This window comes from Crocodylus siamensis, chromosome 12 (assembly GCF_052110815.1).
Source record: "Crocodylus siamensis isolate JL-2025a chromosome 12, ASM5211081v1, whole genome shotgun sequence".
In the NCBI taxonomy this organism is placed as follows: Eukaryota; Metazoa; Chordata; order Crocodylia; family Crocodylidae; genus Crocodylus; species Crocodylus siamensis.
In genome coordinates this window covers 49,813,219-49,874,344 of record NC_143406.1, presented here as the reverse complement: position 1 = coordinate 49,874,344, position 61,126 = coordinate 49,813,219, and the positions used below count along the sequence as shown (strand labels likewise).

The window sequence follows — 61,126 nt, the reverse complement described above, 5'->3', positions numbered from 1 at the left end:
GTTGTCTGGCGCAGGCGGCACCGAGCCCAGTTCGCGTGTCGAGGTAAGCTGACCTATCCTGTGCTCAGCACTGAAACGGCCCTCGGCCGGACGCACAGAGCTATGTCCAGAAGCCCTCTGCCACCCTCCAGATAAGCACAGGAGGGTGGATAGGACCTGGTAACCTTCCCGTCATCGGGCCTTGTCCGGCTCCTGCCCTCCTGGTCTAGGTGGCAAAAGCCTCTCCGAAATCTGGTATGAACGGTGTAGAGAACCCAATGGGCTAAGGAATATGTCCTAAACTTGATCGGGCACGTGGGCACCAAATCCAGACCATCCCTCTCCCCGCAGAGTGCCAAGGAGGGAGGGAATTTGCGCCGCTGTGCAGAGCATGTTCAAATCGGCTGGCTGAAGGGTTTGTACCCCGCACAGCTTTGAGTAATTCCGCGTCTGCCCTTTCTGACGGATAGGCTGCTTTTCCATCCTGCAGCCCGTTCCTGTTAAACGCCTGTTGGGAAGTGAACGCTCTCGCTGGGAAACCTCCGACTTTCCGGGCAGAAAGTGAAAGGGGCCGACCTCCCTGCTGCCGAGACGCAGCCCTGGCTCCCAGCAAGGCGCCCGCTAGGAATCTCGCTCCAGCCTGCGCTGACAGTTATTCCTGGGCTGCACGGCTTCCCCCGGAGCCAAGATACACTTGTGTCTCGCGGGGCAGCGCCAGGCGGGAGCCAAGAAAGCGTCAGTCCGTGCGCGTTTTCCTCCACAGTGGGTGCCGTAGGAGGATGGAAACCAAAGCCCGAGGCTCGGCGGCCTCCCCGGCGGCGTTTGGTTTTCGCAGCTTGGGCCGCTCGAGCCGCAGCCCCGCGGCGCGGGCTCCCGGGCGGCCCTCGCCTGCGCCGGGGCCGCGTTGAAGCGCGGGGCGCCCGCCGGTCTCCTCCGGAGGTGCCCTAAGGCCCCCCCGGCCGGGCCCGCGCCCTCCCGGGGGCTGGCACCCCGCCCCCGCGTGCCCCGGGCAGGGGCCGGGGGCGGCTCCGGCGCCGCCCGGGGGCGGGACGACACGACACGAGAGAGACGCGGATCCTGCGGCCCCGGCGCAGCCGCCGCCGCCGCCGCCGCCGCCCGGGCAGCGGCACCATGGGCCCGGGCAGCGCCGCCCGCCTCCTGCCGCTCCTCCTCCTCCTCCTCGCCCTCGCCGGTAAGCGCCGCGCCGCGCCCGGCCCCAGCCTGCCCTCGCCTGCGCCCGCCGGCGCCGGAGCGGGAGCGGGAGCCGGAGCCGGAGCGGGAGCGCAGCGCCGAGCCCAGGCAGCGCCCCGCTTGCCCGCGGCAGGCAGCGAGCGGGCCGGGCCGGGCCGGGCCGGGGCCCGGACGAGGAGCCGCCCTGTGCCCGCGGGCGCCCCGGCTCCTGGGCCGGCCGCGGCTCGCCCGCGCCCGCGCCCGCGGGGGGCCGGCGGTTTCCAGCTGGGCTTTCCCTCGCACAGGAAACGGCCCCCGGTGACCCCGGCCCTGCGGGGAGGGGCTCAGGCCGCACCCCGGGAGCACGAGCCGGGAAACGCGGGGCAGGCCGCCCCGGCGGAGGGGGCGCGCAGAGGCGGGGCCTGGCCCGCCGCCCGGGCCCGCGTGTGCGTGTGCGTGGCCGGCCGCGCCACGTGCCGGCAGCCGGGCCGTTGCCATGGCGACGCCGCCCCGGGCCGGGCCCGGCGGCACGCCGCGTGTTCACAAGCTGCCGGCTGCGCGCACGCGCCTGCCGCGGCGCCGTGCCGGGGTGCGGGAGCCCGCGGCCTCCGGTGCCGGCGGGCGGCGAGCTGCGCTCTCCCCGGCGGCCGCGGCTCCGTGCGCCCTGCCCGGGGCCGGCACGGCGGGGCGCTGCCGGACGGCCACCGGCCGCTCGCGCGGCTGGGGCCACGGCTCTGCCCCGTGACCGCCTGTCTCCCCGCAGCTCTGTCCTCCCCGGAGCGGCGGCCCCGGCACCCCGCGGGAGCGCCGGGCAGCGCGGCCAGCAGCCCCGGACCCCAGCAGGCCCGGCCCGGCGCGGGAGGGGCCGGCGGCCTCCCGCCCTCCCCGGGGACACCGTCCTGGGCGGCAGGGGCCGGCCCCGCCGCCGCCCCGCGGGCCTGGGGCCGCCGCCCGCCGCCGCCCGCCGCGGCTGGCCCCGCGGGAGAGGCGCAGAGGCCGGGGCCGGCCCCGACCGAGCCGGCGCCCCGCACCCCGGCCCGGGCTGCGGCAGGGCGGGGGGCCGCCGGCCTGGCCGTGCCGACCGCGGAGCCGGGCGAGACCCCGACGCCGGCGCCCGTGGGCCTGACAGCCCGCCCCGAGCCCGGGCTGCGGGGGCCCGGGGCCCGGGCGTCCGGCCCAGCGCCGCCCGAGAGCAGGGGCCCCTCCCCCCGGCCCGGGGCGCGAGCAGGCGGGAGCCCCGCAGCAGGGCCGCGGACAGAGCCCTTCGGCGCGGCGCCCCCAGACCGGCCCTCGAGGGTCTCCGGCGGCACCCCGGAGCCATCCGCCACGCCCGCGGGGCCCCGCGCACCCCTCACGCTGGCGCCTGACGCGCTCCCCGGCACCCGGGCCTCTCGCCCCAGCCCTGCCCCGGCGCCCACGGCCCCGGCCTCTGCGTCCCGCTGGCCTCCGGAAGCCGACGGCCGTGGGGGCCCGGGGGCCCGCGTGGCCCAGCCGGCCGCAGACCGGACCGCAGCGCCCCGACCGGAGACCGCGACCCCAGGCGACCGCAGCAAAGAGCCCGAGGCGTCCGTGCCGCCCGGGGGCCCGGCCCCGCTGTCCGGGGGCCCCCCAGCTCTGCCCGCGACTGAGGACCCGCGAGGGCCTGGCGCGGGGGGGAGCCGTGGTGGAGCCACGTCCGCCCCGCCGCCCGTCTCCAGTGCTCCCCGGGCCGCTCCTGCGCTGCCGTGGCCGCAGGCCACCGGCGGGAGCGGGGACGCGGGCATCACGGCGACGCTGCACCAGGAGACGGCGCGTCCAGCGACCCCTCGCACCGCCGCGGCGCTGCTCCTCGGCCCTGGCGCCCCCCGGGCCAGCGCTCCCCAGGGCTCCTTGCCGCCGGCTGCCCCGGAGCCACGTGGCAGCCCCGCGTCCGCTTCGGAGAGGGGCCTTCTGGGGTCCCCGCCTGCCCCAGGACCCTCCACGCCCAGCTCGTCTCCATCTCGGAGCACAGTGACCACAGGCGCTGCCACGGCTGCGTCCCGCTCGGCCTCGCGGAGCTGGAGCAGAGGGACGGCGAGGCTGGCGCTGGCGCTGGCGCTGGAGCTGTCACGTGGGCTCAGCAGCCCCGCCACGGAGCCCGCGCCCCCCAGCAGCGTGGGGCAGACCCTCCTGGGCAGCAGCAGCACCCCAGGGGCCCAGCCCAGGCCCGGGCACCCTGTCCCCGGGAGCGCTGGGGCCCTGCCAGAGCCGGCAGCCGCGCCGACGTGGGGCCCGCGCCGTGCCCGTCCTGCGAGCAGCACCGGGACGGCAGCTCCTGGTGCCGGCACCCGCCTCGGAGACCCTACGCCAGCGGCGAGACCTGGCCCGGGCGGCGTGACCGAGGCCCTGGCTCCAGCTGGACCCGCTGGGGATGCCCACGGCGCGGCCCAGCGCGTCTTTGTGGTGGAGGATCAGCCCCCGCTCCTCAAAGGTGAGTCCTGGGGAAGGGGCTCCCCGTTGGGGACACAGCTGGGGTAGGGGCTCATGGGTGCAAATCATTGCGGGCATCTCCTGCCCAGCGCCCAGATGGCAGCACCAGCCCCGTGGGCTCCTCGGGCACCTCCGGGTTGGTGCAGATTGTGGGGTGACCCCGTCCCCCGTGGGCATCAACCCAGGGCAGGGTCTGGCTGCGTGGCCCCGGAGGGTGGCGGCCCCGGAGGGTGGCGGCCCCGGGGGGGCACCTGTGACGGCCGCCCGCTTCCAGGAGCGCGGGGCTGGGCTGAACCGCGGCGCTGGGCAGGGCTCATCGAGAGCGGCGCGTGCGGCTCCGGGCTCCCCCCCGGCTTGCGTCAGGGTTTGTCTGGGCTGGTTTGGACGGGGCTGGTCCTGCCTCAGGCGAGGCTCGGACTAGCCGTGACCACCCCTGCAGCCCTGCTTGGAGCCGGTGGGGCAGGGCTGCGGGGGGCTCGGGGTATGAGCTGTGATCGTGCCCCCGGGCTGGCCCGGGCCCCTCGTCCGCAGCGCACGTCCTCCGCGTCCCCTGCGAGCTGGTGCTGGAGATGGAGCTGGTCCCAGCGCTCCAGGACCCAGCGTCGCGGGAGCACCAGGGCCTGGTGCGGCGCTTCAACGAGACGGTGAGGCCTCGGGCACGGCCCGGACCCGGGGGCACCGGGGTCCGCAGCCCCCTTCTCTCCTCTCACGTGGCCCTTCCTGTTGTGCTGCGCAGGTCGCTCCTCTCTTGGCCACCGTGCCGGGCTTCCAGCGCCTGGAAGTGAAGAGGGTCGGATGGGAGCAGCCACGGCCCCGCTTGGCGCTGCAGCCCTGGTGAGCTCTGCCGCTGGGCGACGCCATGCCGGCGGTGCCACGGCCACGGGCCCTGCCCCGGGGTGGCCTGGGGTCGCGTCTCCAGCTCGCAGCTGTCCAGCCGGCGCATGCGCTGGGCGCCCGCCTGTGGCCTGGGCCGCGTCTGACTGGCCCCGTGGCTGCGCTCTCCCCCCAGGCCGGGCGGCGCAGTCCTGGAGTACGACGCCCTGTTTGCGCTGGAGCGGGGCCGCTGGCCGGCGCCTGGCGTGGGAGCCCTGCTCAACCTGACCGTGCAGTCCGGCCTGCGCATCGCCAACGCCAGCGTGCTACGTGGCGCCGTGCTCGGTGAGTCCCTGCTGCAGCGCGGCCCCGGCCCCAGGCCCCGTGGCTGCCCCGTCCGCAGCCCGGCTGGCTCCAGCCTCGGGGGTCCAGGCAGGCCTCCATGTGCTTCGCTGCCCCTCCAGTAGTCTGTGTTCAAGTGGGGTTCGTCTGAGCGCTGCGCAGCACGGCGCTTCGCCAGGGTCTGGTGGAGCAGCCGGCAGTGGTTGCCTGCGTTGTAAGCGGCTGTGAGGGTCGTCCCCGGCTTTAGAGGTGCCACGCCTTGAGCGTGTCGCTGTATCTGGGAATTTGTTCACTGTGTTGTAGAGGCGGAGGAGCCATTCTCGAGGCTGGGGTCCCAATTGCTTGACTTGCTCATTAAGTACCTTGTCAAGGCGGGCTGCTTGCCTGGTCTTCGGTGTGTTAGTAGCGGGAGTGTTGGTTGTAGCCGTGTTGGGTCAAGGATGCGGGCAGACGAGGTTCTTCGGGGAGAGGTGATTATCTTTAGTAGACCAAATCAATAGCTGGAAAAATGGTTCTTTGCAAGCTGTTGGGTACAAACACCCTTCTTCATTAATGGCAGCATCCAGCTCCATTGTTGCAAAGGGGCTTGTAAAACCCAGGACTTTGGGATGCTTGTACTTTCCAGTCTGAGGGGTTTTTTTGGTCTGTTTTGGGGGCTTTTTCCATTGAGAAGCATCTGGTGAGCAAGTTGGCTAGCAGTACCAGTATGCTGTAGATCTACCTTACGTGGGGCTTCGCTTGGGTTACACCCCGCTCCCCCGTGCCAGTTTACTAGTATGTCTCATTGCAGCTGACGGGCTCCGGCTCTGTGCTCGTCTGTGGGGGTGACAGCAGCTCCTCGCCCGTCGCGATGGTGTTTGTGAATAAAGGGCCTAGTTCGTCTGTCACGTGCAGTCTTCACGCCGGCCGGGGGGGTTGTGGCATGAAGCCTGGGCTGCACCGCATGCAGCAGCCCCGTGGGATGCTCCTCCTTGCAGCTTTCCTGACCTGGTCCTAGTGTCATGTAGTGCCCCTGTGGAGAGGCAATGTCGATAAATCTCCAGTGACTTCCCCAGAGAGGCCCCCCTTCGTGCCTCTTGCTCCTAACCTGACCGGGCCTGGCCTCTTTAGTCTCCTGCTATGGCGAGACGGGGCGGTGGGTGGCCCGTCTGACCCCGCCACGCGCCTCCCTGCCCGCAGAGACCCGGCTGGACCCCTGCACACTGCTCTTCGCATGCCCGGCCGGGTTCGAGTGCGTCAGCCGTGGAGAGGGCAATGCCAGCTGCACGTCCGTGTGCCACCGCAACTACTGCAAGAACCACGGCATCTGCATGCACCCCCGGGCCCATGAGCCAGTGTGCCAGTGAGTGTGGGCCCCGGGCACGGGGCTGGGGAAGCTGGAGCCCTGGGGGGGGAGGGGTGGTGCTGGCAGCCCCGGAGCTGCAGGCAGCTCACGGGGAGCAGTGGCACCTGACCCACGTGCCCGGTGCTCCAGGTGCCCGGTGGGCAGCGACTACTGGTTCATGGGGCTGCGCTGCGACTACAAGGTGACGCACCAGGGGCTGCTGGGCGCAGCCTGCGGGGTTCTGCTCAGCGTGGCGCTGGTGGGCGCTGTCATCGCTGGCCTGGTCATCCGGCGAGTCAAGACCCTGCTGCTGGAGGCCAAGGTTGACCAGACCAAGAGCAGGTGAGCTGATGCGACCGGCAGGCACGGGGGGGAGAGGCCGTGCACCTGTCGTGTCCGCACGGGGTAGGGGGCTGAAGGGCAAATAGGGCAGGACCCAGGGCACAGCCTGGGCACCCCCCCCCCGACAGCTGTAGCAAAGGAGGGGAAAAACTTCCTGCCTGGTCTGTGCAGAGCCTGGGAGCTGGGGAAGCCCAGACACTGGCACGCGCTGCCTCCGAACCCCGCTCGCTGCTCCGTGCCTGTTGGAACCACAGTGCTTGGAGCTGCACGCGGGGCTCTAGACGAGGCCTGAGCGGCAGCACGATCGCTGCCTGCGCCTCACGCTCCGATGGCCTCAGCCCAGAGCCAGGCGTCGCCTGCGTGGCTGCATCCTGCTGTGGCCCCAGCACGTGCAGCCCCCGCCTGGGACAGCACCACCCTGCATGTGGCTCCCTGCGCCGGACCATGGCTGTTGTGCTGGGGGGGGCGCGGCAGGACAGGGCAGGGGGCCTGGGGCTGTTATCCTTGCGGGGGCTGGCCGTGCCGACGCCACTGGGCTGGGCCAGCTGGAGCGGGGCCAAGGTCAACAGGCTGCAGGGGCCGATAGCGGCTGCCCTGGGCTGAAGCCAGGGGAGAGGCAGGAAGACGTGGCTCGAGCACCTGCGGTGCTGCGGGCCAGGCCCAGCCTGCTCCCAGCCACCGCCCCGGGGGCAGCGCTGAGCCCCCCAGGCCTGGGCAGACATGGGGGGGTTGGAAGAGAAGGGCAGTGCTGGGCTCCGAAGGCCACGCAACCTAAGCGCCTGCCCTGCCCTGCATGCCACCGGTGCCCACCAGTGCAGCGGCCCGCACCCAAGACCACAGCCCCCTGCCTGGCCAGTGCTCCTCACTCCCAGCCCTTTGGCCCCCGGTTCCCTCCCCGCTCCTTGGCGCGGGTGTCAGGCCCAGCTCCCTCCTCTGCCTGCCCCGAAGGTCAGTGCTCGGTGCAAGGAGGGTGGGGTTGTGCACTCAGCGCCTTGGCGGCAGCCGCGCTTCCTGCCTGCGCGGGCGCGATATCCCCAGGGCTTCCTTCGAGGGACAGGCCGCAGCCACGGATGTCCGGCCCCGAGGAACCCGGGCTGGAGCGTGGGAGGGGGGAAGGGCTGCAGGTGGGGGGTGAGGGGCACCAGCAGGGCTGGGGGGTGCCAGCGAGGTGAGATGTGGGATGCACAGGCTGTGCTGGGGCAGGGGGGTGCATCGCAGTCCAGGTGCCCAAGCCCCAGGGTCAGATGCATGCTGGTGCCGAGCCCCTGGCGTGGCCTGGTGCAGCCTGGATAGGACGCTTGTAGCTGCACCCCATGTGCTCCAGCTGTGAGCAAGAGGCAGGAGGGCAGAACCTGGCATTACCCACGCTAGCACCTCCTGGCCAGCACAGGTCAGAGCATCCTGGGGGAGCTGCCATTAGCGTGTCCCTGGGCCCACGCTGGCACGAGGACAGCCTTAGCGCCAGCCCTGGGACCACAGCCCCCCAGGACCCCCTCGCCCTCCTCTCTCAGCTACAGGCGGTTCTGCCGGCTGGACGACATCTCAGCCCAGTACTGGTCGCAGTCCTGGCTGGCCTCCGCCAACTCCTTGGACAACCCAGCCTTCTGCCCCTCCGAGGAGGTGCTGCACCTGCAGGTGCTGGACAATGGCTGCTGCAGCTGCAAGGACGACTCCCTGCTCGCTGATGGCTGCAAGCCACAGCCCACGCCACCCCTCCGTGCTGCCTGCCAACCCAGGTAATCCAGGACGCAGGGTGCTGTGGCCAGGGGCTTGGGACCAGGACCCTCCTTGTCCTAGGCCTGGGGCCATGTAGGGCAGGACAGCAGGCACCTGTTTAGGGAAAAGGCCAGTCAGTGGGCTCCCACAAACTTTCCGCTATTATTGCCGCTTTCCGAACAGAGCTATGGAAAGAGCAACTTGGCCCGTCACCAGCCCCGGAGGCCAGGGAGCAGCCTGTGCCTTCTATGGCATCTCCCTGCAGCAGAAAACAGGGCAGTCTGGGGCCTCGGAAGCCAAAAGGCTGCTTTGAAATGGGTCTGGAAAGGCCTCATCTCCTGCTGGGGTACAGAGAACAGGCGGGGCAGCTACATTAGACCCCTGCCACTGCCCTTCCCCATTCAATCCCCTCTGAGGGCTGCACCCCACGAGCACTACATGAACCATTGTGGGGGAACAGGGGCCAGGCAGCAGTTGAGAGAGGAAGGCAAAGGGGAGCCCAGTTCTTGGTCCCAACCCTCATCTTGCCTTCCAGTTTCCACTACGACTGGGAAACGAGTTCCAGCAGCATGAACGACCCCATGATTGACTCGGGGAAAGCCAGTGACATTTCTGTCTCCAGCTGGCCCATGGAGCCCATTCAGTGGACACCGTTTCCCCTCCTGCACCAGCTTTCCCGACAGCGGCCAGTAAGCAGGACACCCACGCTCCTCCGGCAGCCACGTCCCCCTATTTGTGACGTGCACATATTCGCTTATCTGTGTGCTGCCAGGAAGAGGGCAAACTGAGTGGGGTGGGCTGCCTCTTTGCCCCTCAGACTCACATTTGGACATGGGGGAAGGGGCACTGGGGCAAGTACAACACGCCCGTCACTAACAGATGAATCCATTTTCCCCACAGCACAAAGCCCGGCGGCCTCACTCCTACTGCGAGGGCATGGAGCTGGTCAATCTGGAAAGGAGCTGGACAGCCTAGACAGCAGCCAACACACCACAGGCAACTCTGTTCAGCTTTTAAAACCAACCACGTTTTATTTTCACATAACAAGCTCGGTGAAGGAATCTCAAACACTTGGACAATACAATCAATGCAGGTATGATGTCAGTTTTACTCAGTGCAGGAGTCCTGAAGATTATCAGCTAAACTTTTCGACATGATTTCAGACCGGACTTTGGAAGCCAGCTTTGGTTTGGGACAGCATTGTTAGCAGTAAAGTAGTTACAGAGAAGTGTCGAGGGACACGCAACGCTGGCATCCGACAGAGTTAACGACTTATACCTGGCGGGTTGCAAAGAAAAGTCTTTAACAGTTTCTGAACGTTGCATCATACTATGTACATAGATGGTCTGCCCTACAGCCATTTCAGAACAAGCTAAGCCACTGTGAAGATTGAAATACAAATTCCGCACTGCTGCATTGTTCATCGCGATTCATGTCAATGAGGTATAAATTTTAACACCAGGACATTTTTAAGTATTAAACTTTTATTTTCCAAAATGCTCTCCTCATTTGCAAGTGTCCTGTTGAGGATCTAGCTGGGCACAGATGGTGGGGGCAGATGAAAGCGAGGGCTTGTGAAGTACAGCAGGGGCTAGGACAACGCGATCCTGAAGGTGCTCACACAAGAAGAGGGGAAGGAAAAGCAAGCTGCAGTTTCCTAAGCTTATAATCTCATCTCTGAGTGGATGCAGAGGGAGATCTGACAATAAAATGCAGGGTTACTTCTTAAAAATTAATGCGTCAGAATAAAAGAAAACCAGACTATGGGAATACACAGCAAATAGCATCATCGTGATATTTTCATAGTATAGAAAACAGCCTACAAATAAAAATCACAAAAAATAAACAGTTATATGCTGAGCAGCCAGAAATGTCATGATTTATTAATATCTGGAGAAACTTCATAATTCAAACACAACCAAACTGTACATTTTACAATCACATTCTATTTGTAAACAGTTAAAAGCCACTGACTTCTTTTGCATCTTAGGACACAAACAGTTAGAATCAAGGCAATGAAATGATGGCGATTTCTGCACTGTTAAAATTTTTTTACCCTTGCCTAGTCTCTCAGTCTTCAACCAAGCAAGCATCATATAATAGTACCATTTGTGGCAAAAAGATGTAACTCGTTACTTTTGCAAGAAAGTAGTTGTGAGAACTCTTTGAACATTTAAAACTTTTTATACAACAAACAATTCTGTAAGCCCAATAACTTGGTTACAGTATGCATAGTTACTCAGATCGGCTTTAAGGTACGACAGTTAAACGTTAACACAGTCACAAGAGCAGAAACGGAGCCACTCGATGGGATTACAAAAAAATTGTATAACTATAGATTATTAGCAAACCACCACCACTCACTAATAAAAAGACAGCGTCAGAAAGCAGTGTGTCAAACTCCAGCTTGAAGCGATTTTTTGGCAGAGAAAAGTCTTACAGAGCAATAAGTAGTATCAGTGCTAAAAGTTGAGTTTTTTTTTCCTATAAGAAACTACAAGGAGTTTTTACTGGGGAACTGGTTTTCCTGAGAGCCATGCTCTTTGATTTAGGAGACAGGAATAGAAAACAAAAGGACATGGCCAAACACTGTTCATTATTCCCAGAGATAGAAAGCATCTTTTTCATTCTCAATTTTTTTTGTCTTTTTAAAAATTTTTAAAATGATGGAAGAGTAAACATCTTTCTCAAAAACAAAAACAAAATATTCTGTAAACAAGGAGGCCCCGACACGGGTGCCCCCAAAACAAAATTGAAAGCCTATTGAAAGTGCAGGACCCCCCCTGGCTGGCGGGCTGGGTTGCAAGTCACAGCTGTGGCCACAGTTTTTTAAACTGTAGAGCTAAATTCTTTAGTTTTACACATGAAAAAACTGGTGCAATACTTTCATTCATAATCCTAAGTCAGTATCATAACTTGTTCTTGAAACGCCACAATACCACAATAAGGTAGGCATACATCAAGGCATAGTAGGGAGCGCACACTGTTTTTAAGAACATCCTTGAGTAAACATTTACACGTGAACTGCTGCCTCCCCGATATTGCCGATTAGACAGAGAGAACATCATTCAGTGCAAAAGTTAAAAAGCTCATACTCCAACATCATCAGCAAAATGCAAAAAAAAAAAAAAAAAGCAAAAAAAAAAAAGCAAAGAATAAACATGATGAATATACACAAATGAGCTCATTCCAAGCAGTTTTATATGGATAGCACTATCTGGAAGTGTAAATATATACTTTTTTCACATTATACTATTGGCCTGCATGATTCAAGTATTTAAACTGATATGTTTTGGGCTAAAACAAAGTGGAAAATGTGCAGAAAGTAACTGTTTCCACAGGTGACCCCCTTGCTGTAGGTGAAAAGTCCAATTAGTGCTGCTTTGTTACATCTTGAGGTCACAGTTTATTAGTTGAAAAAGTAAAAGATTACATGGACTCTCCACCTCCACCGAGGTGGTCAACAGGAAGGAAAGCGTTGATGGGGGATGGGCTGCTAATTCCCCGGGTGTCATTGCTGCTCGGGGTGCCCCACAGGCTTGTGGAATAGTTGGAGCTCCCCCAGAGTGAAGTGCCATGAAGGTCTCCACTGCTAGTTCCCGACAGCCCAGCACCATTCCAGTGATTTAGATCATTACGGTTTGAGAACGAATGGGAACTGTCAATGGATCCAAGTCGGTTCTGGCTGGATCCAAGAGACTGCCAGCCAGGAGAAGGAGTCAGAGACTGGCCTTGTGCAAAGAAGCGACTAATCTCCTCTTCACTGGCAAACTCAGCAAGAATAGTAGTGTTCCCTAATACACACCTGCAGAGAAAGGGAGAAAAGGAGGTTGAACAGGGGGAGGGAGCCCCTTTTGCTGCACGTGTGCTGACCAGTGTTGGGAATGCCTCCGCAGCTAAGGAGGAATCCCCCTGCTCATCAATCCTGGACCCCAAGGAGCTCCCTACACCCTCCCCGTATGCCACTCGGCCAACCCAGTGACCAAATCAATTGCCAGTTGCAATTCCGACCCACACTTACATGTGCAGAGATTTTTGTGCCTTCACTACCTCTTCTTTTGAACTGTAACGGACCAAAGCATTACCATGTGGGAGGTTAAGGTGGAATGTTATTAGTGGACCGTGCTGCATGCACAGGGTACGCAGGGTTGAGCCGTCGATCTGAGGAGCAAACACACAAGGCGTCAGAAGCTTACACAAAGCGAGGGCTGCATGTAAGAAGTCCTCAAGGGTGACAGTGCCACCTATAGTCCGTCCCAGGGCTGCATTTCCAATACAGTGCATTCAATACCGACGTCTCCATCGTGCTTACCTGAGGTGTAAGGTTTTTTAGAACAAGCCAATTTGTTATTCTCCCTGAGCTGCTCTCACCCCAGCTTGAACCTAAACAAGGGAAAATAAGTAGTAAATACCCCACCATGCTAATAAGTAAATAGCGCAGGTGTGTAGAAAGCTACATCCTCGCTAGCAGAAATGGTTAAGAGTGCAGGAAAATGTGAGGAAGTGCAGACCTTCCCCTCTTAGAGGTCAAACTGCTAAGCAAGCATCTGTGTGGGCCTGGCATAATAGTGTCCTTAACTCTTTGTCTGTTTACTTTTACGTGCTTGGGTGGCTTGAGGTGATCGGTAGCTACATGCTGCTGTTATTTAAACTGTAACTGGTCTTAGAAACCATTTAAAATAAAATGAAACCCATACATCTTCATTTTTGCCTACTGTCATAAGTTCAGAACTGCTCCTACATTCGTTGGAAGAGACACTACACTTCCAAAATCCACTTGGCTCTTTTGGGAAAGTCAGCAGAACCACGATCTCCAGATCCAGCAGTGGCAAGTAGCCTGCTTGAGCCTAGGAAGAGGTGGAAGCTAATGCTAGAAAGGGGTGTATCTAGCCTCCGTCCCTTCTGACTTCAGACTAACATGGCTAAATACCTCTCAGCTAACACCATGGCCAGAATGAATATTGAACTCAGTTCATGTTACTGCTACATGTAGCAAACTCAAAAAGTAAAAGAATCCACTTTGGTCATTAGAAAAATCCCTACAAATGGGGTTAAGAAAACAAAACGAACAACACAGGCTGGCTCTAATCTTTCATAGGATGAACCTGACAGTGATAACCACAATCATTTCTCACCTGCATACACAGAAGAGATTGCCTAGTTTAACACTTACCAGGGGTATATCTGGCATCAGAATTTCCCCATCCTCCACCCAAACGTAGGGAGTTATCCCATGTGGACAAAGGTGGTTTCTGGCCTGTCAGCCCCGGTGGTGGGCGGGATGGAGCAGTGATGCTTTTAGGTGGCAAAGGGACCTTCCACAGCTCATGAGCCAGAGAGGTGTTAGTGACTGATCCAGGAGACCATGTTGATTTGGAATCACTGTTTCTGGCTACTAAAAAAAAATAAAGAGTGATGATAGCTGCATCATTTCTGTTACTGCCACCTTACAACAAACAGGTCAGAAACCAGTGGCACAGTGGAGTTGCAGCACTGCCATCTAGAGACATGGTGCTTGGGGAATTGGAGATGCCATAGGAACCTGTAAACACATTTGAAGGGAAAGCAGGAACCTTAGAACTGCTTTCTAATCCCCATCTCTCAGATCTTTACACAGGGTAATGCAAGTTGTTTCTGTTATTTTGGGTAGTCTTTCCTCATTGTGCACTGAAGACAGGAGATACCAGCATGGTTACAGAGGTGCTGCTGCTTCTTCCAAGCATCTGTCACCCGAGTAAGCAACAGACGACTGTTCCCCCCGGTAGCAACTGAACACATGCATCCTCCCAACTGACTCCAATCCATTTGGACAGATGCACATTGTGTTTAAGGAACTCTAGGAAAGGAGTGTGAAGGCTTGCAAAAACTACACAGTTTAGCAACTTGCACCAGACGAACCACCTTGGAAATGACTACAGCTATCACTGAGGGGAAACGGTTAGCACTGCTTTTAATGAATGTGCAGTGCCTCACCGCGAGTGCTGTGTCTAAGGCAAACAGGTGCTACCTGAAGTGCTTTGTGCTGTACTGCTGAGGGAAACATTGTAGTTGGAGGCACGAATGGATGACCAGGCACTAGTTGAAGGCAGCGTGGTGTTCAAAGATGAGGATGACCCTATTGAAAGAAGAGTGCAAGTTACAGAGAGGGTTACCTACTGCCCTGCACTGAGTAACTAAAGGCATGAATCGCACATCTAGGCTGTGGGTCTTAATGGGCCCAGATTAGAAACCCCTCCATTCACCTCAGCCCTCAAGCCACTGCTTGCTATGGTCACACATGGCAATTCTGCCACGTTGTTTCACCAGCCTTCAAAACCACTACACACAGGGACTGTGCTGAACACACACTGCTGCTACGCATTCTCATTACACGCCAGCAAGCTCTGCATATGGATACACTGCACCCAGAAACCACCAGACTCCAGGAAGAGCCTGTTAGCTATGAAACCCACCACGCCATCTATGTTAAACAAGCAATGGGAAAGCAGCAAACCATCTTCAACCGAATGGATAATGATCCGTGGGTGGCTATTAGCAAACGCAATGCTGACGCGTACCACTGTTCCTGTCCCTGAGGTGGTCAACTTCCCGCACAGTATTAATTGAAAGATTGTTTATGACACTGCCAGGAGTGACGTAAGGGTCAGTTTCAGGGTCAATGTTTGGATAACCTTTCCATGGCTCGCCAGGACGAAACTCTAGGAACAAGATGGAGAGAAGCAGAGAGTCAGAATACCCAGTTAGCAGCCCTCTTACAGAAGAACCCCTCCCCAAGCCTTACGAACTCCTAGCCATGGCCTACAACCCAACATGTCTTTTTTTCCCCACTTTATTCTCATCACTCCTACTTCTCAGCCCCCCGGCCTACTAGAGCAGAATTTCCAAGGATGGGAAGATTATTTATGTGCAAAGCCAGCAACCTCAACACCCTGTTGCACCTCTGGCCTAAAAGGTTTTTACTTGTTATGAGCAAAGGACCACATAAGCAGTACTGCAGAACCTGGAAGCAGGGCACAAAAAGATCAGAATGCTACTCAAGTTTACCTGGTGGCCAGTTAACACTGCTAGAGCCATTAGGCGATTTGGCACGTGGCCAGCCGTCCCCAATAGATCCTGGAGGACTGGCTGGTGAATTACTGCTGTTCATAAAGTCATATGGAACAAAGGGAGACTCCTCCAGCCTGAAACCACTTGAAATAGCACCTGTTAAGAGAAACAGAACGGTCAGATATGCCCCTCCACTGCCCCAGTCCCCTGCCTACGCAACATCAGTACCACACACAGCCGTCTAAAAAGCCCAGTGGGTAAGGTCTTCACTCCTGACTCTCACCGTGGACTTGTGGTGATCCCTACAAAAGACCTTCCAGCACTGGCAGCTAGATGACCCTGAGAACAAGCAAGGGCAGTACCGTAACTCAGTGAAATGCTTTAGGCAGCAAGCCCTTTTCGTAGAGTTAAAGCAGCTGCCAAATCTAAAAATATACCTAAGCAACCCCTGGTCTAAACTGCAATGAGAAGCCATTAGAAACACTTACAACTATCTTTAGAACAAAAGTTGTTCATTCAGATTGCCAAGTTTTAATCAGAAGTTACTTCAAGTAGCTGAAACACCAGGAGTGTTAACTATACAAACATAGCCCTGATTCACATTCTAGGTCTTCCTGCTTATTCTACCACATTGGATAAAATAATCCCATTTTTTCAACTTTGACAAACAAACAGTCTGTGCTTTTATAATGTAGAGGATCATAAACCAGACATTGAATGATGAGACATTAAGCTTATGCTTTTATATTCATCTATTATAAAACAGTTAGTCTACAAGAGACCAGGATTAATTTAATACTTTAACAAGTCAAAGCACCTAGATATTTTGTTTTAAAAATAAAAAAAGATGCTCTGTTTCAGGTTATGGCAGAAATTAGTCACAAAGACCACATTCTAACAACTCGCTTTTGTCTGGTTTCAAGGATGTTTAACAAGTTCTGCCCATCTCATTACAAAACAGCTTCAAAGTAAAGACACGTGGTAGAAGACTACAGACTGGTGCCAAAAATACACAGCCAGTTGTAGTATGAAATCTCTAGTGCAGAGAATTAAAGAAAAATTAGATCAATAAAACAAATGGCAACACTAGTAAAAGACCATCAATAAAACACCAAAGATGGTGTGAATGGAAATTTAATATACACACAGACAAACATCAAGCTGCTACATCAAGCACTGTCTGCCAACACAGACAACATACCATGTTTGCTGGAGTTCTGATCTAGTGATGTGTTCACAGAAATGCTGTCCACTGTAGTCCATTTCCTCAGTCGTGACTGTGGCTCTTTAATACTGCTCATATCCATGTTTACATTCAAGTTTGAATTCATGCCTAGAAATACAGATTGCTTGTGAAAGAGACCAGACCAGGTGCGTTTTTCCTGCCCTCAGACACCGTTTCCCTGACTACCTTTTCAAAATCACATTGCTCTGCTGCTTCCAATTCACTGTGTTTTATTTAAGGTGCCTAACAGCACTGAACACAGTGACCTCCTACTAAAGACATAAGCAAAGCAGTGCCAGCACTTGGAGTCCTCAGCTGAGGCCTTCATGCAGAAACACCAGCAAAAAAGCTGTTGAAGAAACTGGGTAAGACATCAAAAGAACAAATAAAATCTGAAGTAAACATTATGAAAGAAGCCCTGCATTTAAAATACTGATCTCAGATCAGCACCGAAGTGTTCAGTTGCAAGTCAAGGTCCTGATTTCTTTCAAGGTTCTCCAAGCCCCGAAGATTTAGCTTTTGGTAAATAGTGTCAATCTCATCCATGCAGCAAAGCACTGGTGGTATATCTTGAAAAAACCACATTCAATCACAAGACACCTCAGAGATGGTCCATAGGGGTCCGCATTCAGTACGAGTTACACTTGCTTTCCAGACTCATTTCCATGCTTGACTGAGCCATTCAACAGGACACCCACTGGACAGCTAGACTGCATATTACAGACATCCAAAAGTACTTTGCACAAAGCTGCAGACGCCTTTACTTGTTATTTACACACATCCTGCTGCCACAGAACATTAACCCCGACTCCAAACAAGTAGAAAAGTGAGATTTGTCTGCACTGTGGAATCAGATGGGATTTTTAAATGTTAAGCCAGCAGTGAGCGAGTTATGAGGACCAACAGCATCCCAAGCCAAAGACATAGGAACTATCTGGACTGCTGCTGTAATTCTCATATGGGAACCCAGTATTTCATACTCAAGCTCAATGAACAAGTATTGACTCTGGCATTCCTCCACTTGCTCCAGGTCCTTAAGGTTTGGAACTGCGGACAGAAGCTGATGGTAGCCAGCTCAGTCTGTCCACAGGAGATCCTGCTTGTGGCAAGCAAAGTGGCAGAGGCTGCAAATCCCATTGCAAAGAATTCTCAAGTCTGAAGCAGCATTTTGCTGTCAAATCTTTACTGATTTACGCCACTCTTCATTCCTGTACATGGCTCTTTAGTAGCTTATGAAAACACCACCCAAAGAGTCAAAGGACTGTCCAAGTTTTACTGCTATTCTATGACCTGCTATACTCTGACACTACTCTTCTCCCAGGCCAGCTTCTGCTGCCATATATAAGCTCCCTTTATAAAGAAAAGAGGAGACAGTGATGCCAGACAGGCTGTCACTACTCGTAGCACTCCTTAGGGAACCTCACAGCTAACATTTTGCTACCTCCCTGTTAGACAGAAGCAACGTCCATGATTCTTTGGTTGTTTGACTTGACTGTCAATGGTTCAAAGAAGAAAGGATAATACAATTATTTCAGCTCCTGACTATCCAAGGTTCCTTGCTAAATGCTTCTTGCAAGGAGTTGTGAGAAATGCAACTGAATCTGAGATCTCTGCTTCCCTGATACCAGCTCTAAAGATGTTAGTTAGTGCAGAAGAGGCCATGGGAACCTTTCCAGAGGGCATCAGAAGAGCCACACACTGGATCTAATTAACAATGTGGATTCCATCCCTTATGCAGATTTTTATGCAAAAAGCCCCTTATTTGTTCTTTCTGCAGCAAGGGATAAATTTCATCCTCAGTCCACTGTCTGGACTAGCTAGCCATGCAGTCATTTTTCACATCTGATCACAGAAACATTTCAGATTTGGTCTTATAACACCAGGGACTTCAAGTAGTAAAAAGACATTCACAGCCAAAGAATCACTCTCAATAAGGTAACCGGCTCCAGCTCCCATGCTTATGTGCACAACAGACACCAAGTTTCTGCTGAACAGAAATGTACCTTGTAAACTGTGGATTACTTTACTCAGCTAATACACATGGACAAAGAATCCTGCTTTGTATGTTACCAATCTACACAGGAAGCATGTCAAAACTGAAACTTGGCAGGACATGGCTAATATTCCTTTTTTGCAAAAAGTCCTGTGGAATTAACAATCACATGTGAACACTGTTGTTATAGATTCTCTTTTGAACTAGCTACCAGAAAGCAGGATCTAGGGATGAGGCAGCAGCAGCTATTAAGCAGTAGCCTCAGTTACAAACTGGCCACGAGCAAAGTTCTGGTACGCCACATGCAGCTGAGCACCACGGTCTGCACTGATCCGTTGGCTCCGCACCACTCCACTGCTAAGCACAGGGATCTCAGCAGCGGCATCTTAAAAAAAAATAAAAAAAAATCAACCAGCTTGTCTACAGAGTAAGGAAACAAGAACGCAAAGTGACTAGCCCAGCACAAGTGGCAGGGAAGGGAAAGATGTGGGAGAAAAGCCAACGTAAAGGGAAAGAAAAGGAACCAGGAATAAGGAAGAAGAGCAAGAGGGATTATGACTCTAGGAAGATGTAAAAAAAGAGCAATAGAAAGGGACTTAAGAAAGGAGAAAATATACAAGCCTGGAATTTCTGAAGCGGAAATTGGATAGAAGCCTGGAAATGTAGGAAAAAAGGGGAAGAGAAAAAGGACACACTGCATTTGTTAAGGTCCAACCATTCTTTAAAGAGCTAAACATTTGTAACACCGTTAAAGCAGTTCGACAAGCAACCACAACTAAGCTGTATTTGGCATTATCTATATTATAACAGCTTCCCTGAGTCTGTAGTTGATGATCAAAGAAACACCTTTCATATGGATTCCTCACACAGATACCATCCCCCAAGTCCTTTGGGGTCTACCAGTCATGACTCAATTAGGCTTTAGTATGAGCAGCTCCAAACCCACAGGATAAGAAACACAAGGAGAAAGGCATTCCACAAGAACATGAAGCATTCTGTGCTGTCATACAGATTTTTTCACCTTTGGAAATGGCCCAAGTTTCTTGGTGGGTGAATTTTACTAAACAGAGGACTGAGCAAACACAAGAAGAGGAGAGCAAGCTGCTGCTGTTATTAAGGAAGTGCTAACGAGATTACATCAGTCTCATTCCAATAAAGGAAAACCCAAATAGTGACAAAAGAGAAGGCTGTGCATTCCACAACACCACAGGCACCTGATGACTGCAGTGGGGTCACCCAGAGAAACCCACCTATCGGGAAGCTGCTGAATGCATTTATTGGCGATGGCCCTTTCTGCAGCTCAGGAGTAGCATGGGGTATGACATTCTCAAAGAAAGATTTCATGCTTGACTGATGGAGTGTCTGTTGCTGAGACGGTGGAGTCTGCTGCTTCATCAACAGGTTTGGATCAAGCTGACGAGACTGTTGCATCATCTGTTGCTGCATACTAAGTGATCGACCCTGAAAAAACCCAGAGCATTCATGAACTAAATGGCGGTGTGGAAACCACCCTTCGTGAGAACAATTAACACCACCAATGCGTCCGCCTTTACCTGCACATAGTAACAGAAGAAAACCCACCACTACGATTAAACTGCAATCTTATCCGTGGTCCAAACACTGTGGAAATCACCACATGAACTTGTAAATTCCTTATTATAATTATATTCTAAGATTAGCAACACAGCTTGAACTAACAGAAGGAAGCTTTCATTTCTGACAGTACCTGCTGCTCCTGCTGTTGACGCCCACCAGAAGGCATGCTTCTCTGATTCTGCACTTTTTGCTGCTGAGCCAACAACCGCTAGGAGACACAATATTTTCATGAAGGGTCAGGGATCAGGTATGAGGTTTCTAAACAGATTTTAAGATTGGAAAGAGAGCGACTGGTTTGTCCTGCTTACTTGTAACTGGGAGATCTGAGAGAGCTGGTTTAACTGGGATAGTTGGTTCAGCATGGCTACCTGTTGCGGGCCAAAAAGTGGACTCAGGCCACCGTTGTTTGGTGCATACTTCAGTAATGATACTGGAACCTATCAGATGGACCATATGACCATTAAGGAGTTTGACAAGTGAACATCAAGGTTAACAACAACAAAAAAAATAGTAGATGGGCAATTGTACAGAACCACCTTTGGTCAGCAATGCTCAAGACTGAACATGTCAAATAAGTTTCCCCGTGAGAAATGATAATAAATGCAGCTAATCAAACAGTAATGCTAGTAAACTCAGAAATGTATATTTAGGCAGCATTATTCTTTTGCGAGATGAAGACAAAAAACCAAACAAGTTAAACACACTCTTGGACCCTTATATCATGTTTTCCCCAGCTGTGCTGCACATCCTGTTTTCTTCATGGTACCCACTTACATGCAAAGCCTGATACCTATTTATTAAAAACAAACTGAAGAGACTACAGCTAGCAACTTGTAATTGAAGAATGTTGCCACGTGCAGATTTCTTTAAGGGAAAAATCAAGGAAAGACAACTGTACTTCCTGGTGGCAGAGAGAGTCTCTCAGCGCCTCTCTGCCTACACTCCGAACTACACTTCACAGACACACATATGCAGCATTTAATAAAGTCTGTAGCCCCTTCAAGAGCAGACGACAAGGATCCTAGGACTGGACTTGGATCACTTTCCCCAACCAAGGCAGACTAAGGTACATTGGGGGGAGGGGGGGTATAGATTGTTAGTAATGCAATGGAAAGATTCAGGAAAGAATTTTGCTAGACCACTTAATAGAAAAAGCCTGTGCCTAGAGCTCTCCATGTGTGCAGGCCAACCTGTCACCCTCCGTCCCCCACCTTCCCATTGCAGGAATCCTGTTACAATTCACCCGCTTCCCTGCACCCTTATTCTTTAATGGTTTTAAGAATGTTTCCCCAGGTCCAGCAAAGAAAGAGGTGTTTACCAGGAATCTACTTAACCCCAAATTTCAAGTTCATTAACTCAACTGGAAGGACTACTCAGGTACTTTTCTTCCCCAAAGGAAGCCATTCAAGGAGATGAACAGAACTCGCTCCAAACTCTAACACGTTCCTGTCTCAGTCTAGAAGATCTCTCCCAATGGAACACACCAGAAAGCTGAAGGTGACTGAAAGCAAAAGCCTGGCATTCAATGAGAGCATTTACTGGATACTGAATTACCTGAGGGGATAGTAATGGAGGAGGCACTTGAGCACGTGGGTTAGGCTGAGATGAATTAAGAGGTTGTGCTGGAGGCTGCTGCATGCTCCTGGGCTGTGCTGCTATGTTACCAACACCAAACATACTGGGATTGCCATTCTGGAAAAGGAAGTGGAAGTTAGTGGCAATACCCCTCCTTCATTGCTTCTCCCGCCCCTCTGAATTGGAAGTTAACCTCATGTCAACCAAACAGTAGCCAAGATGTTATTCAACAGGCATAAAACGCTCTCATCAAATAACATGCCAAGGATGTGTGCAGGCCCTTACCTGTCTAACAGAATTCAAGTTTTGCATACCCAGCCCTGCTAGAGCGCCCAGGGCTTGGTTAGGTAGTGCACTATTTGAAGGGGGAAGCTTCATGTTTTGATTGGACATAAACTGCAAGTTTTGGGACTCGTCTGCTACAATGCCATCCTGATTGGACAGACAAACAGATGTGCAACAACCAGCCAGCAAGCAAGCAGAAGGTAGAAACCATTGGCAGGAACAGAAGGGAAGAGTCACATGACAGTCCAGCATCAGCAGGAAACGAGCAGAAAACAAAAGAGATCAGGTTAGTGTTATCTGCACAGCAAGTAGACGAAGAGTGCTATATAAAGTGCTTAGCATAATTTACTGGTAAGTTAAAAAGGACAAACACACATCTCATGGATTAATACTAATCTTTGCATCACATGTAGAAAGCTATGAGACGCATAGATCAGAACTACAGAACACTGTCCAAGTTGAAGAAGTGTTTGAAAATGTTAACCAGGCAGACACTAACCTTATCAAAATAAGGACTGCGATCCATGGAAGACTCTTTGGAAATCTGAGGACGAGAACCAGGGCCTTTCCCTATCACTCGATTGTAATCTCCAACATTCAGGCCAGGTTTATCCATTTCCATTCGTTTATCCAGCAATACTCCTGTTGGGTGAAGAAGAAAAAAAAAGCTATGAAGCTGAAGAGCCCACTTTTTTTCCCCTCAAGACATCACCTGTAAATAGGATATACTTTAGAAAAGCTGATCAAACAGGGCTAAAAACAGATCATTTTAAATAATGTAAAATAATGCAAACTTTCTCTTATTTCCATTTTGCCTTAAAGGCACATGATGATATGACAACTCAGTTCAAGAGATTGCCATAGTACTGCTTCTAAATTCTAACAATTCATTTTACTGGATCTGACACAAAACTGATTTCACCATTTTTGTGATGAGCAAGGCAAGTATTTCAAAACATAAAGCCTGGATTTCTTGATCTTAGCCACACATTTTTAATGCTAGAAGTAAACAGTTTCCTGGTGTTTAAAGAGTTATATTTAACAACTTTTTTATCTGGAAAGGAAAAGCTCAAAAGATCTTTTAATAGGTACTTCATTCAGTCACAAAAAAATCCTTTAAAAAACCAATGGTAAGTTAATTAAGAAAACTGTGTATGCTAATAACCCCCTTGGTTTATTGTAATATAAACATTTTTTTAAATGCAATTTATTTTTGCTATCTACTTCCTCCTCTTTTAGCTTGCCTAATAAAATGTAATTATTCCATTTGTTTCTCTGTGAAATGCTTTATAATTTTAATGTAGATCTAGGTTTAAAAAAAAAAAAAAAAGTCTACTTTAAACCATTTAAAATATGGTCCAAAGCTAACAATAGGTCCCTTCCAGCCCCTAACAACTATGAAACTATATGCAACTCTAAACAAACTCTGCAAAGACTGATCAACTATGTAATAGGTACATGGCAAGGGGTTTTTTTATTTTATTGTTTTAAAAACACATCCTTCTACTATATAAAGCTTTTTCAAATTAATCCTATGTATTTGAAAAATGTATATAGGGAAAACACTCAACCTTACTGAGTTCAGGCCAGCTCCATATAATTGGTCATTCACTAATGATATTTTAACTAACACTAAATACATTGACAAATTATCTTGGACAGTTATTGAAATTAAAACTCTTGGAACAGCTAAACAAGGTGCTCCTTGGAATAACATTAACTCAGTATTGCATCAGAAACCACCCTTTCCAAAAGCAAAACATTTCATCAGGGAAGTACCCAGATAAATGGCTCCCATTATCCTCCCGCACCAACACTTATGCATGAGAGATATCCTGCTGCCATTAACGGAATGGGTCAAGCGTATGCCAGTTTACAGAATCAGGCCCTTTGTTCCTCTGGGGGAACGAGAGCTATTTTAGCAACTCAGGAAAGGATGCAAATAAAAAAAAAAGCGTTTTTAATGGATAAAACCAGACTAAATCCCCCTATGCTTACCTCCAGACATATCCGCCTTATTGCTCTGTATGGTTTCTTCTGGCGATTCTCTCTGAAGTAATAAAATGAATCAGTTTAATAAAAACCTTTATTAAAACTAAAATAAGGAGATCCATATATTCAGTTGAGTAAGTAAGTATCTCAACTGAATCCTGCAAGAAAAAAAAGAATAAAATCAAACCTTGGACAAAGCAAGTGTGATTTTAAAACGAGTTTTGCTATCATTTCCCCACCCAATGCACAAGTGAAGATGGATATCTTCACAAAACACACCAAGGATCAGTAAAAGCTACAGGGATTAGAATTCAGTAATGCTTATAATAGAAGTCTTTGAGCAGGCAACAGTTTTCTTACATTGAAACGAATAGGGAAGGAGAAACAGAAATTAAGGTAAAAAGAACCGAAAGCTCAAATCAGAATGCAGAACGCTACTGGCCTCTTCAATCAGCATATTAATCAAGATGGAGAAAGATACAACACTTACTGAAAAACTGAGGCTCGTGAATTGCTTAATGAACGGATGTATCCATGTTTCGTCTTGCTTATTTCCACCTTTCATTGTTCCCTTAAAAATAAAAGAGGTTACTGCAGTGCTTGAAACGTGATCACCAAATGAGTTGCTCACACCACAAGCTTCTAAGAGCAAGGACTAAGTTGCCTGTGTATTCATACGGCACTGCCATCAGCAGAGCCCTCCATCCTGATGTACTTTTGGGACACAAAAATTAAGCACTGCACCCCCCCCAAATAAAACCGCTCCTGTGTGAGGGGTCGCTAGGAACTGCATCAATTCTGAATTACCTTTGTAGGCATTTTTTTCATGTATGGTGGCCAATTTAAAGATGAGTTAACTTCTTGTGATGAATTGCTGTTCCACATTCCAATCTCTACATCCTCCTCTTCCTCCCAGCTGGTCTGCCGACTGCCTGTCAATGACATGTCATCTCCACACCAGCTATCTTGCATAGATTTAGGCCCTGGTTTTAAAGAGAGAAGTTGGTCATTAATAGCCCTCAATGAAAGCCAATTTCAAGGTCACCAGACTACACCCAATTTTTTGGCTGAACCATAGTATTAACTGTGACATATACTAGAATCTACCCTCTTCTGGATCTTATAGGTCCAGGGAGCTCAAAGAGGACCGTCATTAAGGCCCTTGGCAGAAGTTGCATTTGTTGCACATTATATACTAGTACCATGTGAGAAATCATAGCATAACTGGTCACATCAAAATTACTGCAGGATACTTCCTCAATGAGCAATTTTTTTGTTGCTAATTCACCCTTTTTAATCCAGGAATAAACTGGTTTAACAACTGCCTTGTTACAGTTAGTTTGTCAAGCCATACTTGAATATAAAGTGCAATAAGTGTAACATGTGCCAAGGGCAACAATAACAACAAAATCCAGTGGCACTTTAAAAAAAAATACAGGTCACTAGTTAAGCAAACTGCTAAACTGTAACTGAATGCATCTCCCACAACAAAAACTGGTGATAGTCATGCTATGGAAATAGTCCATTTGGTGCAAAACTACCTTCTGTATTTATATGCACATCAAGATGCGAGCGTTTTTGTATTTGGATTCACACACACCTCGATCAGCATCTCTCGTTTCACAGCGACCATATACCAATATTCAAAGAAGCCACAAAAGCACATACCAGGTTTACTAGAAGCCTGTTGACCAAGAGAAGCATTTCCCCAGCCAGAGGTGCCCGCTGCATCGCTGATAGGTTCTCCCCAGCTAGTACCAGTATCCATGGGTTTACCCCACGCTGATGTTCCATTATCTACAGTAGTGGCTGGAGTAGGAGGCTCTCCCCATCCTTTTTAAAGCAGTACGAGTTATTGGTGAGTTTAACAAGCCTTAAAACATTATGTAAAACACTGAGGAGTTCTTTACGACCATAACATAGAGCATAGTTCTGTAAACAAGACTAATACATGTTTTACATCAACAAAACACTGCAGCAATAGGATTCCTCATATGGAAGACATCTACAATATCTCACTCCCAGTATGTAACGAGACATTCCATTTTGATTTCAGTAACTTTCTCTCACTTGAGAGAACTATACCTAAAGAAAAAAAGCTACGTTTCAAATTTAAGCTATTCCTCATTGTGGACAGTTTGCTCCGAGCTGAAATTGAACTAGAGGCATTTGCCTACTTAAATATATCATGCATGCTTATCTAGTTAAAAAAAAACAAAAAACAAAAAAAAACACAACCCCACACCCCCAGTCTAGAAGGTCAGTTTCTGTTCTCAGGCACAACCGTTTCCACAATGTAAATGGATTTGCACCGCTGCTCACAGGAGGCAAGTACCTTTACCATAGATAGGAAGATACAGAAGGCACAAAATTGTGTATTAAAGGACCCAAGTAAATCCCTGAGCCTGCAACAGAGCCTTGCAACAGCTTTCCCCACCACTCTATTCCCTATTACTTTGAGAACATTAAGCTTTTCTGCCACAACAGAAATGAATTAATCTAGAACCACAGGTAAAGCACAAGACTTTCCCTTTTGGGATATTATTACGATTTTAATTCTTCCAGACCCAAAGCCACCTAAATAAAGCAAAGCAGCCTCACTGCTTACTCTAGAGACAGATTCTTCCTACTGAAACCTAAACGCTGCAAATCTGTTGTTCATGGTTTGTTCTCCCTGATAAAACCACCCTCTCCCCCAAACCTTAAGGCCCTTAGAAAACATTTCAAGAGTGAGAATGTCCAAGTCTGCATAAAGGTAGGTCTTACCAGAACCACTGCTGCTTTCCTTGCTGGACATGGCACTTGAAGGCAGTAGCTGCTGATGTACCTGTGCTTGCTGGTCTGAACTGCTGCTACCATTTGGGACATTTTTATTCCACATATTCACATTTTTGTAGTTGTATTTGCTTGGATCACCCCAAGCAGAAGTCCCATCATCAATTTCCATTTTACGGCGTATTGATTCTGGGGATGGCTCCTCCCATCCTGTGGGTTCGTCTTCCTTGGCTGGCGTTGGCATCGGTCCACCCAACCAGCCTGACCCTGGCGGTTTACTGGGGGCAGACGGTGCTCCCCAAGATCCAACATCTTGTTGCTTGTTCCAGTCTGGAGAGTTGATTGGCTTTGATGAATCCCCCCAACCTGGAGGCTGATTGGATTTGGGGGGTTCTCCCCAGCCCTGGCTCTGATTAGACTTTGCAGGTTCATCCCATCCTGAAGCATTATTTGGGTTTGCATTGCTACCTCCCCAAGTAACAGAATTTGATTTCCCAGGCTCATTCCAACCAGACACGGATCTGTCACTGTCGCTACCTCCTGAACTTGATTTCTTAGTCTCACCCCAATGGTTGCTTCGTGAATTTTCCCCCCAACTGTCACTGGCAGAAATCCCCCAGCCTTGGCTGGCTTTCTGCCCATCTCCCCATCCCTGTTTGATCTTCTGTGCATCGTTCCAAGATGACTTGTCCTCTTTGCTACCTCCCCATGATTGATTGCTCTTGACCGTTACTGTAGCAGCAGAATCCTCTTCCCACCCCCCTTGGCTGTTAGACCCTTTGGAGTCTCCCCACCTTGTAGCAGACTTTGGATCTCCCCACCCTGATACAGATGAGGTATCATTACTATTAGTACTAGGTCTATCCACACACCCCCCTGAGCTGGAAGTCTGTGTCACAGAGCCTCCCCAGGCCTCTGTCCCATTGTCAGTCTTTCTTTCACCTCTTGGCGACATTTCGGTATCCCAGGCAGTGTTTTGTTTGATTGGAGTCTGTCCCCAACCCGAGTTGGAAAGGACACGTGGATCCAAGTCAGTTCTGTTCACGATACTTTGGAGTAACGCATGCTGGTCAACTTTTCTTCTCTCTCGATTCTGCCCATCCGCAGTTATTCTCTCTTCGTGACACGCAGTGCTCTCTGCACTACCTTCACTATCCCCGGTAACTGTTTTGGTCCATACATTGCTCTGCTCCGCTATCTGCGGCGCAGCAGAACTCTGGCTATTAACTTTAATGTCATCCTCCTCAGTAGATTTCCATCCATTTGTAAACTTCCTACTATTTCCACTTACACTCTCATTGGAATGCTGATTGCTAGGCAGTTTATTCCATTCCCCGTTTGAAATGTTAGTGCCAGTGTTTTGTGCAGGGTTGCCCCATCCTCTTCGACTTCCTCCGGCACTCGCACCATTTCCACTTCCCCATGGCAGATTTTGGGAGCTGACTGTCCCTGCCTCCCATACCCCTCCTCCTTTATTCCCATTCATTTGATAATTGGTGCTGCCAGGCCCACTGCTGCCCGGCTGCATTAGAGTTGCATTCACAGTGTCACCATTAGCTTGGCTGTTCGGGCCTGAACATTTGTCTCCAGAGTAATTGGAACCATAGGCACCCCATGTAGTACCATAAGAACCCCCATTTTTTGCCTCACCATTGCTAAGATGAGAAATGGAAGTGCCATTTGTAACTGGAGAGGCCTGAATCTGAGAATGATTCATTGTGCTCATGCGCCAGGCCCCATGCCCTGTATTATTAGGCAGTTCATTAATCTGCACTGAACCAGCAGAGTTTGGTAAACTAGAGGTCATAAAGTTAGTAGTGTTATTTGGTCCATTCATTTCAGTGTTAAGGTTTTGAGGTTGCCCACTGAATGAAACCTTCCTTGTACCATTTATTTCAGAATCACCATTTTCCTGAAGGCTTCCCCAGGAAACATGGGCTGAACCACCCACTTTAGAGTTAATACTCTGATTATTAGATATCTGACCTATGGTACTGCACTGAATATTTGTGCCAGAATTACCATTCCCTACAGACCCTTTCAGGGCGTGTCCATTGTTCTCCAATACTGGCCAGGCACCATGGTTGCCATTTGAATTCAAAGTGCTTGGATTTAACCCTCCATTTGATGAAGAGTTTATGGTGCCCCAAGCATTCATTCTATTGTTGCTACTTTCCGATTTGCTGTCAGGAGCATCCACAGAAACTTGACATGTGCTTATTATGGATCCATGGGACAAACCCCACGGCCCATTAATACTACCATTGCCCACATTATTGCTGTTGCTACCAACCACAAACTTATTTTGAGAACCATGTCCAATGCCGTTCCGAATGCCATCATTTTCACCACCTGTGCTCCCTGAAGCCATAATAACGAGGTTTCTCTCCGACCCAGAGCTAGAGGCGGAGTCAGTGTCCATACATTCTGATGCCAACTCTGGGTCACTGCCAGTGATTGATGGCCATGCTTCTTTGTCAGAGCCGTCTACAATAACTTTGTCCCAGTTTGTGCTGGAGTCACTATTTGTAGAGACGGGTCCCCAGTGAGAATTGTCATAATGAGATCCTAGACCACTGTGGTTCAGATCTAAAAAGAAAGGAAAGGAAAACCCAATGTTACTTCAGTTGCACACACAGGTGAGCAGAAAAATGCCAAGTGAGAGGCAGCTTTCATATTGCAAAGAGTGTTAAGACTAGAGCCACTGGATGTTATGAAGACATCTTAATACAGCAACGTTCACAAAGACTACTTTGCAGGACCCTTCATAATGATATTAATAGGCATTTCTGCATGCACTTCAAAGTACTAAATACCCCATCTGCCCAGAATTCAAGTAGGGCTTCTGATTACACACTGTGTTTTCATAGGTTTTATTGTGCAGATGTAGAATACTGTATGAAAAATACAGTAACAAAAACCAACACCTGGGTAAGCTTTGAGAAGAGGTAGCCTGAAAAGTAGCATGTCAGGGCCAAACAGGAAGCTAATCTGTACTACTATGATAAACATCATTAAAAGACAAGGGATATGAAATCAAGACATATACTTCTATACTTCCTTACAAAGAATTAGGAAGCACGTTACAAGAAGTCACTTTGAAAATGCAAGGCAGAGGTAAGATTTAAGAAGGAAACAGCTTCTTGAGAAAAAGTTTAGTTGTCTCTGGAACTGAACCCAAGATCATCTTCTTTGAAAAAAAGCTTGGTAGGACTCAACCGAGATGCTCAAAAGTATGATGAACAGAGTAAAAGAGGATCAAGTCCTTTCCCTGTGGGGTTCATTGCTATAGGAGTTAAAATAAGCCACATATCATGGCTCAATCTAGATCTACAGAAACTCAATAAGAGTAATTACAAGTGAACTCCACTAAGCCAACTCCATGCATAAACTGAGAAGGAATTCTCCATCCATTTACAAACTTGTCACAATTGGCTCTATGCACATTAAGGCACTTTAAAATAAGTTGTTACATTCCATTAAAGCATCAGATACTAGTCTTGCCAAAGGCAGAATCATGTCAGAAGTATGCCATCTGCCACCCTTCGTTGTCTGTTACAGAGACTTGAACTTTTGTTTCACTGTCAGGTTTGACATGGTTAGAAAAAAAAAAATCTTCCTCTTAAAAATAAGATTTAGTGAGAATTGTGTGTAGCTTACTGTACATAACGTGGAAGGGTAAGACAGCAGGACAGCTACATGGGAAGACAATACTACAACATGAACACAGTATTATTAAGCAAACAAAATACTGAAACCTGAATTTTGACTGGTTAATTGGCTTAATATTTCTATCAACAGGGACAGAGATAACAAAATCTGGCTGGGGTCTTATGACCCCTCCCACCCCCAGTGTCATTCCTGCCCATGACAGGGGATCGGACTCTGTGATCTGGTTAGGTCCCTTTCGACTCATTGATTCTATGATAAATGTACATTCTTAAATATGTTATACACATGAAAATATGTTTCCTCCCATTAGAAGTAACAACTAGTTTTCTTTATTTTTTACTAAATCATTTATTTATTTACAGGCTTTGCCAACTATCAGAGCTAGTGCTTCTGCTTAGAACATTAAAAGTTTATGGATTTAATCACCAGTTACCTAGTGTACTTGATGACTACTTAAACTGGTATACAAGTTGTTTAAAAAAGCAAATCTGTATGGCAGAATTACACAAACCAACTAGACAACTCTCTCATTTTTCTACAACCACGATTGGAACAGTCTGCATAAAGGGGCACAGACTACTTGTGCATTTAATAAGACATAACTGTATTTACATGCCAAAGCATGGCTTTTTAGAGACTATTGGTTCAGAAAGGCATGAGCTTCTGTAGGCAACAGCCCTCTTCCTCAGATGCTACGAATAGTTTTGTATAGTTATTTCTGGTTAAGGAACTAGAGTATGAATAGCATCTGATGAGGCAGGTAAAATGTAACGCCGGGGAGAACGGCTGCATATTGAGAGCAAAGCTCACTCGCTTCTGCCATCTCACATTTGGTTTAAGTGCATTTTACATTTTTACCAACATATGCAATGGCATCTTGCATCTGAATGGACAGTTATGTTGATTTGATTACTGTATCTGAGCACCTCGAGGAACTGTACCTATTAACACCTAGAATTAAAACCAAGGGCCACGTACTCTCCTGTTACTAAGACATCACCCATCTGTTGCAAGATTATTATGTTCTAAAGACATTTAGAAAGATGGTTACTTTAAAATACCAATATTAAATGTATGGGCTCTTCTCGTTTGAACTGTACCTTTTGGATTGCCAGAAAACCGAAACATGAATTTTGGGTCAGATTCCTTTTAACAAACCAGAAGCCTGAACTCCAGAATGACTGATAAAGTAAAGAGATCATTCAGCACCACTCTGCCAACATTTATGTCATTGTCTGCAGCCCTGATAATGCTGCAAGACACAGGAAGGCAAGAGCCTCATTTCACTGGAGCTGTTACGCTGAAACACTGCAGAACAAGGGCAAAAGAGTCCCCCCCGCACAAACCTTCCCTAAAAGTCAGAAATTCAAAGGGAACTGACATGAAGATTTCCAACAGGACAATCTGTCAATGAACAGAGTCTGGAACAATGGTTTTCAATACTGTCCTACTTCTAATACAATTAGAAGGGCCACTGTAATGAAAACATACTATAATAAAATTAAAAAATGCCAAATCTTGAAATCTTTACCTAATACCATAAAAACAGATCATATGAAAGAGGAATTATATGCAAAGACAATGGAATTCAATATCTAAAAAATATATATTCAGAGTCTCATGATCCAATGAGTAAAAGGATGACAGTGCAGTTACTGCAGGCAAGCATCACTCTGTATTGTACTGAAGCAACCCAAAAATCTCACACATGAAAATTTTCATTTAGAGAGGTTTTCATCTAGATGGCAAAGTTATTTTCTAATTCACAGGGACGGTCACTGAAGGCCAAAGGAAAGAAGTTTAGTTTAATATTTATATGTACATTGACATCCTTGATAGCTCCCTCTTCCAGTATATTGAATGTCAGAACTGAGCTGAAATGTTTGCAAAAAAAATTAAAATCAATAGCTTTATGGCTTAGAAGCAATTCAAGTGACCCAGCTGAAACTATCTGGACTAAAAATACATCGAGTTACTTAATTTGCAACACAACGTAGCACAAATCATCATGTCTAGAGGTATATTTTTAGGCAACAGTTAATCCTATAAATGGCAAGCACAAAAGTAGGCAAGAATTACTCAGCAAAAGGCTTTCCGTAACAGTTTGAATGAACCTCAAAATGCGTCTTAACATTACCTGTGAACACTATGGACTGACTACCCTGGAGAGAAGTACCTGTCTAAAAGCCTGACAAAATGCCAAAAGGGATAAAGACTACATTGATAGTAAAGGTTTGTTTTTTTAAAGGGTTACAGAATGCATGGAGAGAAAACCTAGACCATCTATGAAAACTATCTGAACCCGCTCCACAACCACAAACAACTACGCAACATGCGTTTCTTGGTTTTGTGTTACTGAACCACAACAACCACCCAAAAAGAACAGTCAGAAAAGTCTCAATTAGCGTGGACACTTGAAAGAAGTTATATCTATGAGGGTATCTATTTGTTCAATGTCTTTATTTTTGGTATTAATTTTATTTGCATGTGGCAGAACAGAGGGGACCAGCAGCACAGCAGAAGATGGGGCAGGGAGCAGAGCAGCAAATCACACATGGGAAGGGGACTGGAGTGGCACTTGGGGAGGCTTTGGGGCTAATTTGTGGCACTCCTGCCAAGAGGGTTGGCTCTCACTGATCTAGAGTTTACAGGATGACAGAAAGCTTAGAATTTAAATTATTACTTAAGCTTCAGTGATACTGATGGCCAGAGAAGCCAGACTACTAACATTACCCAAGATTTTGAAAGCAGAAGTTATAGAAATCAAGGGCCATAGTAGCTGCACTGACATAAAAGGGCCCGCACTAAGTGTTAAACAGAAAAGAGTGATCTGGTAGGCTCCGAGGAGGCTCAAACTGAAGAAAACTCAGGACAGAAACTTGAATCAATTTAAAAAGGTGTCCCAGAGGGAATGAGAGCAGGGAAAAAAGCAAAAAGTAAATGCTCATGGAATTTCCAGTATCAAATTTTCCCCTCCCAGGAGGGACAAGACTCAAGAGCAAGGCATTTTGCATTGACATTTTCAGAGAATTGCTCTTTTACAATCCGAACGGGTGAAGTAGAGCAATGGCATCAAAATCTTAGAACTGAAACTCCATCCTTCAGGCATGAGGCCAAGTTTGGTCTAAGAAGTCTGCATGAATGTCTGAGAACATAACTCTCCTCCTCTACACAGGACCAGAAAATCTGTTTTTATGAAACAATGCCAAAGAGTCTGTTCAAGAAAAACTTAAGAGCTCAGGTGAGGTGTCAAGACAAACGGTTTTAAACCAAGTAACAGCTCAAGGACATAGATATGTTTGATCTTCATAACACTGTGAAAGAATAAGGGAAAAAAATCTCAGGCTGTACCTGGGCTGGGTGCGAGGGACAGCGAAGACATTAAGATGACAGGCTTGAAAGAAACACAACTTCTTAGAATTTGTACAGGAGCAAAACACTTCAGTGAAGACCGTTTTTTCTGGTTACACCTGTACCTCACCATTCAGAGCAGGGGTAGGTGACCCCTGGCACGTAAAGGCACTGTGCTTGGCATGTGCCTCAGGGAATGGGCAGGGGTTGCGCTGCTGCAACGAGGATCAGGACCCTCGCATGCCAACATCTTACAAAGTCAAGGTTGCGGACCCCTGGTTTAGAGACAGTACACAGTTCATGAACAGTATACAATGATAAGCAAGCGCAGAATGCAGAGGGGCCATATAAGTCTTCGTACATGGGGCACACTTTGATGCAAACAGAATTAAACAGTCTCTTCCCTTGATACAGGGGGTCTCTGACTTCCAACATAAAAAAACCTCTCTTAAAACTGTCCATGTTAAATCCCTGAAACTAAATGTAAAGATCTTCAAGAAGCAAGCTTTTATGGGTTAGTTAAACCAGGGCTGTCCAAGCAGCAGCCCAGGGGGTGTGGTTAAACTGCAGCCGGCGCAGTGCCAGACTGCTGTGCTGGCAGGGGGTGCATGCTTTCCCCTGCTTGGCCCACCATACCACCCCTTGCTCACTGCCGAATTAGGGCTCTTTGCTCACTGCTGGCAACTCAAAAGGGATGCAGGGGAAAAGGTGAGCGATGGTAGGTTTCACCCCTGGGTTCTGGAGCCTGCTGCTACCTTGCCTTAGAAGGTGTGCTACACATGGTCTGGATCCAGGCAGCAGGGCCAAATAAACTGGATAGCCCTATGTCAACTATAGGACTATCACACAAATAAATGAAAGAAGTAATTCAGCTCTGTGCTCCCTCTCCACTTTTTTAAATTGTATTTTATACAGCAGTCATTTGGTTTGCTCCCCACTCCTTTTTATTTTTTCCACATAAAAAGACTAGTCGGTTTAGTTAAAGCAAAAAGGAGACTTTAGTAAAAACATTCAGACTTTGTTCTTTGAATGACTGCATTTAGGAAAATTAAATATTAGTTTGTCTATGGTGGAGAAGGGAGCAAGGGGAGGTGCCGCAGAACCTCGGATGTCAATGGATTTTGCTTTTCACCTCGGAGAGAAGTAAAGGGTGTTCTGGTTGCTAGGGAGATAAGGAAAGGTAGAATAGTTTCTGGATGCTCCTCTTCATGTTTTTGAATCCTTCACATCCTTTTCATACAAACCATGAGGGTTCCAAAGCGCCTGAGATAAGATTCAGATTCTGAAGAATACTTGCATTTTCCTGGGTAAACAGCACATCGTTTTACTACATGCATAGTTATACACAGACATGTCAGGCTTCCGAAACAGGAAGAGGCCATAATTACTAAAAATGAGCCTTTCCTCCCAGCTGTCAGTTTTTGATATAAAATGCAGGTTTTTACAGATTATTAAAATTCATACCATCCAGAGACACCAATTTCTTTTTATAGAACATGAATTTAAATATTAAGTTCATAAAGATGATTGCACATTAAAGGTCTACATTTCACAGCGCATGTATTTCCATTCTGCAGCTGGCATGGGCAGCATGATGCTTTAAAGTGTCAGGTATAGTTAGGATTAGCTTTGGTATAATACTACAATTATATTATGCAATTGAACAAATAAAGAACGTGTGTTTTAAGTCAGGCAACCACATCACCATTCAGGCTTGCAAGAGAGACAGACAAACCACCAAACAACAACAAAAATAATAATTAAAGAAATGAATGTGTGAAATATGGAACTTTTACAAACACATGTAGTGCAAAACAAACAGGAGATTGAAATAGGTATGCGTCACCTGACTGGTTAGGGGAGTGGCTGACCAAGTCCCGAATGGGAGGCATGCCTATGAAAGAGCAAGAAAAATCACAGAATTGTTATTGAAGTATTCCTTTGATAAACTTTCCCCAGAAGTATTCAATTATTTTAAAACTATTCACTAGCATCTCTGAGAAAAAAAGATGTTTATGTCAAAAGGGCAAACATTTGCCTTCAACTGACTGTGTTGATTGCGAGTTATGAACTCTCACCCAATTCTAAAAGCAGTAAAAAAAGGAATTGAAATGTATTTGTAACAAAAAATTCAATTTTTTAAATAACCTGCCATGACAGCACTACACATGCAGAATTCAGTAATTCGGCATTTCACTGGTGCTCAATGTCTCCATTGCTACTTGGTTGCTATAAAACTTAGTATTTTATTTAAAGACTATTTAGAAATGCACCTTAATTTGAAAAAAATTGATTTCCAAAAATTGAACTTCAGAGGTAGTTTTCTGCTATTAAAGCCTAAACTGCCCTTCTTAGGACTCACTAGACTACAGGAAAAATTCCAGATGTTGAAGAAGGCCCAAACCAAAATCTCAACATAAAACAAGTAATCACAACCCCCTTCCCATTTCCTTGAAATCCTCATTTTTATATGTGTATCTGCTAATTCTTTTGCTTCTTGGCTTATTAGCTTCAGCCGCTAAATATAGGCCTCTAAAAATAAGCCAGATTTGTTCTGCACAGGCCTAAAGCAAGACAAGCTTCTAAACATTACACTTTTACAAGCTTCTGTTTCCTCCAGACGAGTACAGCCAATCGACAGTGTTTGCAAATCAAACTGCCTAATCCTTGCCATTCTGACTTGGACTACAAGCAAATCAAGATCTTCCAGATGGTCAAGATAAAAGACTAGAGGCAACTGGAAAGAGAGAACAGTGAATAGATGCAGTCGAAATATCCACCTCGTGAAATCTGCAAGGGAGACATTTCAATAAACGAAACCATTTAAGCTGGTATGGACAATTTCTGATACAGAGCCAGCTGTATACTAATTTCTCCAAGTCATTCATGGAACAGCACTGCTGGCCCTCAGCCCCCTGAGCTTCGCTAGAAAGACCAAGCCTTGAAGAAAAAGGATTCAAATGTTCTACAAAGAAAAAATGTACCTACTCGTACGGTTACTGAGACCATCCGCATTTGGGCTTTATACCTAGAAGGAAGTTAAATAAGCTTTTCATATGGAATAATGGGGACCTACAGGACAACTGGCAAGAAGCAGCCTTTTCTGTAGAACATGCATCATCAAGGGCCCCCAATCCAGAATACTTATATCAGCCCCACCTGCCCTTCACAGAGTGCCAAGGATACGGGCATACAAACAAGTTACTGAGAGACCAGCTTGGGTTTGAACTTCATGTCCATCAGTGACTCTTTAGCAAGCCTGCAAGTGTGCACTTACCCTATTGTACACGCGAGGTAGCTCACTCCTCCACAAACACGGGGGGAGCACCCCTACGTTTACTATCCGGTGGGAAGGCAGACATGGATGTATTTTAAAGTTCACATTGTAGCTGAGCTGGGGAACAACACATGCAAGTCTGCTTCTAAGAGTAACTCACAACCAACCTGTACTCTGGATGCAGAAGATCTGTCAAGACATCTAGATTTAGAATTTTGATGATCCTGTTCTAACACAAAAGTTTCCACTCTAAAGCTTTTGACTTTCCTATATATCTGATGTTGAAAATGCAAAATTCATTGTAGTTCCACATATTTGCACACTGGTGTTCTTATAAAAATCAAAAGGATGGAAATTAAAGAACAGGAAGTTTTAGGAATTAAATGCTGGGATACTGACCCCTAGTAGGATGCCCAAGGCTGTTCTGGTGGATAAGGGAGAAATAAGGACAAGGAAGGCAAATTGAGATTATTTACATCGCTTCTCTTCAGATGACAGCACCAAGAGACATCTTTAAATGCATCTTATATCCTGCCAATCTATGGTCATCCCCAGAGAATGCTCTACACTACTCCATTATTGTCCATAATGATAAGATACTTCTTAGGCATAACCCAGTTCTTGGAGTCCCTGCCCCTGTGGAAATGCAAGAAGTGATAAAAACTTAGTATATCACCTCACCTACACATCTCATACCAGGTTACAAACAACTCCTAAAACTCTTTTGGAACAAACATGCTTCCTATTTTATACATGAAAACGGAGCCTTTGGGCACCAAAAGGCACAAGTCACAGAGGGGTATAGGACCCTGTAGGACCCTGATCTCCCAGTCTTGTGGTAGATCTTGGACCACCTTGCCTGGCATACCTAAAGATACCTTGGACATGGTACAATGGTCCAGTAATAGTCTTGAACAGCTCATTTACATTGTTCCAGCAGCAGAAGATTTACCAGGATGCCATGATTACTCTCTCTTTAAAAAGTTTCCCTACCTTCTAGTTACTGTATGGACAGAGACCCAAGGGACAAAGATTTATGAGCTGATTCAAAGAGCAAAACCACTGACAAAGCAATAACTCAAACCCTTAGGAAGGGATAAGAGCAGAAATCGAGATTACTCAGCCACAAAACCGCACCAAGGGTACCCAACATAGGAAGAGGGAAGGAGTGCAAAATCCCATGGATCAACACATCAAGATTTTCCTCAAGTGGCAATTCCATCAGCAACTGCATCAGGAGAAAAACAAGTGGCTTTGCAAGCTAGTGTGCAAATGAAATGAAATCCTCATGACACATGAAAGAGTTTACAGTTAGAGGTTGTTTAATAGGTTACAAGTGAATCCATCTTTGGATGACTACCTGACATGCTAAATGACTTGACTAACTTAGACCAGCTCTTCAGAGAACAAAAATTTGTCTTTAAAGAATTAGGAAAAAAAAAAAAGTACTAACATTTTTATTTTAAAACCTGGCTATAAGAAAAATCAGGACTAAAAAGAAGCTGAAGAGAATAATCACCATTTAAAAACTAATACCCAGATTTGGGAAAAAAGATATTAGTAGTTTAAAAACATAATATTTATTGGACATTGTAACAAGGTTTCCATTTATAATTTTATTAAAGGTATTCATTTGCATAGTATTTGAGAGAAGCTTATTTAACTGTTTACCTTCAAGTTAAGATGGGTTATTATTTTCTTGATTCTGTAACCATGGCAGAAGAATCCGTGATTAGATCAAGGATTTCTACATCTAAAGTACTAAGCTTTCCCTAAGAATTTTCCTAAGAAAAAAGCAACTGTTTTGCACTGGATTTTCTGGGTCATATCCACTATGGTGGTGCGCACCAATGATCTCTGGAAATACTAAGAATGGTAAGAAATATCAGTGCTTCAGATAAAAAACAGTTTTGCTCATATCAAGCATGCATGGTGCATCACAAGTACATCTAAAAAAGTGAAAAAAAATAAACAAACCCTAAATTCAGCTGCAAATACTAGTACAAGAAACCTGAACAATTAAAAAGGGAAAGATGATGGTTGATTGCAGATGAATACCATGTTTTGTTTCAATAAGTCAGATCTCTGGAAAAGGAGTTATTTCTTTTCAGGCAAGAATACATTACCTTTATTTTACTAAGAGTGTCAGAAAATTAGCTCATTAAAGGGTAAGCTTTACACATCCAATGTATGGAACTTATTACGAAGTTGTTGCAAAAAAAGGTATATCAAGCTAACAGGTAAAAAGACAAAAACATTCTGAACCCACAGGTGAAGATAAAAGCTCATGAGGCCAAGCTTCTCCGGAAGTCCACAATTCTTTGAGTGGATGAACAAGTTTGGCACTTCAACAAATCTCAACCCTTACATCAGAATATCAATTTTGGATTTTCTGAGCAACACATCCAGGTTAATAACCCTGCTCTGAAACAGGAAACTGGTCAGCTATCCCTAGAGGTGGTGCATAGCCATCCCAAACCACCACTCCTCAGATAAGTCTTCACACATGCCCACAGGTTCCTTCTATTGTGAGCTTGCTGACCAAATCACCAAAAGTGGGAATCTAGATATGATACTGCTATTCACCTAATATTAAATTTAAGCCAGCGGTTCCCAATCTGTGGACATGTCAGTGATACGCATTAACAGATTTATTTTAATTACTTTATATGACAAAAAATTGCTGGTGGTACTTAAGGTTGTATCATTTTAAATTGGTGGTGTGCAATCTGTCAGAGTTTGGGAACTGCTGATCTAGGCGATACAAAGTGTATAAGCATCTACAGAATACAAACAAGTGTGGAGTCAGTGCTTCAGAGACGAACTGTGAATTATCCACATTTCAGTTAGTAGGAAGTGATCACAGAAGAACATCTTTTCAAATTACCACTTAACTGGCACACTATGCTATTCCCTTCACTTAAAACATACACTGTGCTGTTCACATTTAGAAACATTATAATATAGTTAGCAAAGAAATAACGTCACTGAAGTTAAATAAGGCACCCCATCTCTCACCTGGCTGTTTTTTGCTGCTGTTCGGCACTTCGCCGTTGGTCACTGGCTGTTTATTTGCAACAGTGCTACCTCCTGACTGGCTGTTTAATACTTTAGGAGTAGATCCCAGGTTTGCAGCTATGACCGGTAACTGCTGACCTCGCTTCAGAAGCTGTTTCTGTTCCTGGTGTCGAAATCGTGGTGGTACTTCACGAGGAGGGTATCGAGGCAAGGTCTGCTGCTGCTGCTGCTGCTGCTGATTGTTGGCTGTGGCCCGCTTGGCATTATTATTAGTGCTGGTTGTTGTGGAAGTGCCGTTGGAGGTGACAGGCTGAGGCTGGCTTACACTGGTCTTTGTTTGTTCTGGCACTGCCCCCCACCAAAATAAAAAAGGTGAAGAAAATCAGTCACTGGTGCAAATTTTCAAATCCCAAGAAAGCACAAGAAACAAATATTCTGGGCTATTTGTAAACTTTTAGGGAAATGCTCAACTCCCTTCCTATTTCTGCTATGTGCACATCAGCATCCAGCTGAAAGTCCAAATCGCCTTTCCTAGACTCAACACTGGCCACGTTACCACATAGCTGAAGTCACAGAATCTGTGCGTGGGTATAGACACCAAACCCAGACAGAGCAAGAAAGAGGCAGTTGCAGTGCCTGCTTTTCTACCTTTTTTCACGCCCCGCAGCTCCTGATCAGGAACACAGCAATCAGATAAAAGGAAGCACAAATATGTTTCCTTGGGCCAGGCCTTTAATGCATACAAACAGTGTAAGGCGTTTGATTTTTTTTTTTTTGGGGGGGGGGGGGGAACCAAGCTAATACTTTGCAGCAACTATTTTCAGACATCCTCCCCACAAGAAATGGTTTGAAACAGCTCTGCCATAGTTGTTACTGTATGAGGCACCTTGTATCGTCAGGTCCATCTTATTCTGAAGCCAAATTGTTCTGTTTTAGGTTTTCTTTGCTAAAATAACCAGCAAAGAAAATTCCGTTTAGGCTGAGATTTTGAAAGTTGACCAATGGATTTGGCCCCACAACATGACTTCCCTGTAAATTAATGGACTTCTGTGGCTAAATCCTCTACTTGGCTTGGCTATGAAATGATGTGACAAAATCTTAAGAATAAAATTCTTGCATTCAAGGGACATGTGAAGTAGCGTGTTTTCTTCAGTGTTCCACAAACAAATATAAACCCTTGGTATGAATTTCAAGGGCAGAGAAAGGGAGTACGCTATTTATTTCAGCTGATTACAAAACATGCACATGCCACAATACCACCATCTTCCACTGCTCTGCCACAGCAGTGACCCACTTCTACTCTATTTCACAGCTGAATGGAGAGGCACAGATTTAGGCAGAGGGATGGCCAAAACACAAGTCAATTTAATGCACAGGAGCATGGCAAGAGAAGATATCACACGTAATTAGATATACTGATAAGTTGGATAAAATGACTAGCAATATTCAATTCTGCTGATGGAAGTTGTTACTTATTTTGGTAAACCACTGAATTCAGCTCTGAACAATGTTTCAGATGCACACACGCAATACTGCATGAATAACCCATGATCAAATTCATATGATTTGCATAAATGCAATTCAATGTCTTCAAATGTTTTGAACACACATCCATCCATTTCCCCTGCCTTTGCGCTTTAAGTTCTAGACAAAATGCCTTCTAAAATAATATAACAGGGAAGTTTTAACTGTTTCAAAAATGTTACAAGGGAAGTACAACATCCAACACAGATGGCATAATTACTGGAGATTTTAATACTCACTACCCACATATTACTACGGTCCATCTTACCAATCAACTCTGGGACATGATCTACTTCACCGTTCATGATTTGTTTTTATTTAACTCTTCACTAGTAAATACATGTTATCAATACACTCTGACGCAACTATTCGTACTGGCTAATTTTTTGCAGTTAAAAGCACATAAAACTTTGATCTAGGGCATGTTGACAGCTGTACAAGGATGTCAACCTACTTCCTGCACAGTCTACCAACACTGTGCCAAGACATTATTTACAGAAAATACTGAATTGCATCACTTGCTGATAAATCCATTTCTGGGCACGTCATACAAAGCATGTAAGATTTTTTTTGTTGCCCTCCTATTTAGATTATAAAATCTATGCTACAGGGACTTTAAAAAAAAAATCTGGCACACTCTTATTGGTGCTCAACATAACTCATTATTGGTTCACCCAATATCCTTTGTGTACACACACACAGTATATTACATGAGAGGTGAAAAAAGAGTTAGGAAGAGTCCCTCTGCACTAGCATAGGAAGGAAGCAACATTTTTAGCTTTGCTTGTTATCAAATTAAACTATTTCCTGGATACCTAAATTAATTGGTTAATTGTAAATGGCAGACTACAAGTAAATGCGTTCCAAATTACTAAATAAACCCCAAACAACTATAATATGAACACATACTTTGCTACACAATATAAAAAGGCATAGGTCTTATCTAGTCTATGCACATTTCCCTGATGGATAAAATATTATTTTTTGTAGACTGACAATTAAATAAAATACAACCAATATGCAGGCAAAACATTCTAGCTTAAGACACTTTCTACTTCCTACCTACAAATCAAACAAGCCGTAAAGCAGAATTTAAAATTTGTGATTTTTCAATTTTATCAGACATAGATGTTTTTAGGCCCCAAACACTTATTTCTCAAGTGTCATGGAAAGTTAAAAAAAAAAAACAAAAAACCAAAAAACCCCCACACAATTTATTCTGTCCATTTGCATTCTGTGATCAGAAACTTGACTGAAGTTTAAACCCTAACTCTCTCACTTTAATGTTTAAATGCTACAGTATGGCTAGTGAAAATGTGAAATCCCCCTCCAAATCCCAGAGAGCCGTTATCATCTCATTCCCTGGTTTAACGAGGGCTTGGATAAACAAAACAGACACAAACCCGTTTTGCACATCAGCATTTTGTTCTACGGCACCCTAAAGTAGAAAGACAACTCTGTTAACAGGCTTGCAATGCATTCCCCCTAATTTTCATGACAAGCAGTAGCAAGATTAGAAAGGAACTGGAGACGACACACAAAGATTCAGAAAGAACAAACCTGCTGAAAACCCACAAGCCCGAGGAAGCTGCAGTTACAGTTTACAGAGAGATTCCAAAGAAAGACGCTTCCAACTTGTGTTGCTTTCCCACTCTGCAGATTTCATTAGAAAATGGAGGAGAAGCATGGTGTCATTTTACTGTTACAAGAGTGCTGCTTGCCAACTTCTGGAGTAGGGGCCCAGTGACTTAAACTCCCCCTCCAATAAAAAAAAAAATGGCAGCTGTTTGAACAACTTTAATGCAGATGGAAAGAACAGTCTCATTCAAACAAAATCAGCTCACAAAGATCAAATCAGCCACTACCCCACACACAGAGCAGCACCAGGCTGTCATTTCAATGTTTCTCTCCTTAATTCTGCTTAAGCTGACCTCTTGAAAATGCATAGCAATACACTGTCCTTGCACGTCATGCCCCAAAGAGTTGTCAGTTCGGGAATGCTGAAGGGCAAACGGAGGAAATCTGGCTTTTGAGCTGACACACAGAAGATGTACTGCTAGAATTTTCGTTGTGGAAAAAATGGCCGCAGCTGTAAGCTCAGCGAGCTGATCTGGAAAATATCTTAACGGTTTGCTAATTCATTAACCCCTGCAGATCTGCAGAAAGGTGAATTATGTGGCACTCAGATGGATAATTTTAAACAGCCAGTATTTAGAGATCCGTTTACTTTTTCTTTGTACTTTAAAGCTTTAAAAGCCAGTGTAACATTTTTTTTTTTCAATAAGGAAAAAAGCATAGTCAAACAGGAAACTTCTCTGTACAGTCACAGAGCACACAGATGAGTTTCAAAGGTAGGAAACATGAGAAAAAGGAATTCAGCTCCCTACCCAGCTATTTTTAAAGGCACTTTCTATTGCAATGGTGATCTGGAGTTTTATTGTTCTGCAACAAAAGCAGTGGCTTTAAACTCAGCTCTTCTAGAAAACTAGGAAACTTAAAAGGCAAACTAAAAACCATCTAAACTGATGATCTAGCTTACCTTTTTTTTCCCCAAATACTCAACAGACCAAAGGCAGCAGGAAAAAATCAGCCTTAACCCCACTGCTCAGGTGCATAAACTACTTCATTAGTGTATGTCTTGCTTATGTATGTGGAAGTGCAGTATGGAAAGGGAATTTCACATTACAACTTATTCTTCTGCATAAATTCATCTTGTCCAGTGTTTGGGGCCTGATGCCATTTTCCTTGTACAGCCACTGTCCAGTTAATGGACATTTTTAATAAATGGGATACTCATGATGGAGTAGGTTTATTTGAGTAGTATTAAATGCAAGTACAATTAAAGCTTTTTTGCCAAGCAATTGTCTAAATTAGAGTAGAGGCAGTCTTGTAGCACCTTTAAAATTGGTTAAAGTCTCAAAGCGCTTTCCAAATCCTTAATTTATATTACAGCAATGCCCACAGGGTCCCAAATGGCAGAGACCTGGTGTGCCCCATGCCGTACAAATCCATAAAAGACAGTGCCCTTCCTCTGAAGAGTTTGCAGTTCTAGCTGCTGAACATATCTATTCCCTAAAGCGGTGGTGAATAGGTCTAATTTAAAATCCAACTACATGGGAAAATGTGTATTCTTTAAGACAATGACACAGTATCAAGCGACTATTCATTTTCATTTGTATGGGTATAATAAATTTACTGGTAACGTAAATCGGACTACTATGTTCCATCCGGAGGTAATGAATAGTTCAGATTTATTTTCCTACTCAGGTTTATGATGATTGGGTTCTAGCACTATCAGGAAAAAAATGGTGCAAGTAGTGATCCTAGCTATGAGTTTTAGAGTTAACCAATAGCTTTTTCCTCACACCACAGCTTTTCGTGCAACTTTTTTACAGCAAGAAACAATATAAATTGTTAACAGATCGTATAATATTGTATTCCATCTTCAGCTCATTTGCATAATCAAGAATTTTTTAAATTAATGTGATGTACATTTAATAAATGTTTTTAGTTTTGAAAGTTTCCATCCTGAATACAAGCAGACAGAACTGCTGAATCAGTGAGCTGGACTACATAAATGACAAATTCTGAGTGTGACAAATCATAGTTTAAAGACAACTCCATAGCTGAATCTCATCACATCCCTACCTTATTGAAAAGGACAACCAGAATGGATCACTGCAGTAGAGTTTACAATTAATAATTCCCTCTACCTTTCATGTGCTTAAACAGTTTTACTCATAATGCAACATTAGAGTTTTGCTTCCATGTTAATGACTTGCATTAAATCTTGCCTAACAAAAATTGAAAAGCTAACAAAAAAGGTCTTCTTAATCTTCCCAATTAAACTATTTCCTTGTACTGAAAAGGCAATCAAGTAGTCTAAAGACACAGATCAACTCCTTTCTTCCTCTTTTCAGCTATAAGGTCTGATATTTTCTTTCCTTGGTTGTGAGCATCACTGCATCATTTCAGAGGCAACACAGATCAGATGTGTATTTAAAGTGAACATTACATTTTTTAAAGTAAATATTTACCATTGCCCTAGCCTGTCCTTTTACTATTTCTCTCAATCTACTAACCTATTACAGCATGGTGCAAATATGACACTATTCATAATGCTCAGATGTTGCAGGCCTGTAATGCTGCTGGATTTTATACCTAGTACCTTAAAATCTTGGTATGTTAGGAGTGACTGTGAAGACAAGAGAAGGATTTATTCTCTATTTGATGAAATTACTGCATGCAGTTCCATGCACTGTTTGAAAGAGGGATCTTGAAAAAAAAAAAGAAGAAAAAAAAAAAAAAAAAAAGAAAATATTTATTAAGTGTGAAGCTCCTGGGATGTTGTCTAACCTCTTCACTAAGTATGAGGGCCCATGTCCAAAATCTGTCACAAAACCTCACCAATTTAGGCAAGGGAATCCACTGGAAAAAAAACAAAAACAAAAACAACAATGAATGCAGCATTCACAGGACATCTGTAGATCTGACACTAGGTCTCCTGGGCACTGGTTTGTAATTCTCACTAATGAAAGAACAGTCCATTGAAGACTCCATAACAGCACAATGCAGAAGTTCCTCTTGCCTCAAACTATCATATGTTATGAATTTAAAAAAATTCCCCTTTCCTCCTGTACACCACTCTTCTATGTCAGGAGCATATTACCCTGCAGCAGTCAGCTCTTCTGTAAGCAAATGGTAAACTGATCAACCATTAGAATTTGAGAGAACCAGATGTGGGCTCACCTCAAAACAGCTGGAACTAGGACTGCCTACATCGGGTAGCAAAAGGAGAAAACACTTGTATGTGGAGTCTCAAGTTAGCATGGCTAACACAACATTTTATCCTTGACAAATTGCTAGGAATGTGTCTCAAGTTTAAATATTAATTAAATCCAGTGTTTCTAAAGATACAGAATTTAGCAAATACATTAGCCCCATGCAGATATACACAGTATTTATCAAATTCTTAACTAATATGATCTGAATTACGATGCAAAAGAAGTTAAATAGGCACAAAGAGGAAAACAATGACTCTCTTTTAAAAAGTAGTACTCAAAGCCTAAAATATACAGTAAAAATATCCAAAAATAACTGCAATACTCCCATATGGTTTTGAGCACTTGAGTTCAATCAGAGCTTGTAGACATGGGCTCACTAATTCTTTGCAGGAAATTTAAATTCCAAATTCAGTATTTCATTTCAAAGATGGTCACATTAATCACCTGCCTTTCTATCACTTTGAACCCTAATTATACTAATAGGACATCAGTAAGAGCTACCTCAAACAGATGCACAATATCATCTGATTTGTAATACTGAATAGGTAGAAGGCTACAAATGTTTTTGTGCATTTTAAATGAACTGAGGAAGAAAAGGAAGAGAAAGGGAAGAACAAGATGACAATGCAGAGTGTGCAGGTACCTATATATGGTGCTGCCAAAATAAAGGAGTTTGATGAGCGGAAGCATGCGCCCACCCATGACATTTTGGGAGAACCTACAAACACCTTGTTGGCACTGTCTGCACATCTCCCAAGACCCTGTCCCTTCAGTAGTAAAAACATTTTAGACAGCCAATTTCTGTCAATACAATTTTTAAAAAATCCAGAAAGAAGATATAAAATAAATAGTTTTACAGCAACTTACCTTTGATTTTTTGTTCAATGGCCTAGAATAAAAAGAAATAACGTTAATCATTTGGATTTTCTGATCCTTTGCCTGTACTTATAAACTCTAACACCATCCTCCTGCTTGACCCTCCTGTTAAAACTGTTCTGATAGCTAAGTGAACAACTGAAAAGAGATTTCCCCTGTTCTACAGCCTCTTACCGGTCTTTAGCTTTGTTGTTTCTTTCTACCTACCAGGCTGTTTAACCTTTACAAAAGACTGAATGAATCTGAGACAACTGTATGTGACACATGAACATTCATGCACAATCCCAAAGACTATGTTTCTTTAAAATGATTAAAAGTAGCGGTGATTATTTACCTAGCATATATAAGACACCTGACATAAAAGGTTTTAGTTTAGCTAAGAAAAACCTGGGTGGGTGAAGGTTCCCTGGTTTCACAACAGCAAAATGCAAACCAGGGAACCTAGAGAGGGGCAGGGGTAGAGCAAATTTAAAATTTTCATTTACAAAGTTGTCACAAGTTACTTTTAGAGTTGCCCTTGGACACGGCCAACAAGAAATCTGTACTGATAAAGCTACACCGCAAAGTAACGGAAAGTTTCCTCTCACTCCATAGTTGTGCAGGTCTAACTATGCAAGGGAAGACGGCAAATCTGATTATTCATAATGTTCTCTCAACAGCACAAAGGAAACAAAATCATCTCTCTCTCTGAAGACAACTTGTAATAATCTTCCATACTACATGCAACGTAGACATCAAAATGTTTTTGAAGAGATATGTAGCTGACAGAGCCCTTTAACAGGCATTCATAAATGGTTCGTGTTACAGCAACTGGCCCAAAGCCTACCATGTTTCTTAAATGGATTACAGCTCATTATTAATAGCTCTCACTGTCGTGCTCTGCTCTTCCACCCCAGAGAAATGGGGGAAAGCTGACAGATTTGAGAACTAGAAGGCTTGAAGATCAGTGCAGTTAGGGTTGATTATAAGGTCAGGTTATTAATACTACTGGTGCCATGTCCACATTTATGGTGATAAAAATCAAGAGTACGTTAACTGTTAATAATGTATTTCAGTTTTATTGTTAGTTTTGTCAAAGATATATTATATACTGTTTAATATGTAGGCAGAGTACAAAGGCCAGACTTCTTTCCAAGAAATTCAAAATTTCTGATGCATTTCCTACGTTTTCTTCATTTTTCTGGACACCAATGTAGCCAACCTCTCTAAATTGTCTTCTGAAGAAGAGAAAAACCACTCCAGCCATTGGAAATGAAAGAAGTGCAAGTAAGCAAAGGGCTGCCTCTGCAGAACACAGCAACGCACAGACTCACCAAACTCACACTTGCCTACCTCACCGTTACCCCCTGGCTTGGTCCCTCCCCAACCCTCAAAACTGCTACCAAGTTAGGTACCCCATAGCATGCCACAGGCAAGCAGGTGAAAATAACTCTTTATGATGACCAAAAAAACTCAATGTGTGAGGAAAGCTGCCATTACCCAGTATTCAGAGCTTCCTTCCACCTGCCTACTCCCAGCCCAACCCTCATGCAACTCTGCAAAACGGCTCATTTAAGGACACAAGGACTCTATACCAAAGTTACCTTCCTATGGCACCTCAGTAACAGGTTTACTGGGCAGCAGCATATTAATGCAGTAAGAGCCCTGCCACTTCCTGCTGGCTGACCTACAGATCCCAGGAGCTATAGCAGGCCTAAGGCTGGATTTTTATCACTGCCACAGCTGTGAGTGCGTGAGTTTCAAGTTAATCGTTAAGTCACTATTCTGGCACCCTCTCAAGAGCGACAGAAAAAGGAGGCAATATTTAGCATCTCGGCAGACGATTTGCTAGACTCATCTGTTCACGGTGGTCAGACGTGCCAGGGAAGTTAAAAGGTTATCAACTGACTTCTAGCACTAAGCCTCTGTGTAGAAAATTTTAAAAAGGGGGTGAGTTTTAAAAAGTCAGCTAAACATTCATGGTGATTAGAGACAGCCAGTGCACTCACAGGGATCCACACACCTTGAAGATTCAGAGCCAAAAGCTACTCATGACTTCAAAAAAAGAAGGAGAAAAAAAAAAAGTTAAAGATAGCAAAATAGAGAATTGGGGTGGGGGGGAAAGAGGGGGAAGAGCTGAACAGTTTCTTCACTACAAAGGCCATTTTAGGGGAAGCTGAAAACATTATTCGGGGGCAGATTCATAACATTTCAGTGGTGACCCTCTTTTCCCCAAAAGCCCTGTTATGGTACACCCAAGGCATGCCTAACCACTAGGCTACCACATCAAAGGAAGGCAGCCCAGTTTTGCTGTTTTTGGTGAATGGTGCCCAAGATTAATCTTGTCATTGCTTTGATTTTGTTCACAACACCCCAAATATGAACAAATCTTTTAATTCTTTGTTTCCGGAGAAACAAGTAACCAACAACCCTCCTATTTGGGAGCTCTTTTTTTTTTTTTTAGTTCTACTGTTAAACCCCCACTGCACAGGGTGTCCCAGTGTCTTTTTAGACACTGGCAAATTCATATTCGCTAATGCTTTTTAGACTCCTTTTTTCCCTAGTGAATAGGATCAACCCCTTTATTCTGACACAGGGCACAGAGGATGACAGAACTGACTCTTCTTATTTTTCTAGCTATAAACTAGGCATTTGGCATCATTCAGTAGAATTAAGAAAATGCTGAGAACTCAGCCATTCTTGGTGTTTCCAAATAGCAAATCTGACTTTAAAGTGAAGATATATGTTCTTAAATAGAGTAATGCTCCTCAATAAGGAGATTATCTCCATCTAAGTATGAATGACTATGATAGACATTTGGTTTCAACATTATATTAAAAATATGAAGTGATTTTAAAGATATTGTGAACAAAATGGCATTAGGAATAACACTTAACATTCTCACAATTATTAATCTTAAACACAGCTTCCTGCTGCCAAAGTTTTCATTTTATCCACTTCAGACAATGTAGACTATGCAATTGTGAGTTGGAGTCCCCCCAGAAGTGTAATAAAATGTATTAAAATACGACTAACAGCTAAAAGCTACTATCACAAAGAACAGTTTGTACTATGCCAGTCTTAACAATATATATCAACACAATAAGGAACTTCAAAAGACACAAAACTGGTTTAATGAACAAGCTGTGAGAAAGTCTCTCTTTAAGCAAAACATCAACCAACTTTTACTTATTTAACTTTAAAGAAAACTATACAGGAATGGTAAATAAAAGATAAATCCGTGTAACAATTACTTGTGAACAGTTAATAGTAGATTCAGAACATGAGGGGGGTTTTTAAGTCTCATCTTTAACAACTGTCTAAATATGCAATATTGTAAACAGACATTAAAACTAAATCCTAGGTTCATATTTTTACTTATATAAGGATTAACTTACCTTTTTTTGAGCAGCTTCCTTCTTCTTCTTGTCGTCTTTTCTCTTTTTCCTTTCTTCCATCAACTGTTCTTCCTCTTCTTGCACTAAATCCCTGAACCATATAGTTTGTAATTAACTCTCCCAAGATGCATTATATGGTCACTTATATTCTTTTTAGAATAATAATAATAAAATATATTTTTAAGTCAATCTCAAACAACTTTTAACCCATGTGTGTGATTTCATTGGGCCCAAACATTTTTGACAGGCATACCCCAAGTTAGCCCCATGCCCTCCCCAAGTGCTGCTCCACTCCTTTTCTCCTGCCCTATTCACTGCTCTGCTGTCTGCCACTTCGCTGCCTGTCCCCTTCCCGATCTGCTATGTGCCACACACAGCAGCTGCCCATACCACAGGGTGACCACCTCTGTGCTATTAGATTAAATTTCAGGTCAGAACAGTAGATATAGTCACTCTCAATCAAAGCTGCTAGAAGATTTAATGCAACCCACTGTCAGGAGATTGCTCTAGTGCAGAACCATAGAAAAAACAGGTGTGGAAGGGACCTCAGGGGGTCAGCTAGTCCAAGCCACTGCCCAAGCAAGGATCTTCCCTGTCTAAACCATGCCACGCAAGTGTTTACCTAACCTGCTCTTAAAAACTTCCAATAATAAGTTTTACTCAAACACTCTAGGTAAGCTATTCAGGTTTTTAACCGCCGACATACTTGGAAAGTTCTTCCTACTGTCTAACTTCAACTTTCTTAAATTAATAAAATAAAATACTATTACTTAGTCTAATCCCTGTGCCCGCAGGGACAGTATATCACCATTCTCTTTATAACCATCCTTCAAATCAACCTCCTTCCCCCACCAACAAGTATCCTCTTGTCCAGACTAAATAATCCTACTTCCTCCAAACTTTCCTTGCACACCATGTTTTCTAGGGTATGCAGAAGAGATCCTTGACTCCTTCATGCCCACAGGCAAGCTTTTTTCTTAAAGAGACACTAACACTGCCAAGCCACATAAATTAAAGAGCACACTTTTTAATTTAGATTTAGTTCACAAGCCAATATTAGTTTTATAGGTAGGCACAATTTAATCGGTACCTGTTGCTCTGAACTAGCTCTTAATCTAAACTCTTACATAATCAAATTTACCATCTTTCAGATGTAACAAGCTTCTACTGACAAATGGTATTAGTACTATATTCTTCTGAATGTAATGAAACTCAAGATTCATTCAAATTTTCTGACTTTAAATTTTAAAAAAAGAAAATAAAGCAATAAATAAGAGATACAGTTATAAGGATACAACCTCCATAGTACGTACAAAACTGCCTTTTCTTTTCAACTCAAATTCAAGAGACATGGCATTTTTGGAAGAAACAGCATCTTATATATGAAAGAATATAGTTGTTTAATAGGTTTAGACCAAAGAAACTATTAAATAAACCTGAATTAATATTTTATGTTTTTTGCAAAAGAGAAAGCTCACTACCAATGCAGCTGTGCAGAATTATACTGTATTCTATTTTCCACTTTGTAAGCAAATGTTAAGAGACAATAAATTCTAATGATAAGAATGGAGTTTAGTCCTTTGATCAAAAAGTTAATGTACGAATTGAAGAAAAACAGAAAAGTAGCGAAGGTGTAAACACTTGCAGACTGACTATACATGCAGTGAAGGTAATATAGTAATAAAAAGACAAGCGGCAAGGTTTAAAGTAATTTCTAGGCAACAGGCAAACAAGAAAATTAAGGTAATGTTTGAAGAGATAAAGCAACTGACTGGGAGATGAAAATGCATATGGGAGAAAATTTTCAGAAGGAAAAGACTGCTGGAGTAAATGGAAAGAAAGTGAATCTGATCTAAAAGCGCAGCAGGCTGTGACAATCTGGGACATGCTCCTACAAGGATGAATCAGTTATTCCTAAAACAAACTAGTCAGAACTTGAGCAGCCAAGCAAAAACCGTATCTTTTTATTAGAAGGGGAAAAAAAAAAAAAAGACCACTCTCAAACCAGTCCTCTCCTCTTTTCCCAGTAAGCAGACCTTGCTAGATGGCAGAAGGGAACAAGTTTTAAAAGGAGAATTTGAAAGTTTTCTTTACTCCCCCTTCCAGAAAGCTCTGAATCCTGATCCAGGTTTTGCTGCAAGTTTGCTCTGTAGTGTTGATCAGTTTTGTACGGCCACCCAAGCAGTTTCCTTAAGTCTATTTCTTGAATCATCTCAAGTTTGGCAATTTCTGTATTCTCAATTATTGTACATACAAACCCCAGACTAGAGCAGAGATGTATCCCACAAAATGAAAGAGCCAAACCACTATTTATATACTTACAAACTTAATAAATATAGGTATCTGTTCATCTCCCTTTCTCCTGCCTCCCCTCATTCTCATATTCAGCTTGTGTTCATGGATCAGAAGTTGGTTGGAGGAGAGAGCCTGCACGCACGTCTCTTTGATACTCTACTACACTCATAATTGTGTGGTTTGAGGTCTGTCCTGCTTAGCAGAGGTCCTTTCATTGACAGAAAGCTGACAAAAAGCGTGTGTCACACTCTCCCAGATGTCAGTGCAGCGAGGGTAACAAGCACAGCTACAGACCATGGGTAAGGCAGGGACATCACATCGATCATGGGCTGGTTTCTGCTTCCTGCAACTATTGAAGACTGGCTCCCTTAAAGCAGCTGCTGCTTTAGAAACAGGAGATAACAACCAGCAGCAGAGCTGCAGTGCAGCTGAAGCCACTGCAACAATTCTGTCTGCTCTAACCTGCGAAAAGTGGAAGCTAAATCACAATAATGTATCAGCTGTTTCATTGGAGGTAAACTACTGCAAGTTTAGCTTCACATATTACTGGCTAGGAGTGGACAGATTAAGCAATTACTATGAACCAGCTGATGCACATGTGAGCGTTAATTCCCTTTCCCCCTTAAAGAAGGATAATTCTTTTATTTGTCCAGGACCAAAGATATGTTATGTCATATAAAGGATGACATTTTAATCATTCATGCTCAGAAAATTAAAATTATACAGAGAATCTTAATTCTGAATTGTGCATCAGTAGGCTCTAAGGCTGTAAATATTATTCAGAGAAATCCTGCTATTGCAATATTATCTCATAATGAAATAGTGAAAAATGTGGAGTCTTCATACACTCCAGGTTTCAGGTCACTAGCAAGTGTAACAGCTTTGTAAGGACCAGGAGTCAACAGTGTAATGGACAACACGTTAGTATGTCCTTTGTAGATGAACAGTGTGCAGGGTTGCCAACTGTCTGTAATTCCATGGACTTTTTACTGATTACATTTTTCCCCTTTTATTATGGTGGGTATTAAATCTCTAAATTTGAATTAGACCAGGGTAGGCAACGTTTTTGGCCAGAGTGTTGAAAAAAATGCAGTGCCTACCTTGTAAGGTGCCATAGTGACAGCATGCCAGAAAACAAAACCGGGGCAGAGGAGTACATGGCAGGACACACTGCATATTAATGTAGTTAATAACCATAAATGTTGCTTTTTATGGTAAATACCAGGTTTATTAAAAATTCTAAACCTGGTGGCAATAAATAAAACTTCATATACCATCTGTGTTCTTGTGTATTCTTTTTTGTTACGCATGTTATGATGAGAAAGAAAAAAAGCAGAGAGAGAAAGAAAGAGAAAAAAGGACAGAAGAGAAGAAAGGAGAAAGGAAAAGGAAAAAGAAGAGAAAGATGAAGAGCAAAAAGGAGACAAGAGGGGAGAGAAAAAGGGAAGAGAAAAAAGAGAGGAGAGGAGAGAAAGAAATAAAGAAAAAAAGAAAGAGAGAAGTGGGACTGCCCCTGGGTTTTGCAGACTCAGGCTGCAGTGGGTGGGCTGGGGCACTCAGTGGCACCCAAGGTGGGCTCCGGCCCTGGCTGTGAAGCTCTGCGGGGATGGAGTGCAGCCGTCCAGTCCACGAGGGGATGCTGCCTGGCTGAGGTAGGGCACAGGGGGCTCCGGGCTCAGCCTCCCTGTACCCCAGGCACAGCACGAGCAGGGTCCAGCCACCCTTGATGCAAGGGCCAAGCTGGGGGAGCCCCTTGAGCCCTGGGAACAGTGGCCATAGATGGTGCTCAGGGCTGAGCTGGGTGAGAGCCTGCAGCACAGTGGATTTGCCCAGCACCTGCCTTGGCCTCAGCCCCTGGAGGGTAGCTGCAGTGTGGCACAGCCAGAACCCAGGCAGGCCAGGGCAGTTGTGGCAGCTGTTCCTGGGACCCAGGGGGCTCCTGCAACCAGACCCTTGCACTGGGAGTGCGTCTGTCCAGCTTCCGCTGTGCCTGGAGAGCAGGGAGGCTGAGCCCAGAGCCGGAGGCTCCTGAGCCCGGCATCCTGCCCTGGCCAGGCAGCGTCCCCTCACCGGCTAGGCAGCTGTGCCCCCATCCCTGCAGAGCTATATGGGCCGAGCCAGGCCCCATCTCAGGTGCTGCTGGGTACCCCCACTCACCCGCCAGCCTTGGCTCAAGCCCAGAGCCCCAGGCAGCCCCTCTTCCCCCGCAACTCCTGCCTTGCCAAGGGGCCAGCTGGGACAGCCTGCCCGCAGCACCTCCCCCTGCGCTGCCTGGACTCTGCCCTGAGCACCAAGCCCTGGCGCTCTGTTGCTGCCCCCACCCAAGTAGGATGAGTTGTTGGTCTGGCCAGGCCCAGGGCTTACACACCCACTGGGAGCCTCCAGCACAGCAACCCTGCACAGTGTCTGCCTGGACCCCAGCCTCCCCCACCCACAGCTCCCCTCCAGGGGCCAGACCTGAACAGAGTGTCCAGCCTGGGGACAGGGGATAGAAGCAGCGCAACACAGACTGCATCCCTGCCTGTGTTCTCCTGTCTCCACCTGCAGTGCCTGCCACAGCACTGGGACCTGTGGCTGGTCTGGAGAGCCTGGAGGAGCAACTTAAAAAAAAAAAAAAAAAGTTAAATAATTTCCTTGCACGCCTCCTGGTGTGCCAGGGAAAATGTCTCCATGTGCCACTAACTGGCATGTGTGCCAGGGGTTGCTGATCCCTGAACTAGGACCTTGTTACTACCATCCAGGGCTTGGCAGAAGAGTTACATTTACATGATGTAAAACATCTGTCTGTAAAATGTTTGTGTTGTCAGTAAAAAACCAAACCAAAACCAAAAAACCCCCCCCCAAAACAAATCAAATCTTGGGTTGGTAACCTTGATAGCATGAAAGTCAGCTGGCTCAAAAAAAAAATCGGTGCCATCCCCATCAGTGCCTTTTCAAAAGGAGGTCACCATTTTAGCAGTGGTGTCAGGTATCCACTACTGACCTGACTCTGCAACATACTAATTTGCACTGCAACAAGACAAATGGAAGTTCCCTTTCAAGCTGCATAAGTGTTATGCTAAACTGAGGAAATTATGTCCTTTTTGAACAAAACCCTAGCCACAAATGGTATTACCTTGTGGACACTAACACTGAAAGTCAGCATTCAAATTATGTCCGAATTGAGAGTTAGAAGTCAAGTAGATGACTGCAGAAAATACATTCCTTAGTCTACATTCATCACATCAGTCCCACAAGATGGAGCTAGTTCTTTCTAAAACGAGCCCTCACTATCAGATCACCAACTGATGCTTGTAGACGCCTTCCAGCTACAACGGATTTCTACCTAACATGTTATTAGGTTCACTTTGAAGTGAAGTGCTGCAAAGGTATTCCTTGGATTACATTGTCATTGTAACCCCCCTTCACACTCTTGGGACTGAACCACTAGTCTCAATACAGGTGAAATCTGGTGCTCAATTATCTTGTTATTAATTGACCTCTTTTCCCCCCCATACACAAGCTACTCTTAGGGCATTTACAATTAACCAAACTTCACAGGGCAAGATGACATTTATTAGTCCTATCAAGAAATTGGACATGTACCTGGCTCTATCAACATATCAATAACCAAGACAGGAGGACACTGCTACAAAACAAGCAAGCAAGCCTTCTATATTTAGCCAAAATAGCCTAAAAGGCAATATGAAACTTCAATTTAAACTGTCCAACTGTTTTATGCTTTCCTAGATTCTTTTAGTTGGAAATAACTGGCTATTTGCAGTAAAGATTCAGGATTAGTCTAGCAGAAAGTTAAATAAAATCACAAGTTTTTGCCTAACTGCATCACTTTAACATTTTGTTGAGTAGTTTAAAAAAAATGTTCCAATGTAATTGTAAGGGCCTATTCTTAAGCCACTAAGATTGCAGCTCTACAGAGAGCTTTTGCAATCCTAGGAAAATGAAAAGTTTGATCCATGTTGTTAGATTATTAACATCCACTGCTTAACTAACAGTTCATTCTAGGCTGCATGCAGGCTCAGGGCACTGCTGTACTCTGGGTTCAAAGTATGACACCCAGGGCTATTAAAACAACCCTATTCATAGATTGCTCACATATCCATGTGAATAGCCTGGAGACGAATAGTTTACTGTTCTGAGCACTGAAACTACTGTTCCACTCCTATATTGGATGCTGAGAGTTTTGACCTTTGCCAGTAAAGCCAACTTGAAATCTAGTTAAAGTCAAGGAAAAAATTCAAAGAGTCAGAGGTACAGTGTCTGTTACCAAATCCCCCTGCCAACTTGACTGTGCAACCACACGTCTAAAATGGTTGTACGGTCCCTGTTATTACCTGAAAAACCCATTACATGAAAGGGACACAGTGACCATATAAAAGTGCTTTCAAATCAACTAAAAGGTTTCTAGTGGCAAGTGTATACAATAAGCAAACTGAAAAAGAATCCCCTTAATTCTTTTGCAATTATACTGTGTAACACGATAGATAGAACATTTTCAGACAGAAATACATTTCTGAAGCTGCTCATCCTTCTGGGCTCCAAGACCTTTCACATTTAGATATTATCATTACATAAAGATAGATTATCTGTATGCACTAATTCTACACTGAACATATGTTTGGAAATTTAAATGTCAAATCACTCAAATTGTTCTCCTAGATTCAGATAATTTCACGGTTTATGGAGTTTTCTGCTTAAAGCTTCTGAAGCACAGCACAGTTTTATCTTCACTAAAATGTGCCTTTTCCAACAACTTCTTTTTCAAAACAAATGACTGCTATCTTCCCAAAATAATATGAAATCCTTATTTTACTTAAAAATAGTTTTCCCCACTCCTTCCCCCCTCCCCCCGCAAAAAATCACTGAACTACTTCAACTGAGGTCATCAGGGAACCAATGCGAGACACAAGGTTGCCTGGAAATTTTAACAAAACACATATGGAGGCCTTAAAGGGAAAGCTGCTTTGAAAGATTTGTATATTACCAGGTGCAAAAAGTTATAGCACTAATAAATAAGAAACCATAAGTATATCTTATTTCAGAATCTTTGTATACAAGTCTAAAGTATTGATAAGGAAATATTTTAAAGAGCAGCTATAGGCAATCCAAAACGTAAGTGCTATTTAAATAGTACAAATTAACAATTCCTCACAAAATAGGTGCCAACAGCATTATTTAAAACTGTTGGCTCTTTGTAATACCTCCTTGCAGGCTGTAATTTAATTCAGTTTCTCTATCACTGCTGTTTGGCAAGCACTGATCTTTCACAATTTTCCCCTGTAGAAGGTGCTAGCATGTGCACCGTATCACTAGCATTATCAAAACAAGGTGTCACAGTTCTGAAACATTATTTGTAACATGGTACCACTTACAGTTTCCAATTACAATGGGGCCCCATGTTTAACTGGATATTAGCATATAGTATTTAGCTCCTTAAGATGGAACGTTCTGAAGAGGATGAAGATTGGAAATTAAGATCCTTATCGAGAACTTGAAGTTTCAAATCCCTGGGTTACAGTCATCAGGAATGAACTGCTGATAGTTACAAGTTACTTGGCAACAGAACAAGTGGCCTATTAGTATTAAAAACTGACAACTATTAACAACAGAATGGCTATTACTGAAATGTTGAGACTTTGAGGGGGGCTGGAGTGGCATCTTTGATTTCCTTCCTAATCTGCTCTTTCCATTGTTCTTCATTCAAAAGCTTTGTGCTCCTCTCCCAAGTGCCAGGACCCTGCTCCTCATCCCTCCTGGCTGCTGCCAGCACTCTCAGAAGAGTGACACGCAGCAGCAGCAGCTTTCCTCCATCGCAAAATCTACCCTTGGTGCTAGTACTCCTCCTCCTCTTCACTCCATGCAGGTATTCCACCCCCCTGCACCTTCTTGCTTTGTAAGCAGTTCCTGGTACAATCTTACAATTATAAGCTGCATTTTTTTTCACTTCAAAAGAGACCTTGCTGAAAGTTTTGTGCAACGCCAAGGCAATTGAATTCAAACACTGCAGAGGATGCAGGCAACTACTTCAATTAAAACTTTCCAAAGTTTAGGACAATTCTCTTAAGGCACTGGTGGACCTTCACATTTTGGTGACTAATTATATATCAGTCTATCTTCAACCAACACTTTGCTCTTCCATCCGAACCAGCTGTGTCAGCAAATATTTGTAACACCAAATACATACGAGGTATTCTTTCCATAAAGGGAACGCTTGTGTTTTAGTTTATTTACATTCTTTCTAGGTGTATTTTAATTTTGTATACAGACAAATGATTTTTAAGCTGCAATTAAGAATTGTTTCCTTCAATTTGAAAATGACCCTAAAGTATTTTCTGAAGGATCCTACTACCTTTGTTTTCAGGCTTCTATACAAACTGCACCTTAATTCAATTCTATCGTAACCCCCCCAAATAAAATAGTGTTTATCAATTAAACAAAAGGCCAGCTATTGAGTATGGTGCTGCCAAAAAAAAAAAAAAGATATACTTAAGGGACAGGAAACTTCAGTTTCTAGTGTTGTTATAAAGCAAAGTTAAACTTCCAAATAGACTAGACCCAAAAAAAACCAGGACCCGAAAAATACAGTTCTAGCAGCCGCCCTTGAGTTTTTGCCAAGTTTTGAACCACGCAGTCCTCCCCAATGCAACTCCCTTCATTGTAACCAGTTCTACAGAGGACATGGAGAAAAACCAAAAGAAGGAAAAATTAAATATAGTGAAAGACAGTGACAACGTGAAAGCAGAGTTGCAGTTATCTGCAAAAATATTGTCCTATTAGAACACCCGGCACGTGCTTTTTCACAAAAGCAATATACACAACCCTTGTATCGGCGTCTTAGTTTCACATGCTAAGTCGTCAATATTGAAACTCCCATGCCCTCGGCCTCCCAGCACATAAACACGCTGGTCACCGGCAGAACTGCAGCCTCGATGCCTGGATACAGAGGATGATCAGTTGCTTCACAGCAGAGAGGTTATATGAAGCTCAAGGGAAAGGCTGGTTCATCAACATTAAACGTGTGGTGGATTGGACAAATTTGGGAAGAGCCAACCTGCAGCGCTACATCTTCCCAAGGGTTCCACCTCAGAGCGGGAAACCAATGTCCCCCCCCCACCAACGATTTGCGCACACATGTCTGCGGAGAGCCTGATCTGTCTAAACCCGGGATTTCTGCTTTCCCTTCTTTTAAACCTTTTGCAACCAGTGACCTTGCGATTCCAGGCAGACATCCCAACTGGTCTCCAGGAATAAAACTCAAAAAGAAACGGGTAACGCGTCTCTGCGTGCACGAATCCATCTCCACCAACCACGCGACCACTCGTTACTCCCGTGTGGCGTGACGTGACGCCACCGCACAGGAGTGATGCGCAGCCGTGGGGTCAGCACTGCTGAACAGCTGCTCAATGACATGACCACACCACCACTTCACACTTGGATGCACATGTGTCAGTCATTTTGCACGCGTACACACGAGTACTCTGCAACGGCATGGTCAGCGTCTTGTGTGGACACGGACATGCTCAGATACATGCACATACACATGCACACACACGCTTGTGCGCACACACTCTCACACACACACTCGTCCCCGGGCACGGGAGCAGGACAATCCATTTCTTACCTGCGTAGTTTTCTCCCCACGTCTTTGGTAGCTTTGGCTTCCAACTGTCTGCAACAGAAAGGCCGGGAGGTCGGTGGGTCGTTTTGGCGGACGGGCGGTCTCGCGCCCTCCGCCCCGCCCCGCCCTGCCCCGCCACGCCACGCCACCCCTACACCTCACCTCATGTAGGTAAAGTGCTCGGAGTCCGGCCCGGGCCCGGCGCTGGCCGCAGCTCCTAGGAGGCCTGGGCCCGGCACAGCGGAGCGGGAGGGCCCGGCAGCTGCTGCTGCAGCGACGCCGCCATTTCCTGCCTCCTCCTAACCTGGCCAGGTCCGGCCCGGCCGCCCCGGAAGAGAAACCCCCGCCCGGGCAGCACTTCCGGGGCGCCTCCCCCTCCCGCCAACATGGCGCCCTGGCAACCGCCCTAGCAACCGCCACAGGCCCGCGGGGCAGCGGGACCCCCACAGCCAACATGGCGCCCTGGCAACCGCCCTAGCAACCGCCACAGAGCAAGGTGGGCGGGGGCGCCTGGGCCCAAGGGTCGCCGTTGCACCCCAAAATAGGTGCACGACCTAGCCCCATTGCATGGAGAATGAAAAGTGGCCTTCCCTCCCCCCCACCCTTTTCATCTGAGCTCTGTGAGCCATGAAACCCCTGTGGCAAAGGCTGCCAGGGGCAACGTCAGAAGGATGCAACCGTTACATGACAAAAACAAAGGCGTCAGGTTTCA

The 61,126-nt window shown here is 45.8% G+C and overlaps 2 protein-coding genes across 8 annotated transcripts; one reads left to right on the top strand and one right to left on the bottom strand.

Annotated features, from left to right (window-relative positions):
- The first annotated feature begins 1,027 nt into the window (after positions 1 to 1,027).
- On the top strand, positions 1,028 to 9,600 carry LOC149855175 (uncharacterized). The gene is made up of 10 exons (XM_090024380.1): positions 1,028 to 1,171; positions 1,913 to 3,598; positions 4,129 to 4,241; positions 4,334 to 4,431; positions 4,607 to 4,755; positions 5,932 to 6,094; positions 6,227 to 6,418; positions 7,930 to 8,154; positions 8,670 to 8,823; positions 9,035 to 9,600. Exons 1-10 carry the CDS (start codon positions 1,111 to 1,113, stop codon positions 9,107 to 9,109), a joined length of 2,916 nt encoding a protein of 971 aa, XP_089880506.1. The 5' UTR covers positions 1,028 to 1,110; the 3' UTR covers positions 9,110 to 9,600.
- On the bottom strand, positions 9,140 to 60,718 carry TNRC6A (trinucleotide repeat containing adaptor 6A). 7 transcript variants are annotated; one of them, XM_090024366.1, is made up of 24 exons: positions 60,577 to 60,717; positions 60,418 to 60,465; positions 50,502 to 50,592; positions 47,116 to 47,137; positions 39,941 to 40,288; positions 35,492 to 35,539; positions 26,614 to 29,211; positions 25,516 to 25,680; positions 24,655 to 24,830; positions 24,338 to 24,418; positions 23,854 to 23,905; positions 22,355 to 22,497; positions 21,550 to 21,687; positions 20,304 to 20,432; positions 20,126 to 20,203; positions 19,650 to 19,860; positions 16,383 to 16,514; positions 15,179 to 15,337; positions 14,692 to 14,832; positions 14,142 to 14,249; positions 13,308 to 13,529; positions 12,447 to 12,517; positions 12,156 to 12,295; positions 9,140 to 11,939 (listed from the first exon to the last, which is right to left on the bottom strand). In XM_090024366.1, the coding sequence occupies exons 1-24, from the start codon at positions 60,579 to 60,581 to the stop codon at positions 11,564 to 11,566; spliced, it is 5,682 nt and encodes a 1,893-aa protein (XP_089880492.1). In that variant the 5' UTR covers positions 60,582 to 60,717; the 3' UTR covers positions 9,140 to 11,563. The 7 variants fall into 7 exon arrangements, with proteins under 7 accessions (XP_089880492.1, XP_089880493.1, XP_089880497.1 ...); XM_090024367.1 differs by having other exon boundaries at positions 13,308 to 13,526; XM_090024371.1 differs by lacking the exon at positions 25,516 to 25,680.
- Positions 60,719 to 61,126: the final 408 nt, after the last annotated feature.

Excerpts from the sequence above, each read along its gene's own strand:
- LOC149855175 (XM_090024380.1), top strand. The coding sequence starts at position 1,111 with ATGGGCCCGGGCAGCGCCGCCCGCCTCCTGCCGCTCCTCCTCCTCCTC. Across the intron at positions 1,172-1,912 it reads CCTCCTCCTCGCCCTCGCCG|CTCTGTCCTCCCCGGAGCGG; the intron begins GTAAGCGCCGCG and ends GTCTCCCCGCAG. Across the intron at positions 3,599-4,128 it reads TCAGCCCCCGCTCCTCAAAG|CGCACGTCCTCCGCGTCCCC; the intron begins GTGAGTCCTGGG and ends CCTCGTCCGCAG.
- TNRC6A (XM_090024366.1), bottom strand. Across the intron at positions 21,688-22,354 it reads GCAGTCCTTATTTTGATAAG|AATGGCAATCCCAGTATGTT; the intron begins GTTAGTGTCTGC and ends TTCCTTTTCCAG. Across the intron at positions 14,833-15,178 it reads CAGTGTTAACTGGCCACCAG|AGTTTCGTCCTGGCGAGCCA; the intron begins GTAAACTTGAGT and ends TCTTGTTCCTAG.